Source organism: Euphorbia lathyris, chromosome 4 (assembly GCF_963576675.1).
Source record: "Euphorbia lathyris chromosome 4, ddEupLath1.1, whole genome shotgun sequence".
NCBI lineage: Eukaryota > Viridiplantae > Streptophyta > Magnoliopsida > Malpighiales > Euphorbiaceae > Euphorbia > Euphorbia lathyris.
Genome location: NC_088913.1, coordinates 39,158,581 through 39,230,669, shown reverse-complemented (window position 1 = coordinate 39,230,669; position 72,089 = coordinate 39,158,581). Strand labels below are relative to the sequence as shown.

Here is a 72,089-nt window from a genome sequence, read left to right as displayed (position 1 = left end):
AAATCTTTGTCAACAATTTTTATACATACATGTGCCTCTATTAATAAAATATAAGAATTAAAATCAAAAGATAATGAAATAGAGGAAACTGAAATAAAATTAATCAAAGAAAATGCATAAACATTATATTTAAAAAGAAAATAATTATTTTAAAATAATTAAAAATAAATATTAAAACTGAATAATATGATAAAAGAAAAAAAATTGGTCAAAATTATTTTTCAGGTTAAAAAGGTAAAAATAAATAAGTATAAGGATAAAAAATGAAATTAATCTAGTGATAAAAAATATAAATAAATAAATACAAGGATTAAACAAAAATAAAAAAGTAAAATTTAGTCAAAAATATTTTTTGAGTAAATAAATTAAAAATATATAACGAAAATGAAATTAATCCAAAGATAAAGAAATGTAAAAATAAAAAAATATAGAGACCAAAATAAAAATAAAAAAGTAAAATAGAGAGGAAAGTAGAATTTTATACGGAGTGTAGAAGTTTAAGTTAGAAAGAGAGGGGAAAGGAATAGAAAACCTTAGGGGGGATTGGGGAATGAGATTAGAGGAGTTAGGGGTAAACCCAAAACTAAAAAAAGGGTGAAAGGAATCATTAAATTAGCAAAACAAACACCAACAAAGGGAATGAAACCTCTCATTTTCCCTTACCCTTTCCTGAAACCCCCAAACCAAACGCCCCCTTATACCTGGGAGGGGGTGGTATTAGATCTGGGATAAGAAGAGTTAGATGGAAAAGACTAAGTTATCCCTACAAGATAGTTCAATTTAATATATTTAAAATTGGATAAGGGTAATATAGTAAAATGCATTATTTTATCTCTATCCCTATCCTACATAACAAATGTGAGATAATTAATTCCAGCATCTTATTTTTATCCATATCTCAATTATTTATCCTTATTCTTATCCCAACCTTTATCCCTATCATTATCCCCTCAAATGCCAAACGCCCCGTTAGGAATTTAGATTTGGTAAAATGCTTATATTTGAGCTCTGATTAATTAATTTATTTTATAATTAAGCTATTAGTTTTTCAAAAGAGGAAATTACAAGAATTTTTTTTTTTACAATTAACCATTTATGGCTTTTATTATATATTATTTTTAATTCAAAATATCATAAATTTATGTTTTTAATTATTGTTTTGTCAAATAATTATTTATTTCATTCTTTTTTTACATCGAAATGTGTCTATTCATATAAAAACTATTTATTAATTTTTATTAACCAATTACCACCTAAAAACAGGAATGTTTCTATTCACATAAAAAATAGTTATTTTATTTCTTTTTTTTTACAAGAATGTTTTCTTTTACTACAAAATTATTATTTAAAATTTATCATTCAATTATCATTAATTTAATATCGTATTCTATTATTATTTATTAGATAAAACGTTGTTTGGATCTTTTTGTGAAAAATGCGGACGTGTGAGAGAATTATAGTATTTTCGAACTATGAAATAAAATTGTACTTAGTAACTTCTAAGCATCAAATGACTGTGAGAAATAAAGAACCGTAAAGTTCCAAAAGATTTGATTATCAAAACAATATCCACCTTACAGAAATGATTAAAGAACAAATACAATAAAATTATAATAGGAAAATGAATGAACTTTGAGGGTATTTGTTATAAGGGATAAATGGGGTGGGAAAGAGATAAAAAATGCATGGCTCATTTATCACATGTTTGTTTTAGAGATCATGTAGGGAGATGAGGGATAAAAGTCCTCTCCCTCAAATCTTATACATAAAAAGGGTGAGATAAGCTGCTGTAATTTTAGTATGATGAAAAAGTTCATCTTCCCATTGGTTATTAATATGTTGTAATTTAAGTAGCGTTAATATAACAAAATGTGTTGTTTTATAACATACCAAACATGGACTTTTCCAACTATTTTTTATCACTATTCTAAGCTTTTATCCTGATCCATATCCCCACCAAGTACCAAACGCCTCATTTGAACTTGGAAATTAAGACTAAGGAAATAACTGGAAATTCTAAAAATGCTAAAGTCTAAAGATAAATTGCTAGAGTTTTGTTTGATTGTGTGTTCAGCTATGTTTTCGTTGTCATTTCTAACTTTTATAGATGTTAAAGGCAACTTCCTGCTTCCTTCCACTAAGTCACATTCTCCACCTTTAGATCACGTCTTGAGTAACTGCTCCATCTCTCATTCCCATGATCTCTATAATGGATTGACTCTGACATTTTCTAACTTTCCTGCTTATAAATTGGCTCGTAGAATACACGTTAAATATTAAATGGCATCATGGCTCCCTTTAGGTTTACCTCAAGTCTCCCATGAGTTTCATTCTAGGAAGTAGGTTTCCCCCGAGGTTCACTCTAAGAAAATAGGTATCCCTTGAGGTTCATTTTAGAAAGTAGGTTTCCCTGAGGTTCACTCTGAAGGAAAATAGGCTAACGTTTGGCAGCGGAAATATAAAATTTTTAACCTATTTCCATTAACCCAATATCCATTAATCGTAATTTCATATAAAGAGGGATAGAAGGAAATACCTTTTGAAGTTCTATCTACCGTTGCAATCGTAGTGCCCACAACTCTTACTCCGAGTTTCCAAGCACAAAACAAAACACAATTCAAAATCAAGTTAGAACTCAACCGTGTAAAACAACCAAAGTAGATTGTCTCTAATTAATAAACACAAGATCAAGGAAAAAGAGAAAAAGATGAAATCAATTGAATCGGTAGGAAGCGGTGGATTATTTCGTCCTCAACAAGGGGTGTCGAAATTCTCTCTCCCGGGATTGTCTGTGTTGGTCGAAATTTACCAATAGGGGGGTTATAAATACTCCCTTGTATCTAAACCCTAGTTAGATAGAATTAGGTTACTGAATAAGAATTTAATTCGGAATATAATTCTTATTTATTATTTACAATTATATCTTAAATATAAAGATAATAATAATAATAACCTTATAGGATAATAATAGGAGCAATTTAATCTCATTAAACTTCCTAACTTATTTATCCTTTAATTAATTTAATTCACAATTATAATCTAATTAGAATTGTTTAAAATCAAATTAATTATTTATGTATTTTACTAGATAAAATCGCCCCCCCCCCTCATTTACTGGGCCTTAGTGGACTCAGTTGGGCTTCCATTAATTAATTAACATCTGTTTCTCTTTTGGGCTCCAAGTCTTATGTGTGACCCATTAGGTTCTTATTGCTTCTAGCCGTATGCAACTATTAAATTAATTTTCTCAGAATTATATTTAATCTTTGCATAACGGAATGAGTGCGCGAAATGTGATTAGCAAATCTGAAACATTCCCCCAGAGCTATAAGAAGAAAGGTTGATTCTGTCGTTGACCTTTCCGTATTAGTTACAGTATAATTCGATCCTTTATCAACTACATCCTTGAACTGAATCTTATGACTATGGATAATGTCAAGTCACATATAGCGAGACGTTCGTTTTACTTGTACAGGCCGAGTCAACTCCAATTAGATAGGTTAAGTGAAATCTGTATTTCAAGTCTTAAGCTATCACCTTGCAAGGATTTAGAGTCAAGTCTTCCACAAGCGATCCTTGGACGTATCACCGATTTATCGGGAGTGACAAATGCTCAATCCAATGTATAACTATCCTGCAATTACTTCCTGTGACACCCAACGTCTGCCGTTCACACCCCAGAGTCATCTCTGTGATGGATCGTGTTACAACAGGATCAAAGCATCACATTCCGTAATCCAGAATCACTAATTAACATTCCTTTGAGTCTTAGGATTACTTATACCTATTAATACCAATGAGATGAACAGGTGACAATGATGAATCTACCCATCCTGTTATCTCAAGTCGGGTCCCCAATCCTAATGAACTCCCTTTCATTGGATCCATGCAACTGTCCAGATTATCTGTATATCTGAAGCTTGTGAGATCAGCTCTCTATCTTGACAGAAGACATTGTTACATGCAAGTCTCAACAGTGATGTGTCAATCCTAAACATATTACTTGACTTGGGGTGGTTTTAAGTTTATTAGTTTATTATAAAGTTTCGTCTCACTTCATGCTTGTATGAACACTTTATAATCACTTTAAACAAACTTAGGGATTTCCTTTTATTAGACTTATTTAGTTCTTTAAAAGAGGTTGCCTTTATATAGTTATGAAACCATATCTTATTAAAACAAATGACATAAAGAACATTTCATTTATATTTAGTTCATATCCTAGAACAATTGTCTATAGATCACTAAACCCCAACATACTCCCATTTGGACTAAAGCCAATTGTTTCTACAACTTATCCCAGTAGAAGTTAGATGACGATCATGTACTTTCTGGGCTAAGGGCTTTGTCGACGGATCTGCAACGTTGTCCTCAGTAGGTACTCTTTCTATTCTCACATCTCCTCTTGCCACAATCTCTCTTACAATGTGGTATCGCTTTAGGTAATGCTTGGATGCATTATGAGACTGTGGTTCCTTTGCTTGTGCAATGGCTCCATTGTTATCACAGTACAGTGTAATGGGATTTACAATGTCAGGAACCACACCAAGTTTAGTAATGAACTTCTTAATCAAAACTGCTTCCTTTGCTGCTTCCGCAGCAGCGATGTACTCTGACTCGGTCATAGAGAAAGCTACGCTTCCCTGCTTGGAACTCTTCCAACTGACCGCCCCCCCATTCAAGATAAACAGGTATCCTGATTGGGATCTAAAATCATTCTCATATGTGAGATGACTGGCGTCTGAAAATCCTTCTATTTTCAGATCCCCTTCTCCATACACTAGGAACATGTCTTTAGTCCTTCTCAAGTACTTAAGAATGTTCTTGACGGCATTCCAATGATCGTCTCCCAGATTACCTTGATAACGAATCGTTATACTTAACGCGAACGCTACGTCAGGTCTAGTGCATAACATAGCATATATAATCGAACCAATTGCGCTGGCGTACGGGATTACAGCCATGCGTTTCTTATCATCTTCGGTTTTAGGACATTGATGATTGCTTAACTTTACTCCATGTACCATGGGTAAGTTACCTCGTTTCGATTCAAGCATGCTAAACCGCTTTAGCACCTTTTCAATGTATGTAGCCTGTGAAAGACCAAACAGTCTTCTTGATCTATCTCTGTAGATCTTTATACCAAGTATATAAGCTGCTTCACCAAGGTCTTTCATGGAGAAGTTACCTGATAACCATACTTTCACCGACTGTAGCAGAGCTATATCATTTCCCATTAATAATATATCGTCCACATATAATATTAGAAATGCAACTGAGCTCCCACTTGCTTTCTTGTAAATGCAAGCTTCTTCGCAATTTTGTTCGAAACCAAATTGTTTTATGGTTTCGTCAAAACGCTTGTTCCAGCTTCTAGATGCTTGCTTGAGTCCATAAATGGATCTCTGTAGTTTGCAAACCTTGTTTGCATCCTTTGATATGAAACCTTCAGGTTGCATCATATATACATCCTCAAGCAGGTTTCCATTTAGGAAAGCTGTTTTCACATCCATTTGCCAAATCTCGTAATCGTAGTGAGCGGCAATAGCGAGCATTATTCTGATTGATTTGGACATAGCCACAAGAGAGAAAGTTTCGTCATAATCAATTCCCTATTTCTGACGATATCCTTTCGCTACTAACCTAGCTTTGTAGGTGTTAACCTTTCCATCCATTTCAATCTTCTTTTTGAAGATCCACCTGCACCCAATAGGTTTTATCCCTTCGGGTGGATCAACCAAAGTCCACACTTGGTTGGTGTACATGGAATCCATTTCAGAATCCATGGCCTCGAGCCATGCTTTAGAATCTGGACTGGTAAGAGCCTCTTCGTAGTTTTCGGGTTCGTCGTCTAACACGGGAACCTCATCATCATCTCCCACTAGAAAACCATATCTAATTGGGAGTTCACGAACTCTTTGTGATCTACGAATGGGTGGCACTTGAGTCTCGTCTAATGGGACTGCTTCGGGTTCCTCAACCGCCTCTGTTGTTTCAGTCGGTGTTTCTTTTTCTTGAACTTCATCAAGTTCAATCATGCTTCCCTTTTCTGTTTTTTCGAGAAACTCTTTCTCCAAGAAGGTTGCATGCTTGGATACTATTACTTTCTGATCATCTGGGTGATAGAAGTAATATCCCACAGTTTCCTTAGGGTATCCAATGAAGAAACACTTATCAGATTTAGAATATAGTTTGTCTGACGCTATGCGTTTGACAAATGCTGAACAACCCCATACTCTCATGAATGAGAATGTGGCTTTCCTACCAACGAACAATTCATATGGTGTGGAACTAGCGGATTTAGTTGGTACTCGATTTAGGGTGAAGAGGGCAGTTTCTAAGGCATAGCCCTAGAATGTCTTTGGAAGTAATGCTTTGCTCATCATAGATCGTACCATATCTAGTAAGGTACGGTTCCTCCTTTCGGATACACCATTATGTTGTGGTGTATAGGGGGGTGTCCATTATGAGCATATCCCACATCAGTTAGATAATTCAGAAAATCATCTGAAAGATATTCGCCACCTCGATTGGATCGAAGTATCTTTATTTTCTTTCCTAATTGATTTTCTACTTCATTCTTGAAGCATTTGAATTTCTCAAAAGCTTCGGACTTGTGCTTCATTAAGTAAACATAACCATATCTGGTATGGTCGTCTATGAAGCTTATGAAGTATCTGAATCCTCCTCTTGCTTGGACTGACATAGGACCGCATACATCTGAATGTATTAATCCTAGAATGTCCGATACACGCTCACCTTTATTGCTAAAGGGTGTCTTTGTCATTTTACCTTTTAAACATGCTTCGCATGTCTCCAATGATTCGGGATCAATTGAATCTATAAGCCCATCTTGATGTAGCTTAAGCATGCGTCTTTTGTTTATATGGCCTAAATGAAAATGCCACAAGTAAGTCGAATTATCTAGCTTATGTCTTTTGGTATCAATTGCGAATACAGAAATTTTGTCATCTAGCACATAAATCTCATTTTGTGATATTCCTGAAAAATAGAAAATCTCATCTCTATAAAACTCGCAACGTTTGTCTTTTATTGAAATATGAAAACCGTCGTCAACAAGACGACTAATAGAAATAATGTTTTTGGACATTTCTGAAACATACAAACAGTTCCCTAATTCTATTACAAGCCCAGAGGGCAAACTTAAAGCATAATCTCCAACAGCGAGGGCGGCAATTCTTGCTCCATTTCCTACTCGCAAGTTTATGCTTCCTTTCTTCAATTCCTTAGTTCGATTTAGTTCCTGCATATTTGTACAAATATGAGATCCGCATCCGGTATCAAGTACCCAAGATTCAGACTGTGAAATTGTATTTATTTCAATATAAAACATACCAGATGTTGAAGTCCCTTCTTTTCCCTTCTTGAGGGTGGCTAGGTACACCAAACAGTTTCTTTTCCAATGTCGTCTTCACCATAAAAGTGGCATTCTCCTTTGGGCTTCTTCACTTCCTCCCTTTGTTTCGGCGAGCATGGCCCCCTTGCCTTTCTCAGGATGGATTGGATTGGGGAAGTTCCCTTTCCTCTTCTTTGATCCTTCAATAGCAAGGGCCGGTATTCCCTCGTTTTCTTTCATATTGGGCTCGACTGTCTCGAGCATATTTGCAAGCTCTACAAGAGAGGTTTGCAAGCCATTCACCTGGTAGTTCATAATGAACTGTGAATAACTCTCGGGGAGGGATTGAAGAAGTAAGTTTACACTTAGTTCATGATCCATCGCATCTCCAATACTAGAAAACTTGGTAATATGGCCAATCATCTTGACACAATGTGTCATTACAGATGTGCCCTCCTGCATCTTGCATCTATATAACTGTTTCGTTATCTCGTAGCGTTCGCACCGAGTTTGATTCGCAAATAACTCTTTCAGGTGTGTGACCATGGAATAGGCATCCATATCCTCATGTTGCCTTTTCAATTCCGGTGTCATTGATGCAAGTATGATGTCTCCCGCATGATCGTCATCAGCCTTATGCTTCAGGTAAGCATAAAATTCTTGGTAGGGAGCACCATCCGTCGGGTAAGGGGGTATCGGTGTATCAAGTACATACCCTTTCTTATCGAACTTCAAAACGATTTTGAGGTTGCGATACCAGTCGATGAAGTTTGAACCGTTCAACTTGTTATCGGTAAGTATATTTTGCAGATTGGTGTTAGTCATGATTTTAAGAGTGTTTTAATTTAAACCTGAGAGTGAGAAAGAGTAAACGTACGTTATTCATTTGCTTTAAAATACATCAATCTAAAATTATAGGTCTTTTAGTTCATTTTAGATTGCTCCCACTATTTTGCCAAATTAATAGCCATCCATATTAATTCGAAGAATTTCACAAATCCTTTAGTGAACTAGGATCCTAACTCCTGAGATTTCACCTTGAGTTTGCTCAACAAGCTAGTATCATTTGTTAGGTAGATTCATGTAATCAATCATATCTTTGATGTGATTCCTAGGTTATTGGGTTACTAACCACATTAGTAACAAATATGCTATTCATATTAATCCCAACCATATTGCCCATTAGTTTATGATAACATGAGTTTGCTCATCCAATTATCATAATCTAATTTAAGTATTACCCCATATTCATGAAAGGACGATTTTCGATAATTCAGGTGTTACCATAAGACCCCGGGCTTGAGTTTGCTCAACAACCCAAAGGCTCCCAGTACTGCCGGCTGAATTATAATATTAGGGAGGGGCAACCGATTTTAATAACTTGCTTATTTACTTAACTTTTAATTAGTGAGAGATTTTTATTTTAAGTCTCATAATCTAACTTAGTCTTGATTTGCTTTAGCATACATCAGACACATACATTGGTGTTATGGACATATTATCTAAATTATTCCGTCGAGCCAGAGACGGAATAAAAGGCCAAACCTAGGGAAATACTAACTATTACATATTTCTCTTTAGGTCCTCCGTCTTCTCCATGGCGCCTTGAAATTACATATTAATTTCTATACTACTAAAGAAAACTTCAATTAATTTTGAAGGGAATTAGATGAGAGGAGAAATTACAATAGATAGTAGATAGGCAGGACTCGCAGGCCCTATTTCAAAAATACCAAAAGACTAAATAGAGGGTCCAAATATGTCCATAACTCCAAACATACATAGACTCAATTAAATAAATTTAATTGGTTGATTACATAATATACTTATGTAATATTTAGGTTAATCACATTAACACATCAAATTAACTTTCATCCAATTTTAATTCTATTAGTTTCGTATCTTATATATTAACCTTTTTAGATTAATACAACTATACAAAACTATATTCATGCATATCCCAATTATTTTGATTTTAATTCATTTAGTACTTTTGATTTACAAATAGGTAAAACAAACTTTTAAATAAATTTTTCATTCGATAATCAAAAGAGAAAACTATTAATTTCTGAAACATATATATATATAAATATATTTAAAACTTAATTTTATTTTAAAAACAATTTTTTTAAAACAAATACCCATCGGGACGGGCCCGTGACGGGCTCGAAGCCATGGTTGCTGCTATTTAGCAGCAGCCAGCGTCTGGCCCGTCGCTGCCTTGCGGCAGCGGCGGCCAGACGCAACCCGGTTAGTGCCGTGAGGCAGCAACCGCGGAAAGGCTGTTCGAGTCGCGCGGTGCGACCTGAACTGCTGTTCATCAATTTTTTTATTTTAAATATATATTAAAAAAAAATTTTCCGTTTTATCTTTAGAATAATAAAACTAATTTTTTTAATCAATCTAACTATAAAACTAATAGATTTTGTTATAATGATTATCAACCAAAATAATCAGGAACATATGCAGAATCTATTTTAATTAACAATTAATTAAAACTTATTTATCATTAGAATTAATTAATCAAAATCAGTTTCGTTAATTAACCTAACTATAAATATTCATGCAATCTGATTGAAAAACTTCTAAATTTTCATATATGAAATAACGGATTTAACGCAGGCTCTGATACCACTGAAGGAAAATAGGCTAACGTTTGGCAACGGAAATATAAAAATTTTAACCTATTTCCATTAACCCAAGATCCGTTAATCGTTATTTCATATAAAGAGGGATAAAAGGAAATACCTTTTGGAGTTCTATCTACCGTTGCAATCGTAGTGCCCACAACTCTTACTCTGAGTTCCCGAGCACAAAACAAAACACAATTCAAAATCAAGTTAGAACTCAACCGTGTAAAACAACCAAAGTAGATTGTCTCTAATTAATAAACACAAGATCAAGGAAAAAGAGAAAAAGATGAAATCAATTGAATCGGTAGGAAGCGGTGGATTATTTCGTCCTCAACAAGGGGTGTCGAAATTCTCTCTCCCGGGATTGTCTGTGTTGGTCGAAATTTACCAATAGGGGGGTTATAAATACTCCCTTGTATCTAAACCCTAGTTAGATAGAATTAGGTTACTGAATAAGAATTTAATTCGGAATATAATTCTTATTTATTATTTACAATTATATCTTAAATATAAAGATAATAATAATAACCTTATAGGATAATAATAGGAGCAATTTAATCTCATTAAACTTCCTAACTTATTTATCCTTTAATTAATTTAATTCACAATTATAATCTAATTAGAATTGTTTAAAAATCAAATTAATTATTTATGTATTTTACTACATAAAATCGCCCCCCTCATTTACTAGGCCTTAGTGGACTCAGTTGGGCTTCCATTAATTAATTAACATCTGTTTCTCTTTTGGGCTCCAAGTCTTATGTGTGACCCATTAGGTTCTTATTGCTTCTATCCGTATGCAACTATTAAATTAATTTTCTCAGAATTATATTTAATCTTTGCATAACGGAATGAGTGCGCAAAATGTGATTAGCAAATCCGAAACATTCCCCCAGAGCTATAAGAAGACAGGTTGATTCTGTCGTTGACCTTTCCGTATTAGTTACAGTATAATTCGATCCTTTATCAACTACATCCTTGAACTGAATCTTATGACTATGGATAATGTCAAGTCACATATAGCGAGACGTTCGTTTTACTTGTACAGGCCGAGTCAACTCCAATTAGATAGGTTAAGTGAAATCTGTATTTCAAGTCTTAAGCTATCACCTTGCAAGGATTTAGAGTCAAGTCTTCCACAAGCGATCCTTGGACGTATCTCCCATTTATCGGGAGTGACAAATGCTCAATCCAATGTATAACTATCCTGCAATTACTTCCTGTGACACCCAACGTCTGCCGTTCACACCCCAGAGTAATCTCTGTTACGGATCGTGTTACAACAGGATCAAAGCATCACATTCCGTAATCCAGAATCACTAATTAACATTCCTTTGAGTCTTAGGATTACTTATACCTATTAATACCAATGAGATGAACATGTGACAAGGATGAATCTACCCATCCTGTTATCTCAAGTCGGGTCCCCAATCCTAATGAACTCCCTTTCATTGGATCCATGCAACTGTCCAGATTATCTGTATATCTGAAGCTTGTGAGATCAACTCTCTGTCTTGACAAAAGATATTGTTACATGCAAGTCTCAATAGTGATATGTCAATCCTAAACATATTACTTGACTTGGGGTGGTTTTAAGTTTATTAGTTTATTATAAAGTTTCGTCTCACTTCATGCTTGTATGAACACTTTATAATCACTTTAAACAAACTTAGGGATTTCCTTTTATTAGACTTATTTAGTTCTTTAAAAGAAGTTGCCTTTATATAGTTATGAAACCATATCTTATTAAAACAAATGACATAAAGAACACTTCATTTATATTTAGTTCATATCCTAGAACAATTGTCTATAGGACACTAAACCCAAACATACTCCCATTTGGACTAAAGCCAATTGTTTCTACAACTTATCCCAGTAGAAGTTAGATGACGATCATGTACTTTCTGGGCTAAGGGCTTTGTCAACGGATCTGCAACGTTGTCCTCAGTAGGTACACTTTCTATTCTCACATCTCCTCTTGCCACAATCTCTCTTACAATGTGGTATCACTTTAGGTAATGCTTGGATGCATTATGAGACCGTGGTTCCTTTGCTTGTGCAATGGCTCCATTGTTATCACAGTACAGTGTAATGGGATTTACAATGTCAGGCACCACACCAAGTTCAGTAATGAACTTCTTAATCCAAACCGCTTCCTTTGCTGCTTCCGCAACAGCGATGTACTCTGACTCGGTCGTAGAGAAAGCTACGCTTCCCTGCTTGGAACTCTTCCAACTGACCGCGCCCCCATTCAAGATAAACAGGTATCCTGATTGGGATCTAAAATCGTTCTCATCTGTGAGATGACTGGCGTCTGAAAATCCTTTTATTTTCAGATCCCCTTCTCCGTACACTAGGAACATGTCTTTAGTCCTTCTCAAGTACTTAAGAATGTTCTTGACGACATTCCAATGCTCGTCTCCCGGATTACCTTGATAACGACTCGTTATACTTAACGCGAACGCTACGTCAGGTCTAGTGCATAGCATAACATACATAATCGAACCGATTGCGCTGGCGTACGGGATTACAGCCATGGATTTCTTATCATCTTCGGTTTTAGGACATTGATGATTGCTTAACTTTACTCCATGTACCATGGGTAAGTTACCTCGTTTCGATTCAAGCATGCTAACCCGCTTTAGCACCTTTTCAATGTATGTAGCCTGTGAAATACTAAACAGTCTTCTTGATCTATCTCTGTAGATCTTTATACCAAGTATATAAGCTGCTTCACCAAGGTCTTTCATGGAGAAGTTACCTGATAACCATACTTTCACCGACTGTAGCAGAGCTATATCATTTCCCATTAATAATATATCGTCCACATATAATATTAGAAATGCAACTGAGCTCCCACTTGCTTTCTTGTAAATGCAAGCTTCTTCGCAATTTTGTTCGAAACCAAATTGTTTTATGGTTTCGTCAAAACGCTTGTTCCAGCTTCTAGATGCTTGCTTGAGTCCATAAATGGATCTCTGTAGTTTGCAAACCTTGTTTGCATCCTTTGATATGAAACCTTCAGGCTGCATCATATATACATCCTCAAGTAGGTTTCTATTTAGGAAAGCTGTTTTCACATCCATTTGCCAAATCTCGTAATCGTAGTGAGCGGCAATAGCGAGCATTATTCTGATTGATTTGGACATAGCCACAGGAGAGCAAGTTTCGTCATAGTCAAGTCCTTGTTTCTGACGATATCCTTTCGCTACTAACCTAGCTTTGTAGGTGCTAACCTTTCCATCCATGTCAGTCTTCTTTTTGAAGATCCACCTGCACCCAATGGGTTTTATCCCTTCGAGTGGATCAACCAAAGTCCACACTTGGTTGGTGTACATGGAATCCATTTCAGAATCCATGGCCTCAAGCCATGCTTTAGAATCTGGACTGGTAAGAGCCTCTTCGTAGTTTTCGGGTTCATTGTCTAACACGGGAACCTCATCATCATCTCCCACTAGAAAACCATATCTAATTGGGAGTTCACGAACTCTTTGTGATCTATGAATGGGTGGCACTTGAGTCTCATCTAATGGGACTGCTTTGGGTTCCTCAACTGCCTCTATTGTTTCAGTCGGTGTTTCTTTTTCTTGAACTTTATCAAGTTCAATCATGCTTCCCTTTTCTGTTTCTTCGAGAAACTCTTTCTCCAAGAAGGTTGCATGCTTGGATACTATTACTTTCTGATCATCTGGGTGATAGAAGTAATATCCCAGAGTTTCCTTAGGGTATCCAATGAAGAAACACTTATCAGATTTAGAATCTAGTTTGTCTGACGTTGTGTGTTTGACAAATGCTGAACAACCCCATACTCTCATGAATGAGAATGTGGCTTTCCTACCAACGAACAATTCATATGGTGTGGAACTAGCGGATTTAGTTGGTACTCGATTTAGGGTGAAGATGGCAGTTTCTAAGGCATAGCCCCAGAATGTTTTTGGAAGTAATGCTATGCTCATCATAGATCGTACCATATCTAGTAAGGTACGGTTCCTCCTTTCGGATACACCATTGTGTTGTGGTGTATAGGGAGGTGTCCATTGTGAGCATATCCCACATTCAGTTAGATAATTCAGAAAATCATCTGAAAGATATTCGCCACCTCGATCAGATCGAAGTATCTTTATTTTCTTTCCTAATTGATTTTCTACTTCATTCTTGAAGCATTACTGTAATGAAAGGAAGATAGGAGTTTGTCGCTAGGTATTTGACCAAATAGGATCGTCCAGTTCCTATAGAACCTATCACTAAAATACCCCTAGAGGGGGATAGGGCTAAGCGGAGCGAAAAGGGTTTTCCATGAGATGGGAAATGAAAACTATTCACCCCACACGAGGTTTGTGAATAAGCGGTTGTCTGATAATAAGCAAGGAATATCCGTCTTTCTGCTAAACAGGGTGTATTGAACTCATAATTCATTAGATACTTTTTATGAATGTCAACTAAGTATCGTAAATAAATTGCTCCCGGCTCTTCAATCATTTGATGACTCTCATATCTGGTATGGTCGTCTATGAAGCTTATGAAGTATCTGAATCCTCCTCTTGCTTGGACTGACATAGGACCGCATACATCTGAATGTATTAATCCTAGAATGTCTGATACACGCTCACCTTTATTGCTAAAGGGTGTCTTTGTCATTTTACCTTTTAAACATGCTTCGCATGTCTCCAATGATTCAGGATCAATTGAATCTATAAGCCCATCTTGATGTAGCTTAAGCATGCGTCTTTTGTTTATATGGCCTAAACGATAATGCCACAAGTAAGTCGAATTATCTAGCTTATGTCTTTTGGTATCAATTGCGAATACAGAAATTTTGTCATCTAGCACATAAATCCCATTTTGTGATATTTCTGAAAAATAGAAAATCCCATCTCTATAAAACTCGCAACGTTTGTCTTTTATTGAAATATAAAAACCGTCGTCAACAAGACGGCTAATAGAAATAATGTTTCTGGCCATTTCTGGAACATACAAACAGTTCCCTAATTCTATTACAAGCCCAGAGGGCAAACTTAAAGCATAATCTCTAACAGCGAGGGCGGCAACTCTTGCTCCATTTCCTACTCGCAAGTTTATGCTTCCTTTCTTCAATTCCTTAGTCCGATTTAGTTCCTGCATATTTGTACAAATATGAGATCCGCATCCGGTATCAAGTACCTAAGATTCAGACTGTGAAATTGTATTTATTTCAATATAAAACATACCAGATGTTGAAGTCCCTGCTTTTCCCTTCTTGAGGGTGGCTAGGTACACCAAACAGTTTCTTTTCCAATGCCCGTCTTCACCACAAAAGTGGCACTCTCCTTTGGGCTTCTTCACTTCCTTTCCCTTTGTTTCGGCGAGCATGGCCCCCTTGCCTTTCTCAGGATGGATTGGATTGGGGAAGTTCCATTTCCTCTTCTTTGATCCTTCAATAGCAAGGGCCGATATTCCCTTGTTTTCTTTCATATTGGGCTCGACTGTCTCGAGCATATTTGCAAGCTCTACAAAAGAGGTTTGCAAGCCATTCACCTGGGGGGAACTGAGGTTCATTGCAGGAAGTTAGTTCCCCCTGAGTTTCACTGTAGGAAGTAGGTTTCCCCTAAGGTTCACTCTAGGAAGTTAGTTTCCCTTGAGGTTCACTCTAGGAAGTTTCTCATAGTTTCCCTCAAGATGTTTCCTCTAGTTTCCTTTAAGATGTTTCTCCTGGGGGGAACTGAGGTTTACTCTAGGTAATTCTAACTGAACGGTGCACCAGGAAAGCATAAAAAGTTTCCTAAACAGTTATTTTAAGAAAAAGTTTCCTAAAAAGTTATTTTAAGAACAAGTTTCTGATATTTGCGAAATGTAACTCTTGGCGAAGACCTTCCATATGAGGTGTCGTTGGAACCAGCGGGGGAAGCTCTGATGCCAAAGTTAGTATCAATATATGAGAATAATGATAATTCACAAAAGCACTTTAATAAATCATAATGCATACCTCGAATACATTGGGATCGAGGTACTTATATAGGATTCTATAACCCCTGGTCATTAATGGTGTAGTATATGAATAGTTTTGCTGTTAATGCTCTTTATCATATTACTTGCTCATTCTTTGGATTTATCCGTCCTTTCCATTAAGGCCTTTAATGATATTAACACTTGCTTATCCTGGAGGATGTTCTAAGTGGTCATAGCGGACGGATCTGATTCTACACCCCGTTTGGAATTTGCCCATTCCAGACGGGTCTGAGTCCACACCACGTGGCTAGGCATTATACTGATAAATACTCCTTTCTTTTTATTATTACATTTTGGCCCCAAGGATAACATACAAATGTTATCAGTTTCCTAGAAAGAAAAGTTTCTCCCATGAAAAATGTACGTCAGAGTATGTATCAAGAAAACTTTATTTTTGGTGCAAACAATTGCCCCCTTCAAATATGAATTTGAGGAACGTAAATTTCATACTTCATTCTTCAAAAGTTGCGGTGTCAGCTTTTAAAGGTGTCACACGAAATTTCTTTAGGTGACACAAAAATATACTTTGTATCACTTTCATGCTAATATCTCATTTCCTCAATTGGAGGATTGCGCACTAGCCTCTGAGATGGCCCGATGGATATATGTTGGAGTTGAAATAATTTATTGAAATCTCACACTTTGATTACTTTTACTTTAATGTTATCTTTTGACCAAGGTTTCCCTCCAACTTCACTATTTACTTTTCCCTCGACTTGGCATCTCATCACTAGTTTTTTTTCTTGGCTTGTGAAATTCAAAGCGACCAACTTGATGGAGGTGAGACACATATAGTTTTAAAACATCTTCTCAGATGACCTTCATTATAACTAGGGGAATTTATTGAGGGATATCAATCTGATGGTGAACATAAGGTATATGAGAAAATCCTGTGTTTCTCCCATTTTCTCTATAGTTGCGCCTCTATCACTTTAGTGATATAGTGAGATCCTACCTCCCCATGATATGAAGCTATGTAGGAGATATGATTAGTCTAAAATATTAAGGAACATGTGAATTACCAAAATTTTCTCAACATGCTGAATAAGTGGCCTTCTATAAGACGACATCCTCCCTCAAGGGCGGAATCTGATACTTCTCAGCATCAGACACACACACCACATCATTAATTATACTCCGAGGAGCCTTGATGAACATGGTTTCCTCCACTATTGATGACCCCTGTATGCGACAACTTCTGGAGTATCTTATCCGTCTTTTGATCCATATCGCTCTTTAGAGCTTCTAGATTCTTTTCAATGGAATTGAAATTTCTCTCCAAGAAATGTGAATTTTAGATCTCTATAGAGATCCATGGTTGTCCTCTTGGGATAACATTTCTTTCCCCTACAATTCATCTCACCGAACATTTTCTGATAATCGAATCCATATGATTTATACCGCAAGTACCAAACTACTAGGCTTCTAATGTTATCTAGGCTATGAGGGTTTAGATTGAGTTTTATCCAAGTTAAACCTACTCCTAAGTGATCTTAAGCAAGGTAATTTAACATGGAAGTGGATGGAATGATATGATAATACTATTTTCAACCTAATTTAACACTTAATTACTAATCTAAATCTGAGTTGGTTTAATCGCCTAAGGCAATTAAACCGACTTATCCTTCTAGGGTTCCTAGTCCGTTATTCCCTTGTCACGCTGAAACTAGCTCTTTGGTTCAGCAATTTGGGTCTCACCAACTATGAGGTTGTCAATGTCACACCCGACCCAAAACGGCATCGGGCATGAAGAAAAAATATGATAACGAACGCCTAACAGTCTGAAAGACGAACCTATTTTCTATTAAATAAAAATTTATTTGGACTACCTAAAGTTTATTTAATTATTTGGCTGGGACTCGATAATTCTATCAAGCTTCCTACGTATCCCGAACGTCTTTAATATTTAAATCGGGAATCAAAGCCACTTAGTTCTACCTATTTTAGGTAGTTCTCTCAACTTATTGACATGTTGATGAAATTAACCGACTTCACTTTATTGCTATATAATTTCATTTTATCGCTACTACTATTCACAATATATTTAATATCCGGATCTACAATTTCGACTCATCGATTTATAACCCTTTAAAAACTTAATTTAATTTCATAATAACTTAACTTAATTACGAAATAGACCAAAAAAACGCTTATTCAGACCATCGTAAATTTATTTATTATATATATACGAATACTTTATCGACTCAACAATACGAAACTTAAACTTAAAAACCTTAAAATCACGTTATCAAATTAAATCAAATCATAAATAAATATCGATATCTTTATATCGAAATTTTATCAAACCAACCGTAATCAATCAAACGTTTTATCAAACCAAATCCGTAATCAATCAAACGTTAAACTTTATATCAAAATCAACTCATAACCGAAAACATAAGACCTTATATCCAAATCAGCTCAGAACCGAAAACATAGAACCTTATATCCATTCTAGAGTGTCTCCCCTATGTATCAATCCATAACCGTATATATCACATAATCGAGACGTCTCTTTAACCTTGCCTAATCCCGTATTGGTCTTACCCCACACTTCGCTGCCAATACCCGACTAGGTCTTTATGTTGGAGTTTAGTGTCCTAAAGACAATTGTTTTGGGATATTAATATTAATGAATAAATTGTTTATTTGGTCATTTGTTTAATCAGATATATAGCATTAATATGTAACTATATATAAAGGCACAAATCTTTCGCAAAGGAAGTAATCCTAAGTTTATTCAAGTAGTTATAAAGTGTTCATACAAGTATGAAGTGAGACTATACTTTATAATAGACTGATAGACTTAAAGTAAACCCAAGTCAAGTAATATGTTATAGGGATTGGCATATTGCTATTGAGACTTGCATGTAACAGTGTTTTCTGTCGAGACAGAAAGCTGATCTCACAAGCTTTAGATATTCTGATATCTAGACAGTTACATGGATCTGATGAAGGAGTTTATTAGGATTGGGACCCGACTTGAGATAACAGAATGGAGTGATTTATCTAATGTGTCAACTGTTCATCTCATCGGTATTAGTAGGTATAACTAATCCTCAGACTCAAACATTCATTAATTAGTAATTCTGGATTGCGGAGTCTGATACTTTGATTCTATGCGAGCACGATCCAATAGGTGAGAGCCTAGGGTGTGTGAGAGCAGGGTTGGGTATCACGCGAAGTAATTACAGAATGATTAATGTTAGATTGAGCATTCGTCACTCCCGATAAATGGGAGATATATCCAAAGGACCGCTTGTGGTGAATTGACTGAAATCCTTACAAGGTGATACAGTTAAGAGTAGAAATAAACATTTCACTTAACTTATCTTTCAGAGTGAATTCAACCTGTACAAGTAAAACCGGACTCTTCGTTATATGTAACCTTGACACATTCCATGGTTATAAGGAATTGACCGAAAGGATATAGTTGATGAAGGATCGTATTATACTGTACCTAATACAGAAAGGTTAATGTCAGTTATCAACCTGACTTCTTAATTGCTCTGGGGAATATCATAGGTTCGGCTAGTAACAGCTCTCGACGGTATTCCGTTATATATATGTTGGAATTAATCGTGATGAATAATTTCAAATGATATATACGGCTAGTGACAATAAAGAACCTAATGGGTCGTATATGAGACTTGGAATCGGAGGACGAAAATGTAATTAGTGGGACATACACATATGGGCCGAAATTTGTATTAATTTAGGGATAAATTAATTTGATTAATAATTATAATTTGATTATGGTTATCAATAAATTAAAAGATTATCTGATAATATTAATTAGAAGTTTTTATGTGATTGAAACTCTAATTAATTATCCCTAACATTAATTAATTATTAATTTGATTAATAATAATTATCTAGATATAATTAGTTATTATTTAGATAATAGTAAAGTGTTTATTTAATTATCTAATTAGGAATCCTATTCCATATAAGATTCCAATTATTTAATTACCTAACACAACTGGGATTAGGGTTAAGAAAAGTCTATAAATAGACTTCCCTAACTCCAAATTTCGACCAACACACAAAAAGGGAGAGGAGGAATCGTTCCGTCTTTCGTCTCGGCTAATTTACTTTATTTCTTACTCCCTTTTTGATCTCGTATCGATTTCTGTTAGAGGCAATAATTGCGATTGCTATTCATTGAAGGTTGATCACTGATTATCTTTTGGTTTTGTGTTGAATCAAACGTTTGTGGTTCACGAGTTGATAATAGCAAGTTGTGGGCATTTCGTTTGCAACGGTAGATAGTTCATCAATAAAGGTATTACTATCTATCCCTCTTTATATGAAATAACAATTAACAGATCTTGGAAAACGGAAATAGATAAAATAGATAAAATATTATTATTCCGCTATGCCTAGGCTTTTCTATTTTCCTACACTTTACACTATGTACACATGCCATGTTCCTCACTGAACATGGTCTTCAAATATAAAACCATCGGTCCAGATTACTTTAGATGGATATAAAACTCATAAAATTACAATATGCTCAAATATATTTAAAACAATCAAATTTCCAAATAATCTCATAACTATAAACCATTTGCTATTTCATAAACAATTATTCAAAATAGTTACAAACAAAATATCAAAATCCTTTACGATTAAATATTCTTTTAATATAAGTAAAATTATTAAAAACTCGTATAAAATACCGATTCATAATTTAATCCAACTTCAAAAATTAAAGGGTAATTAATTTATTAGTCCCTATATTTTGACAAAACACACTGTTTAGTCCCTGTATTTTCAAAAACACATGGTAAGGTCCCTAACCTTTTTCTCAGTGAACTGTTTAGTCCTTCCGTCTGTTTGTTACATTTTTTACCGTTTATGACTTCGGAAATGACTAAATTACCCTTTACTATTTACCTTCAAACTTCAGAAGAGTAATCCAATTTAGAAGAAGAAGCTATTTGCATGGAGAACAATAAAAAGAACAGACTCAACGCTTACGAATTTGAACGATTAAGAAGAAAATTAAGAACAAGAACACTCAAAGTTGATTTCAGATGCATTAGAGTTTAAAGGAAAGCAAAATAAAGGAAAAGAAGAACACAAATCCAAATTGACTAACAGAATCTTCATGAGAGTCTAACGGCAGGGACTAAACAGTTCACCAAGAAAAACATTAGGGACTAAACAGTTCACCGAGAAAAACGTTAGGGACTTTAGTGTGTGTTTTTGAAAATACAGGGACTAAACAGTGTGTTTTGTCAAAATATAGGGACTAATAAATTAATTACCCAAAATTAAATAGCTTAAAATATAATATTGATAAAATTTAATATCGTTTAAATATTCCTATCGGACTAATTTCGGTTACCTAAACAAAAATTCTAAACTGAATAATTGATTTGAACTATAAATACTATTAGACTCATTAAACCACATTAAACTATTAAGAGTATATTCGTCCTAATTTTATATTTAACTTTATACCGACTCTAATTGGAAAATATCGGTATTAGTCCTTCTTATTTTAATTCGACAAATTAAACTCACTTAATTATTATATAAAACTAAATTTTAAACTAAACACTTTTATGAAACTATTTATGTTTGTCACCATATGAGACTATCTATGTTTGTCGCCAAAATTGTAACGCGTAACACTAAACGGTATCGTTAATTCCGACTTAAGGTTCAGTTGGACTATCGTTAATTCTGACTTAAGGTTCAGTTAGACTCGTGATACTCCTAGGAGTCCATCCGTATAAATTTTTATTTTCAAATTCTTTATAGTATTATTATTTTTCAATATATAAAAATTTAGATAGTAACAATCGTCAAATATTTTCCGTGACCGAAGCTTTTAATTAATTGTCTATTAAATTCTTTATGTGACTGTGACCGGAGTCTCTAATCGATTGTATATTTTAATATATGACAATTAAACTAGAACTCTATTAAAGAGAAAATAATATTAAATATTACCTCTTGCAGACTATCATAAAGCTTGACCAATTACACATCTAATCCGGCCACACGAAATCCTTGTCTCTATTAAAAAACTCCACGTTACTTTTAAGAATACAAATGAAAGATCACCAATTCTTTCCTTAAAAATCTCATATGAATTCATCTCTAATTTCAAGTACAATTGGTTATACCTCTCTTGCTCTTTCTACCTTTTATTATATATAGTATATATAGTGTTTTTATGTGTGCAAATTAATACACGTTGCACTTACAAGTCATACAAATTGACACATAATTCTATCTAATAACACGTTGCATCATGAGTCATTTTCTTATTTTTATTTTTTTATTTTATTTTTTTTAGAAATTGTATTGGAAGTTTCATTAAGTATATAAATAATTGTCATTTCATTATTTGTGTAGATTTATGTCAATTGACATTCTACATCACTAATTCTAATAATATAAAATTTGGACCTAATTTTAAAAAAAATGATAATGTTTGTTTATTATTAAACTAATAATGATTGGATCCTCCTTTGAGTCTATTAAATTTGTTCATATTTATAGGGAGCAGAACCGCATCGCGGACCGTCTTGCAATGGAAGGGCAATCTGGTTTGTTAGGTCTTTCTACCTTTCCTTCTCCACCGGGCTTCATTTCTTCTTTGATCTTGGAAGATGTGGTAGGGGTCAGTTTTCCTAGGCTGATCCCGGGTTGAGTTGTTTTGTTTGTTTGTTTTTTTTCTTTCCTTTCCTACCAAAAAAAAAAAAAAACTAATAATGATTAATACTTTAATTAATAATTTACCATAATATCCTTCTAATTTATAACTCTTTTAAAATTTACTTCAAACTTTTTAATTTACACTTAGAGACATTAAATTAAATTCGATAATATACTTTTAATATCCAATTGGTTAATTAATAAGTCAAAATATAACACGATCCAATATCGAGTATAAGGGTAAATTTTGGATACAGATGAATCAGTGTATATTTCGGTCACGGATGTGACAGTCAATCTCATAGGTTCTTCGATTAGGGTTAATCAAATTCGACTCGCAATATGAACCTAGACATTATTTGGATTATGGAATGATTTAAACCAATTAGGTAAAGCATAAACAGAAGGAAGATAACAACCAATAGAGAAATTAATACTGAAAATTATATTAAAGATGGAAAGAGAATTGTTGTCATAAGTTTACAATCAACTTAGGATTCATAGGAAAGATCAAAAGCAATCAGGAAATAAAAGTGAATAAAATCCCTTTCAGGAACCTGTCTACCAAGCAGTTGTCTTCCTAGGACTGAAGGATGAACAACCTTGACGTATCTTTGGAGCTCGGAGGAGTTCTTCAATGGCAGACGGAGGAAGAAGGTAGGATTCTCAAGGTAGGGGTAGGTTATTTTATACAAGCAAAAGATAAGGTCTTATTTATAGATACATTCGACCTAAAACCTAATTCGAAGTGTTGTCTAATGCAAGTAGGAAGTCCGGGAGCCAAAGGAGGTGTCGTGGAGCCATCCCACAGGCCAGCTCGGCGGGCTGGTTTGCCCAGCTCGCCAAACGACTCCCGGGGGTCCTAAGACGCGAATTTCTGTCGTATTTGTCCTTGTTCAACATGCACACACACATCAAACTCTAAAAACCATTAGTCCAGATATAAATTGACCCACTGGTCTTTAGAGTTGAGTAAAAACTCCTTTTGGTGGATCAATTAGCAGAAATAAATAAGGTGAAGTTCAATTGTGTGCCATTTTGGCGATATTTTTCCTAGAAACACTTAGAAATGTCTAATAACTACAAAAAGTAATAAAACAAGTGCGAAAATTAAACAACAGATACAAATGAATAAAAGTGCGAGAAATACTCGCTTATTTGTCAAAAACTAATTAAACCAACCTTAAAACTGCAGCTAAAGATTTGAGTTTTTGACCTCTATCAGGTTCATTCTAAGAAAATAAGTTTCACACGAGGTTCACTTTAGGAAGTAGGTCCATGAGGTTCACTCTAGAAAAATAAGTCTCCTTTATGGTTCACTCTAGGAAAGTATGTTCCTCCTAAGGTTCACTTTCCTTATGTTCACTTTAGAAAGTAGGTTTCGTGTGAAATTCACTTTATGGAGTTAGTATATATTAAAAAAACTTTATTTTTGATGCAAACAAATATTATATAATCCATGAGAAATTTAAAGTACTCTCAGATATATATATGTATCGTGAATTGATTGGTTGAGAGTATTACTCTACGAGTATATAATGTTGAAAGAAGAGATTTTTTTTATATGAATTACGGTACATCACGGGGGATGGAGGAAGATTTGGCGCTTAGACATCCCTCCGAAGCTTCAGTCGTTTCTATGGCGTTTCTGTTCAAAGTTATTACAGTTGAGGAATCGACTTGCCCAAAGGAGGATTCCCGTTCCGATTGTTTGTAGGGTGTGTAATGGTGATGTTGAGCATGGTTGGCATCTCTTTGCGGGATGCGATTTTGCGGCTTCATGTTGGGGGCTGGCAGACTTGGATTGTCCGGGTAGCGATTGGGATTGGGTGGAGGAATGGGCACTTAATATGTTGGTTACGGTTTCTGCTAATATAGCAGAAAAAGTTACTGCTATACTGTGGGCTATATGGTATAACTAGAATCAAATTATTTGGGGGAATAATGGCGAGGAAGCGAGTGCTGTTGTTCGGAGGGCTGAAAGAGTGATTATGGAATGGCAAGAGGGGTGTCGGGTTGTTGGGCGGTCATCAGCGGTGGTGCGGGAAGGTGTGGTCGTGAAATGGGAGAGGCCGCCTGAGGGGAGGTTGAAATGTAACACTGATGCATCTCTGTTTGCTGATACTGATCAATATGGAGTGGGGGCGGTGATTAGGAACCATTTTGGAGATTTTCTTGGCTTGTTTCAGTAGCGTGGGTCTGAGAGTTATTTATGTTCTCCTCGCTGAAGCATTAACAGTTAAAAAGGCTATGGAGTGGTGCGAAGCATTAAATTTTCAGAATGTTATTGTGGAGACTGATGCAAATATTATTGTGGATAGAGTGTTTGTAGCTGCTATAGATCGATTGGAGGTATGAGGTGTTATTGACGATATTCGTCAATTTCTGTTTAGACATCCAAATTTTTCTGGGCTGCTCACGTTATGGCGAGGCATGCCCATTCCAATACTAATTTCTTTAGCAATTTCGATTATTTGACACCAATTCTTTGTAACGAACTAATTCTAGTTTAATAATATACTTGGTTTTTTTAAAAAAAAAAGAACAATATTATATGTGAAAATTGCAGTGTCGTGATCAAATAATTGCCAAAAAGAATTACCATAACAGTATACAAATCCTACTGCCCCTCCGTTCTAAATTTTGTAGAGCTGGGTTGGGTTGGGTGTTCGACATTTTGATGCAACCTCTTGTTTCATCGTCTTCATCCTCCATGTCCCTTTGCTATTGCAAGATCTTCAAGTCTTCCCGTCGCTGTTTCTTCTCTTTCTCCCAACCTTAAGCCCTAATAAACACCTCAGTTCTCACCGACTATTTAATGGACTCCGACCTATCCCTTGGCTTTGTAACAAGCACGACGCCTCCCACCATCCGTCCTAAAATCTCTGATGATTCCATCTCCCTCCAGCTTGATTCCAGCCTCCATGACTCCACCACCCAACCTGTCACACATGTTCCCCTCCAATTACTAGAGCCATTCCCGGAGACTCATGATCATCGACGTCAAGCGAACGGAAGCTTAGATAGGCAAAACGGGAATGCTAACCAGGACGAGGAAGATGATAAAGAATTTCGAATTTTAGGTTACTCTATGTGCTTGAAGCGGCGTAGAGATAATACACCTTCATCGAACCCCTCGAAGAGAGCGGCAACACCTGTTGAATTAGACCTTGAAGAGCGGAGAAATTTGGTGAAATCATGGGGGAACCAAGCTATTTGTAGAGAGGACCCTGAGATATATGAGATAATGGAGAAAGAGAAAGATAGGCAGTATAAGGGTATTGAACTGATAGCGTCTGAGAATTTTGTTTGTCGAGCAGTAATGGAGGCTTTAGGAAGTCATCTAACGAACAAATACTCTGAAGGGATGCCTGGATCGCGATACTTCGGTGGTAATCAGTACATTGATGAAATAGAAACGTTGTGTTGGAAGCGAGCATTAGATGCCTTTGGCTTGGATGCAGAAAATTGGGGAGTTAATGTGCAGCCGTATTCCTGTACTTCTGCAAATTTTTCTGTTTATACTGGTTTATTGTTGCCTGGCGATAGGATTATGGGGTTGGATAATCCTTCTGGAGGTAATACCAGCCATGGTTGTTATTTGCCTAGTGGGAGGAAAGTATCAGGTGCGTCTATTTTCTTTGAGACTTTGTCGTATAAGGTGAATCCGCAAACTGGATATGTTGATTTTGATAAGCTGGAGGAGAGGGCGCTCGATTACAGGCCTAAAATACTTATTTGTGGCGGGAGCTCATATCCGAGGGAGTGGGATTATGCTAGGTTTAGGCAGATAGCGGATAAGTGTGGTGCTGTTCTTATGTGTGATATGGCTCAGATTAGTGGTCTTGTTGCTGCCAAGGTGCTTATATTGATACTTCATTCCTTATTTGTTGTTTTCTATCATGACAATTTTGTTTCCTTGATTTCCATTTTTTGTTGCATTTTCTTTATGTGTCCTGCTTTGACTTCATTAGGACTTGTATCCAATTTGAAATGCCTCATTTAGTTTTATGTTTGTGTGCCAATTGGTGTATTTTGAATTGCAATGTGGTCATAGTCCATTAGTATAAAGCCAACAAGAAAATTCAAGTTAATTATCTGTTTACTTCTTGTTGATGCCAAAAATCGTGTTTTTATTGCTTAACTTAGAGGATGAAATCCTGTTTGAATTACTGTTCTGTGCTGTTACTAGCAAAAGTTCTAGGACTGATTTAGTGATTTGGCGAATAACAGGGGGATAATATGGTTCTTCTCTGTTTTGACAGTATTTTCTACTTTCTAGTTTTTACTTCATATCCTTCTAACATCCAGACAGAGTAAGAACTTGGTGAATTCTTATACATTCTAACTTTGAACAGGCTGAATGCTCATTAAGGTTAATTGTCAAATTCAATAGATTTCTAAATCATCAAGTTTACAATTTGTGTTGTCTTAAAAATATATTTACAGTAATGGGTAATTCTCAAAAAGTTAATGGCCTTGAAAATATAAGGGTCCTTTGTTATGGAAGACCTTGTAGCCATTTAGTGCATAGTAAACTGAATCCTGTATCCTGTATGATTGTCGGAATACATATATATTTTTAAAAATAATATCAAAACCCTTAGTCAAAGAATGAACTCACTTTTATGTCATTGATTCAGAAAATAGGTGCGCATATGCACATGTAGTAGTGATATGATGATTGGGCTTGTCTTATGAAAATTGTATGGAGGCTGAATGAAGCTTGCTGGAAAATTCTGGCAGCCTTTTTCAAGTTACAAATCCACATATTTCACAAATCCATTGGGACATAGCTCGATACTCTGATTCTGCACTAGAGTGAGATACAACGTGTTGCGTCTTGCTCTTCCGAGAAACTAAATTTCCTCCAACAAAAACACAATAACCGGTAGTAGATCTATTATCATCCTAGGATCCTGCTCAATTTGCATGGGAGAAACATTCAATCTAGGGATTATCATGATTTATGTATAGCGATCCTCGTCCAGGAGTTCCTTTTAAGTAACTTAGGATCTGTTCAAGCGCAACCCGTGACCAATGGTGGGAGAAGACATAAACTGGCTAACAACACTGACAAAATAGGTTATATTAGGCCCAGTCACGGTAAGATAGTTTAGTTTTCCAACTAACCACTTATATCTTCCAGGATCTTCAAATAACTCTCTTTCTGGTGTGAGATGAAAATTCGGAGTTATAAACGCATTGCATGGCTTAGCACCTGAGTTACCTCTTTCTGACAACAAATTAAGAACATATTTTCTCTGAGACAAGACGATATCTTTCCTGCTTCCTGATACCACCACTCCTCCTAGGAGAAAGTCCACCTTAAAACTGGTATGTCCCTCAAATTCAGTAGCCAACAGAGCTTCGCGTGGACTTCACATGCTGTCATTAGAGATGAGAGGTTTGGTTGAAAAACAAGTTGAAAATGTGAAGACGGTGAAGCTGGGGGGCAAACTCCAAGGAATCCCAATTGTGTTGATGATAGATTCACGAGCCTCAAATAACTTTCTCTCTTGGAAACTAGTCAAGAAGCTGGGACTGCCAATAGCTAAAGCATAGTTGATGAAAGTCATCCTTGCACTGAACTTCCTCCACAGTTGGCAAGGTATGGGATGTGAAATTGACGCTTAGATTTTGATTTGGGTAACCTGGATATGATTTTGGGAATAGCTTGGCTGAGTACATTGGGGGAGTTAGTACATGATTGGCGGGCACAAAGAATGAGGTCGGATTATCAAGAGCATAGCAGAGTTACATGGCATCTTAAACAAGAGGAATGCAGCCATGGAGGAATCATTGTGGCTCTGATTAGAGGGAAGAAATATGAAAGTGATGATGGACTAGCAAAGCAGCCTAGTCTAGAGCACCAAAAGGGTCCCTGTTTGAATTACTTAAGCAGTTCAAAGATGTGTTCAAGGAACCAGAGGGGTTACCGCTAAGGATAAATTGTGACCACACCTCAATCTATTTCTAGGACTAGTTCTGGTCAATGCGTGTCTCTATTGCTATCCTCATGTTCATAACGAAGAGAGAGAGAAGCAAGTATCAGAAATGTTGTCATCGATGAGAATTGTTCGCCCCGTCCAGAGTGCTTATTCAAGTCCAATATTGCTAGTGAGAAAGAAAGATATTTTCTAGAGATTGTGTGTTGATACAGGGTGGCGAACTAAGTAACCATTCCAGACATGTATCGTATTTTGGTGGTTGAAGAATTACTTGACGAGTTGAATGGTTCTAAGTTGATTGATCTCAAATCTGAGTTTAATTAGATTTGAACGAGGGAAGGGGATGAAGAGAAGACTGCCTTACGCACCCATGATGGCCATTACGAATTCGTCTTAATGTCATTTGGATTAACAAACGCTTCCTCTTTTTACCAGAGCATCATGAATGAAATATTCCGCCCTTGGTTGCTGAAAATTTGTATTCGTATTTTTTATGACATCCTGGTTTGCAGTGCTACCCCAAGCTTCATTTGCAACATTTGACTCTTGTTTTACAAGGTCTGACATCCCAACAGCTTAGGGTCAACCGAAAGAAATGTTTATTTGGTTAGGATAGGATTGAATATTTGGGCCTATAATTTTGAACAGAGAGTAGTAGTGGAACCCTCCAAAATTGGCTGTGGTGCAAAATTGGCTGATACCAAAATTTATCAAAGGTGTTGGGGGGTTTCTTGGACTCACGGGATATTATGTAAAGTTCATCCAGGAGTATATAGAAAGATAGAAAGACCCCTCACTGAATTGACAAAAAAGAAAAATAGAGAAAAATTTGCAGTGGGTTACTCAGGCCGAATCTGCCTTTGAGGATTTGAAGGAAAAGCTTAGCTTGACATCAGTTTTGGCATTACGAATCTAGGTTTTTCTCAGCTGTTTCTTATAGAGTGCGATGCTTCCGGGAGATGTTTGCGTGCAATGTTGATGTAAGTAATGGGAGAGTGATAGCCTACTTCAACAAGGGGTTATCAGAAGTCTGCACGCGAAAAGGAATTGATGGCATTAGCCATGGAAATTCAACATTGCACCCCAACTTGGCTGAAAATTCATTGTTCTAACATATTAAAAGAGATTCCGACGTATCCTTCAGCAGCAGGCTACCATGGTCGATCAGCAGAATTGGCTAGTGAAACTCATTGAATATCAGTTTGAGATTCAATACAAGTCGGAGCAGACCAACAAGGTAGCAGATGCTCTGTGAAGACAACATGGAACTGTTGACTACTTTGCCTTAGTTTCTGTCCCATGGTGGCTGAAAGGAACTCAACTAGTGGATGAGGCCTACAAAGCTGAAACATTGAGTTTTGTATTATAAGGTCAGGTTAGTGATTTCAGCAAATTCCAAATGGATCTCTACAATCATTGCCGAATTTCATGACACACCAGTGAGAGGACATTCAAGGTACTATAAAACTTATCATGGAGAAGCTTCTGGCTTCTACTAGCCTGGAATGGTCAAGCAGATACAACGTTATGTCCAACAATGCAATATTTGTCAACTCTATAAGTCACCCACTTCAGCTCTTAGAGGTCTGCTACTACTTCTCAAGACACCATAAGTGATTTGGAAAGAACTACCAATGGACTTTATCACTTGTTGATCCGAATCTTAGGGATTCGAAGCAATTATGGTAGTGGTGGACAGGCTGAGTAAATATGGTAATTCATTTACATGGCTTTCCTAAGTCTATCATCAGTGACGGGGTTCCAATATCTGTTAGCAAGTTTGGCCGGAGTTGTTCAAGTCACAAGGAACTCGACTTCAACTTAGTTATGTTATCATACTTAAACTGCACAGACCGAAGTCATCAACTGCTACCTTGAATCCCATCTTCGGTTCTTCGCAGCTGATCACCCAAAATTGCAGGCTGATTGGATAGCTTCGGCAAAATTCTAGTATGACTTCACATTCCATGTCTCCACGGGAACAACCTTTTTCGAGGTAGTTTATGATTGCAAGCTCCCCAAATGTCTCACAATTTATTCCTGGAGAAATCCAAGTTGAGGCTGTGCAAAGGGAGCTACTGGATCGAGATTAGACTCTTAGACAGTTGAAAGAACATCTGTGGTGATCACGATAGCAAATGAAACTCCAAGCTGATAAGAAACTTAGACAGGTGCACTTTGAGGTATGTGAATTGAGTGTTTCTTAAGCTTCAACCCCATTGACAACAGTCAGTTGTTCGTAGGATTTGTCCAAACTTGTCAGCTCGTTTCTATGGTCCATATTAGATCCTGGCAAAGGGTGTTACTGTTGTTTATCGTCTCCAGTTGAGCACTTCATCCAAGACCCACTCAGTCTTCCATGTATCACTCCTAAAGAAGGCTGTTGGCAATCATGTGGATCCAAAGGAGCTCCCATGTGAGATTGATTTGCAGATCAGGTTATTCCTGAAAGTATCCTAGCTACTCGCGTGGTGATCCAGAAGCGTGGAGATTCTATTGTTCAGTGGCTGTATAAATGAGTTCGAAGCTGCTGAAGGCTCTTGATAAGATTAGTTAACTATCCGCAGCGAATTTCCCCAATTAAGTCTTGGGGACAAGAGGCTCTGCTGTTTGGTGGGTGGAGAGGGAATGTATCGTTTCTGAGGGGACTGGGGTGTATTCTCTGTCTTTGATAAGATAATCATCCCATCTTCAATAAAGCTCATAGTTCTCTTCATGTTGTGTGCCATAACTGTTCCATTGCTGTGTTCTTACTTTGCTGTTCTATTATTGCTCTATGTAGATAGAGCAGAACTCTGCTCTTGATTAGAGCGATATATTATCGATTAGTGGTTTCTATGTTTGTATTCCCTTGCAGTAGCAAAGAAACCTCATATGTCTGATTATTTCTTAAGTCTGTCTATTGCTTGTTAAAGAAACATCTGTTTTGTGGTAGTCCAAACTCCAAAGATGAAGGGCTGAAGATATTGGTTACAGTTTGCATGTCGCATCTTTGTTATGGAGTTCCTGGATCTGACTTGGCACTGCATAATAGGATGGAATTTGACATGAAATCACATATTGATTTATCTTGTTTCAAGATTTTCACCCTTGGGAAACTTGAAGATGTCATTTGTGGTGAATTAACAAGCTTGTTTGATTTTGAATTTTTGATGTTTCAAGAACATACAGTTGAGGTACCTGTTAATATAAAAGATTAAAAAGTGTAGTAGATTAACATTTCTTGTTTTTGTTTATACAGGAATGTGTAAACCCCTTTGACTATTGCGACATCATTACCTCTACAACTCATAAAAGTCTTCGAGGTCCAAGAGGAGGTATAATTTTTTATAGGAAGGGTGTAAAGCCAAGGAAAAGGGGAATGCTTATGGATCAAGGAGACGATATTGATCGGTATGACTTTGAGGAAAAGATAAACTTCGCTGTCTTTCCATCATTGCAAGGTGGACCGCATGATAATCATATTGCTGCTCTTGCCATCGCCTTCAAACAGGCTGCTACTCCTGAGTACAAATCGTACATGCAACAGGTTAAGAAAAATGCACATGCTCTAGCATTTGCATTGTTGAGAAGAAAGTGCCGACTTGTAACTGGAGGTACAGACAATCACTTGCTACTCTGGGATCTGAGACCTCTGGGGTTGACAGGTATTGTTGTCTACTGCGTTGATGAGATTATAACCAGTGTTCTTTTTGTGAATTAGAAACCAGACATGATGAATTTGTTTATTCATATGTTATATTTGTCAATAGTGTATGACCCAGAATTTAGTCATTTTGGTACCGGAAATTCGAATATCTTCCTTGCTGAATTATTGATATTAGCTAGTTTGACCTTCCTTGTGACTTTAAGTCTTTGTTCTCTAGTGTGCTCTTTTATTTCCATCTCAGGCTGTATACAGACTGTTGAAAGCCATTAAGGTTTTTGTTATCGATATTTGCATGTGCTATCACTTATCATCTCTACATGCTTGTTTTAGCTACATTCACTTGTTATATACTTTCTGGCCAGCATTTAGTGACAGACTTTAGGTGGCTCTGTTTTTATCCTACCTAATGATGCCCGATTACTCTCTTTAAAACACTTATATTTTGTTCAATCATGTGTGCATTACTTTGGTTGGGAAATTGGTCATCATATTCTATGCTTCTCTCTACGACCTCCGGTTTATATTGACAAGAGACTCTAGTTCTTATGCTCTCCCATTCTTTATTCTTTATACATTCACATGCGTTCACCACTGCTTAACATTCTCGTATAGAGGTGGGTTTCCCTCATCTTTCTTCTCTTTATGTCGCTTTATTATTATTATTATTTTCAGGGAAAACTTATGAGAAGGTATGTGAGATGTGCCACATCAGTGTAAATAAAATAGCTATTTTTGGTGACAACGGTACTATTACTCCTGGAGGAGTAAGGATAGGTAAGTGAGGATTCTTGTTGAATATTTTCTACCCCTAAGATGTACACGTCTTTAATTACTCTACATGTTAATAATTTCAGGTACTCCTGCTATGACATCAAGAGGTTGCCTGGAATCTGATTTTGAAACAATGGCAGACTTTCTTCTAAGAGCTGCACATATTGCGAGTATGGGGCAACGTGAACGTGGAAAGGCTTTCCTTCAGGGTCTGGAAAGCAGTAGGGACATTTTAGAGCTCCGTAACCAAGTCGAAACTTTTGCGACCCAGTTTGCAATGCCAGGTTTTGACTTGTGAACGGTTTTTGAATTGCACTTTGCACATTCCTTTCTGCATCCCTGACCCTTCTGCACTTCATGAGACTGATAGGTTGGCCTCTAAAGAGCAGTTTAAAGCTAATCTTTGAGTTGCTGATCATTTGCTAATGACACAGGGATACTCTTGCCAGTTAATGGTTGATTAGTCGGATCTATATGGTAGTGAACCTTCTTCCTTTTTTTGTTGGTCAATCAGTCGCAAGGCTTTTTGAGTTTTTGACCAAATATGGTGATGGCAACTTTATGAATTATGATAGATAAGTTATTTCTTTGGTCTTTTATTCCCCCCCTCCTTTTGCGGCTATAAATAGGGGACAATTTGAGAACAGGATATTCTCTTAGAGGAGAGTGTTTAGGTAAAACACTTGGACAACCCTCTATAGAAGAAAGGTGCCTTGGGTTAGTGAAATTATATTGGTTGATTGAATTCAGTACAGCATTACTGGTTTTGAAAGAGCGTACAGATATATAGAATCGGAACTAAAGCCATATCATTTTAGGTGGGGTGCGAAGTTAAAGTTATATGTATCGCATAATCTGTTGAATTAAGTAGCCTTGTCCTTCCCTCTTCTCTATTTTGATTGAGTTCCTTGATCATATTCAATTGTAAATGCAGAATTGCATTGGAAATGTTCAATATGACTTCCGCTATTCATACAATACAAGGATTGATTTGTATATTGTAGAAAGAGGAAATTTCAACTTCTATTATTGTAATGAAGCAAGTATTCTGGAAAGCTAATTTTTTGACCTGATAGCTGTTTCTGTAGCTAATATATTTGTCCTTATGTTTGCTTGATTTCTATCTTACTTTATTTAATAAATTGACTCTGCTTCTGTGTTTTTTCTCCTTTTTTTTAATTGAAAAACATAATCATGGCTCAGCAACAACTGGTTTGGTGGCATTGGGTGATGGATTGGAGGTCAGTATTGAACTATTGATACTGGTATGTTAAATTCCAACTCCAAATGCCTTCATTAGCACATATTCCAGCCATTTCTTCTATGTTAGTTGTTCATATTTTTAATCACCTCGTTTGCATATTGTTAGTTTGTCTTTTTGAAGATAAAAAGTTTCATAAAGTGGTTTGTTTAAAAGGTAATAGTTTATTAGTTTGTACCTATTACAATAGAGTCCGTCCTTGTATTAGTAAAATACATTAGAAAATCCCGGAGTTTCCGTTCAACAGTTTAGTCCCATTAAAAACCATCCATAAATCTGTTAGTCAAAGCTATGACTAACATTTTGTTCTTATACGTTTGACTAACAGATTATTGGATGGTTTTTAATGAAAGGGACTAAACTGTTGATGAGAACAAAATTTAAATGTACTTTTGCTAATAAGAGGACTGACTAGTATAATAAGTAAAAAGTTAGTATGAATTCCATTTTCCTTCTATTCGGAATTTTTTTTTTTCCGTTTGGCCGATCTTGTTCAAATCATTCAAGTGACTTGTTTGAACTCAAATTCATCAAGAAGAATACTTTGACGGCCCCAGGAATGAGTTGGCACTTAGCACGGTCATGAAAATGAGGGAATTTAAGCAATTAGGAATGCAGAATTTTGGTGAGAGACAATGATTGGCTTGAATTTTTGTGATATGAAAGTAAATGTGCATAAACAGAGCATGTAGTACGAGGTAGCATGTTGTGCTCATAAATGCCAACCAGAAATGAAAATCAACTGAATAATGTCTTGTGCTCATATCATATATGTGAAAACTGAGGTCAATTTTGTTTGTAAGTGATCCATTATATGATCAACTGTATAAGTTGATAAGACATGGCAATAGGCAAAGGACTGAATGCTATGCTGTACTATTACTGTCCACTAATTGTATTTGACATCAACACACTATGCAATTTCTGCACCACCATATCATTATATTTCAAATCAGATTGTTTGTTCAACATATTCTACTGAATCTTCATCTTCATCTTCATACCCATCTTATTTTTTCAATGAAATATATTTGGTTGCTAGGTGGAGAAAGAAAAGATGTGTGCACTGCACTGCACTGCACTATGAATGGCTCTAAATTAGGACTTCTCACTCGCACAAAACCCACCCAAGGGTTGTAAATTCTAAATTGACTTAAATTTTAATGGTTAAGATTCAGGTTTGTACATTTGAAAAGTAAAAAGCTTAATACATATCCATTTCCTCCAATTTATATCTAAACACCTAATGTCTTCATAAACTCTCAAAACGACTTTTTTTTCTCCCTTCAATTGGCTTAAAGCCTTCAACTCCATAACTAGTCCCTTATTTTCATGTGTCGGTAGCTTATATTTTACATGCCAATAGCAGTTTAAGCCAATTGAAGTGACGAAAAAAGTCATTTTAAGAAAATTAAGGTGATGGAAGTGTCATTTTAAGGAAGTTGATGTGGTAGAAAAGTCAATGAGATGCGAAAAGATCATTTTAACAGTTTGTGGATCATTAGGCATTTGAGCAAGTTGGAGGTAGGGATTGGATATGCATTAAAAACAAAAACTATTGTATTAGGGTGTCTTCTATGGTTACTTTGTTTTTTATAAAGTAACCCTTACTTTGTGTTTTTCACCATTGGATGATGGGGTGTAAAACTAATCTAATGGTGAAAACACATAAAGTAAGGCTTACTTTTAAGGGAAATTTACCTAAACGTGTCAGTAAATGACATTTTATTTTTTAAAATATTACAGCGGATTATTTGCAAAATACGAGGAAAAACAAAAAATTATATTCCTAAAATATTGTTTCTAGGACTTCTTAAAGTACGAAAACACTACAATATAAGTACTTAATAAGCAAATGAACATCATATTTCTTCCATAATTCTAGAATTCTATCTCCAAACTCCTGATTTCAAAAAAAATTCACATTAAGTAGAAATAAAAGATAATTTGCAAAAGAAGAAATTAAGATCAAACTCCATTAGAAATAAAACACTATTGGCCCTTTGACAGGTCCAAAATATTGGTCTTTATTTTTATTTGGTAATATTTACCCCCATACAAAATTTGGTCTTTGCTCTCTAGATATTATTTGGTAAAATTTGGTTCTAACTTGTTAAAATTAGTGAAATATCAACTAATGTGAATAGTTAGAACTGTAACATATCTAATAGAAATCCAACCATCAAATTAAAGGGAAATGTTAACAAAAGTGTTAATTTAAGTTTTGATAGTCATTAAATAATATTGTCAACTTACTAATGTAAGGTTAAATTAATAACAAGTGAGTAGGGATATTTTCAAACTTAGATCAAGCTTATCAATTTATGTTTGTGTTTTATTTCTCGTACTTATATTATTTTCTAATTTACATTCTTTTGATGATAATAAAATTATCATATAAAATAAATGAGTGGGTGAAAAATGGAAGTGAAATGATGAAAAAAAGAAAAAGAAATGATAGGAAAGAGATTGAGACAGAGTTTCATGATCATAAAGAAGAGCTTTGAATTTAGAAATGGAAGAGAAGAATAATAATAATAAAGAAAAAGAAAAAGAAAAAGGTGTCTAACTCTTTCTCAGATATAGATAGAGAAATATGAGTCTCTTATTGTCCTACTTTCTTTCATCTCTTATTATTGTTCCACAAAAGGAATCATTATTTATTCACTATCACAACTCTTTAGAGAATCTCTATGGAAATGCAAAAGAAATGTAGGGGACATTCCATGATTCTATGCCCACCATTTTTCTACTCTTCAAGTATCTATCAACCACGTCATTGGAGACACTATGGTTACTTTGTTTTTTCCACCATTAGATGATGTCTTAGTTTTTTTTCCCAACATTAGATTAATTTTCCATCTCATCATCCAATGGTAAAAAAACAAAATAACTATATATATGTGCACATTTTTTTTTGTCCATTTGCTACAATGTTTGTATAGGAAATTTGGCATGAGCGGAATAATTTGTCTATAACGGAGACAAACCGAATTAAGATTAAGTTAACTCATATATTTAAATATATAAGCATATTTAAGAAAACCTTAATCTAATTTATCATAACAAGCTAAATCTAATCTCTTTGAATTATAAAACTCTATCTCCCTATTGCTCCATTTCCTCTCCGTCCTATTCTTTCGTTCTTAGTTCGTGGATCATCATCTCTCATTCTGATGTGTCTCGTTATAGTTGATTCGTTATCGGTGATACGCAATCTTGATTTGTTCTTCGGCTATAATCAACATACATGGGTTCCACGCTTCAAGAGGTAAAACCTGTTTATTTATTCAGATTATTTATGTTATACTTCTTAAATTGGTATCAAAGACTTAAGATTGTATGTCTGTCTTCTTCCTTTTTATTCGTTTGAATGCGTAAAACGATTTTTGGATGCATGATATTGATTATAAAATTATTTTTTATTTTTTCTGTGCATCAAAATAACTTTTTAAGACTGTTTTGGTTCTAATATTAGTGTATAGCGACGCTGGAATTTTGTTTAGACATTGTATTTTCTAATTTATCTATTTTAGTACCCTTTTTGAGTATGTACCACTCCCACCAGAGGGTCTCTGATGTGCAAACCTCTGTCTTTGTTCGCTTATAGAAAAACCGACTATACCAATGAGATCAAAAACCCTAAAAATCCTAGTCCAGACAAAATTTCAAGGCGATTCAGACTCAAGAAGGCGGTGCGTAGCCCTTACGCTAGACGCACCAAACCTGCAGTCTAACACATTGTGCCACGTAACACGTGCTGATTGGAAAGCCAACGCGACACATGTTGCACGTATGTTGTACGCAACTAATGCGTGGGTGGTGCATGCGACGTCTTTTAGGTGACTCTCAGTTGTCGTTTTCTACCATACCCCTAATTTGCAATGTTTCTGATTTTTGAATGTATCGTGTTTAATTTTTGGGTAAAAACATATTTAATTTTCTTTGTTTGAATATTTTTAAAATGATTTAAAAATTATATAATTATTTTTAAGGAAAAAGTACAAAAATAAACCATGTGGTTTAGATCATTTTCAAACATAAACTATGTGGTTTAAAAGTTGGCAAACAGGTACATTGAGGTTGATTCTGTTAGCAAACACGGTCCAAATTGACTAACGGTGTTAAAAAAAGTCAAAAGTCAAAGGGAAAAAAAGTTAATTTAGTGTTTATATTTAATTATTTTATAAATTAATCCCCTTATTATCTAATTATCACAAACAAACCCCACAATTAAAAATAAAAATCAAATACACCTTCATATCTCTCTGATCTCTTCTTTTTTTCAAGGTTATTTATGAATGAAATTAATTTAAATCGAATAATAGATCCAGAGTCAGCTGATTTTTTTTATAAAGCTCTTGTAATCTGTTACGAGATGAGTTATATCCCATAACTCATTTCTCTATGCATAATATCTAATTAGTAGAGCTAAACATTAGAAGATAAATGGTAATTAGAGCTAACTAAGGTCTCTTTTCCAAATTGAAATTGAGTGTAAGTTTTTGTTAGTTAGATACAGGTTGCATAGAGTACTGTTGTACAGTGAACCTAACTTCTTACTAAGACGTGCAATTAAAATTCCATTGTAGACTAGACATCGATACTGGCTTCAGCTAGAAAATTTATCGTAGCTGAAGTAAGAAAAGACCTAAAATTGAACGATTATAACTACGATGTCTGGAATGTTAAGGTCAATTATATGCTGGAGGAGCAAGAGGCACTCGAAAGTTTAAAAACGACTACGGCTGAACTCGAAGATGAAACCACTACACAATATAGGAGGGACAAAGAAGGTTATGTGATGTGGAAGAAAAAGGATCCTAGTACCTGCATCATCCTACTTAGGGTGATAGAGATGATGACCTCATTAAGAAATTTTTGTAAAGTTGAGTACACAAAGGATCTATGGACTGCTTTAAAGGACAAGTTCAAAGGATTGTCTCGGACTAGGCTTTGTTCTTTGACGATCAAGTTTGAAACTTACACGAAACAACATGAACATACTATGAAGCAGAATCTAAGAGAGACGTGCCAAAGCTCAGTAATGTAGGCCATCAACTGACAGAAGAGAAAAAGGTTCAAGTTATTATCCACTCTCTACCGAACAATTGGGATCATATAAAGATGCACCTAACATACTTTGAAAGGGTTATGAAATTCGATGTTTATTTTTCACCACGTGGAACTTGAGGAGGACTATCTTGAATCGGTCAAGATCAGTGTTGAGGAAAACTATGTTGGTTCACGCTCAATAGGATATAATTCTAACTTTTAAAATAAGAAATGTAAGCGTTTCAATAGAAAAAAGGCAAAGAGAAGTATAAAGAACCAAAAAAGCCAAAAAAGGAACAAAAGGCACAACAACAGGAAGAATGTGAACCTATCACGTGTGAAGTGTTTCATTTGCCTATAGAAAGGGAATTATACAGAAGACTGCACTATCCATAAAGTACAACTAGCTAACTCATGTGTATGTGAAATAAATGTATCTAGTGTTGTTCTTCTAATAAATCAATCCTATGTGGGTTGTTGATTCAAGTGCAATAGAACACGTGACAAAAGATATAGATGTTTTCTTCAATTTTGCACGAACCCTAGCTGGAACAAAGTGGATCTATATAGGAAAAAAATTCAAGGGTTGAAGTGTGAGGAATCAATACTTGTAGTTTAACTCTACTAGACATATAGACTATCCTCCAATATAATGTGTTGTTTGCCCTAGAGATTCGAAAGAATCTTATTTTTATAATCGCTTGATTGAACTTGAGTTTGAATTTGTATTTCTATAAGAAAAATTTGAATTTGTGTTCGAAATATATTTATTTGGTTTTGGTTTTATTTTGAATGGTCTAACTGTTTTGGATGTTGAATTAAGCAAATACAATAACAATTCTTTTTCCCATTGTACTTCTTCTTCTTCAATGATTGATAAAGATGTTAAATTATGACAGGCTAGGTTAAACCACATTAGGAAAGATCGAAGGAGTCGGTTAGCCAAGTAAGGTTTACTAGGTAGTTTAAGTAAGGTTGAATTTCCTCATTGTAAGTCATGTCTTAAGAAAAAAATGCATAATATATTGTTTAGAAAAGGAACTAGAGCTGAATAACTATTGCAATTAATTCATTCAGACATATGTGGTCTAATGAACATAGGGGCTAAGCATAGAGCAACCTATTTCACCACTTTCATAGATAACTATACCAAATATGGTCATGTCAATTTGATGTCTTATAACTATGAAGCTTTGAGCGATTTTAGAAACTTTATGAACCTTGTTAAGAATGAATTATATATAAAGATTAAAGTTTTGAGAAATGACAATGGTCGGGAATATCTTTTAGATGAGTTCAAAGGTTTAAGTGATGAAAAATGAATTGAACATCAATTGACCATTATGTACACTTCGCAATAAAATGACATTTTCGAAAGGAGGAATATAACTCTTATTGATATATGGGTTGGTCAATGATGGATGAAGCGAACTTACCCATTTTCTATTAGAGGGATGTCTTGCTATGAACTACCTATGTCATAGGTTGAATGACCTTTAAGATGGTCACCACCATTTCTCTATCACTTTTGCATATTCCATGTGCTGCGATTCGGGTTCGGCTGGTGGTAGTATTCTGGGCATTAGAGATTAGACGATCGGCTGTTAGCTTCTTGTAACAGAAACAATCAGGTATTTTATATGGACGGTGTGCCATAACACGATTTTGTGCAATGCGAATAGGAAATAACAAACACATTTTCGATTCAAATGTTCGTCCGTCATCTTCAGAAACAAACACTGTGGTTCATCTTTTTTGGGATTGCATGGCAGTGCGACTATTCTGGGAAGCCGTGGTCCTAGTGGAATAAGAACATGTGTTCTTCGGGTTGGAGCCTGGAATCTGGTTGCGCTGCAATTTAGCCAGTAATCGGAAATGGAGGTCGATGGAGTGGCCTGCTGTGTTCACGACGGTGCTATGGTGGATCTATCGATGGCGTAACGACAAAGTCTTCAATCCTTCATCCCTTGGTGTGAACGACAAGATTGAGTTTATCTATAACTAGGTTCATGACTATGGCCAGAGCACATCTCTCCCCAGGACTATCACACCGTGCCAATATCAGAATGTAACAACTGCGTGGCACCCGCCTGAAGAGGATTGGATAAAAGTTAATTGTGATGGCGCGAGCAAAGGAAACCCAGGTCCAACGTCAATATGTGGATTAGCTCGGGACAAAGAAGACGCTTAGATGTATCTGCTCAGCAGCACTGGCCGAGTTATGAGGACTCTATTTCAGGTTGATATGGCGTGGAAAGAAAGCTTTAGATGTGTTATCATAAGGGTGGACTCTTTGGTCGTGGTGAGGTTAATCTCGGATCCATGTCTGACAGTGCACCGATATTTCTAGTTGATTGAGGGTTGTAATCTTTTGAAGCAGAATTGGATCGTCAGGGTGACTCATACCTTTCGAGAAGGTAATAGAGTAGTTGACCGGATGACAAATTTCGTAGAAACTTTCTCCTTGGGACATCACATATGTGGTGAGCCGCTTGCAGACCTCCTTGATCTTCTTCATGCAGATATGAGTGAAGCTAGCTCGATTCATCGAGTCTGTTATTAATTTTTCTTTGTTTTTTGGTTGGGACCTAGCCCTTCCATTGTTAAAAAAAAAAGATTGGGGTTAGAAGTCTGAGTGTTTGTCGAGAGCGTATACAACAACAACAAAGCCTTAGTCCCGAAATGATTCGGGATCGGCTAACATGAACCATCATATAAAACCGTGAAATCAAGTCGTGTCAGCGACACAAATTCGCTCCCTCCACTCCGTCCTATCCACTACCATATTTTCCTCAATTCCCAATTAACTCATATCACTCTCGATCACCCTCCTCCAAGTTTGCTTAGGTCTTCCCCTACCCCTCACCACTACATCCCTTTGCCACTCTTCGGTTCTCCTAACCGGCGTATCAAGCGCTCTACGTCTCACATGGCCAAACCACCTTAGTCGGTTTTCTCTCATTTTATTCTCAATAGATGTGACCCCCTACTTTTGTCCTAATTATTTCATTACTCACTCGATCCTTTCTCGTATGACCACACATCCATCTCAACATACGCATCTTCGCCACCGACATCTTATGGATGTGGCAGTGTTTCACTGCCCAACACTCCGTACCATATAACAATGCTGGTCTAATTGCCGTCCGGTAGAATTTCCCCTTCAATCTATTAGGCATGCCGGGGTCACAAAGGAAACCCGTAGCACTCTTCCACTTCGACCAACCAGCTTTAATCCTATGAGCAACATCTCCATCTACTTCTCCATCCGTTTAGATAATAGATCCTAAATACCGGAAGCAATCCGAGGCCTGAACAACTCTCCCATTTAGGGTGATTGTCCCTGCCTCCCTACTCCTATGGCCGCTAAACTTACACTCTAAATATTCCGTCTTACTTCGGCTCAACTTAAAGCCTCTAGATTCTAGAGTTTGTCTCCATAGTTCCAACTTCCTCTCCACTCATTCTTTCGTCTCATCAACCAACACAATATCATCTGCAAACAGCATGCACCATGGTATACCATCTTGAAGTGAACTTATTAGTTCATCCATAACGATGGCAAAAAGAAATGGGCTTAGTGCGGAACCTTGATGCACTCCAATCTTAATAGGAAACTCTTCAGTCTTCCCAACACTAGTACGTACACTCACGCATGCTCCCTCATACATGTCCTTTATGATGTCAATATATTTCCGCGAAATGCCTTTCCTTATCAAGGCCCACCAAAGTACTTCCCTTGGTACCTTATCATATGCTTTCTCCAAGTCAATGAAAACCATATGCAAGTCTTTCTTCTTATTTCGATAGTGCTCCATTAATTGTCTCATTAGATGGATGACTTCCATAGTTGATCTTCCCGGCATAAAGCCAAACTGGTTTTCTGAGATTTTCACCGTCCTCCTTAGCCTTTATCGAGAGCGTATATTAAAATCAAATTGGATATTTAACTTAAGCAAGTAGAAGTAAAGCTAAGCAATTAGCCCTATTTTCCTGTTATATAAAGCTTAATTAGTAGTTAATTATCCTTTACTTCGTTGTTACTTAACATCATACAAATTTATAAAACAAATTACGATTTGAAACTAAACTACTAATGCTATTGTTTGGCTCAACAAGTGATTCTAAACCGGGTTTTATGTAAACTACAATAGGCGATGACAAGAATTTACTATAATATACGAAACTTTATAATACTCGGAAAATATGTATTTTTTGTCAAATTAATTTTAACTTATTCTTTAAGGTTTGTCTTCATTTATTTATTTATTTATTATTATTTTTTCATTATTTAATACAGTTAATTTTAAATATTATGACTATGGATTTAATGATAATTTTATCAAGGCAGAACCATTACTAGATTAAATATTTGATAAGATTGAAGCTGAATACTGATGGTTCCTGCCTCAGTAATGGTAAGATTGCTGCCGGAGGTGTTCTTAGGGTTGCGGGAGGCGTTTGGCTTTCTGGGTTTATCCAGAATTTGGGTTTGGGTTCTTCCTTCTCTGCGGAGCTCTGGGGCATTCTCTCTGGAATCCAGCTGGCGATTAGGCTGGGTGTTAAGAGGCTTTCTGTGGAGTCAGATAACTTGGAGGCCATCAATATGATTTTGGGTAGTCATGCCATGGATCTTCATAGCCGCAACCTTGTTAAAGCTTTTAAGAGGCTTAGCCCCTCATTTGATATCCTTGAGTTCAGCCACATTTTCCGGGAGCAGAACCGTGTTGCAGATCACTTGGCGGCGGTAGGCCATGAGGGGGTGTTAGGTGTTTCTACCTTTACCGTTCCCCCTATCGCTCTTTCTCCTCTTCTTTTAGAGGATAGGATTGTGGTTAGTTTTCCTAGGCTAATCCCGGTGTAGTTGCTTGTTTTGCTTTGCTTTCATTTCCTTTTCTACCAAAAAAAAAAATTAAATATTTGATCTATTATTTAGATATATTAAATTCTTGATCTTTTATTTTTGGTCACATTAAGCTGTTGGTGATTAAAAAAATCAATTTCGAATCTAAAATTCGATTAACAAAGTGTTATTCATTTCAGATGCATTCAAAATTTGTACTTTTTCATAATGTGACTATAACAATTTTTTTATAATTTCAAATACAGATGAAATTAATAACGTCTTTTTAATAGAATTAAATGTTCAGAACTTACTAATTTAGTATACAAAGACTTAATGTGACAAAAAATAAATGATAAGGGGTTTATGTATCCAAATAAAAGACCAAACTTAATGAACTAAATAAAAAATAAATGATCAGTTGCTTAAACTATATCTTGAGTTCGAATCATAACATATGCAGAAAGCTTTAATCAAGAGATGATCCTCCTAAAAAATGTCTGACCAGATTCGAACCGAGAAATTAGACAAACAAAAAAAACACTAATTTAAAATGCAAACAATACAACGATTTAATAAATATAAATGTGAGGTACAGATTTGAGATGACTCATGACACATCTAATATTTGTAGTAACTTTGGTGATTGGATCACCAATTTATTATAATTTGAAATTCGAATTTTAAATACGACAATTTTTCACTTTAACCCTTATCATATATATCGAATGGAAGATCAATAACACGATTATATTCTATGTAATGTGGAGACCCTAATTCCTTTAAAATTGATGTAGCAATGGTACTGGTTCTATTTCAAACAACTATTATTAAGCAATTATCTTTCATCTTTTGATTTAATTGAAGTAAAAAATTTTCTTAATAGATTATGTTAGTTATTGTATTGCTGATGAATAAATATAGAGCGTTTTACTAGCAAAAGAATTGAAGTAACTACTAAGTAATTATCTTAGCAGTTTTTTTAGTTAGTTGTGCAAGTAACTACTAAGCAATTGCCTTAGCAGTCCATGCAATCCCTTCACCGTGGAAGTAAATGTGAAAACAATTGCTTAGCATTTGTTTCTATTGTGAAACAAAATCGTAAACTACAAACCAATAATTGAGTTGGATAAAATCTCTAAATATCATTCGATAAAAGTAAAAACTAATTTAAAATACCAAAAGCTAACCTATATAAATGAATTTATGAATCTTGGATTGAAGTTGGATTGCAAAGGATGAGAAGTGAGATGAAATAATTGGTTAAGAAGTAATGTAACGAGTATAAATATGTAAATGTGTCTATCAATTGGGTCAGTTTTTATAATTTACAAATAAAAAAGGTTTAATTTAATAAAGTGAAAACACTTTTATAAAAAGCTTAGAGAAGAGGGGCAAATCCGTAATTGAAAATTTGACAAGGTGAAAATGAGAAATGATTAGGGTAATAAAGAAAGTAAAATAGAAAGAAATTTGTGAAATCTGTCTGCCTCGTACGCAGGTAGCAGAATACTCTTTTTCTGCTTTAATCATTCTCTTTTTACTCTTAACTTTTGAAATATGTCTTTCTTCTGATTTAAAACCTTAATAATGTTTAATACTTTCATTTTGTACAATATAAGGGGCGTTTGGTTCACAAGGGGTAAGAGAAAATGAATCAAGAAAGGGAAACTAAAGGAAATGAAAGCAATAAGCATTAATTCTTCTATGTGTTTGGATATGTTTAGGAAATGAAATGAGGTAAAAAGAATCCAATTACCTACAGGGCTGGGCTAATAGGCTTAACCTAAAGTGGGGTAAACCCATAATATAAAATGGATAAAGGGAATGAGTTTTTTTTTTTAAATAAACAAGAACAAAGGGAATGAAACTCTCTCATTCTCATTCCCATTCTCATTCCTAAAGACCCCGAACCAAACGCCCCCAAGGTTTTAATTTGCATTTTACGGTTTTTTCATGAGATATTTTTTAATGCACAATTGCGTTTTCTATTTATAGGATGTGGGGAGTAATTTCGATAACTTGTCCATCTGTGCCTCTTAAAGCATATCTAATATTTGGAGGGTTACACATCCTCCAACCATTCCACATCATCCTTTCTAACAATTATCTCTTTTAAAAACACCCTTATAAAAAATTCTCTCTAGCGGTTAGTCACTATCAACACTATTTAATGGGATCCACATATTATATAATTGTTTTTAATCAATGAATTTTTTTTTGTATAATAATATAATTAAGTTAGAAATAGTTTTTTTTGTATTACAATGGAGGAGCTAACCCCGAGGAAACACCAAAAACAGATCGACCCTTAACGATGAGTCATTCTGGGAAGCCTAGAACCACAAAAAATCAGAAAAAAGAATGTCATGGATGCTTGCAAAAGGCGCATCACACTCGTGTATACCTAAACTCAAACTCCATGCGTAGTTTGCCATCCAATCAGCTGCCCTGTTACATTTTCATAGGATATGAACGAGCAGCACCTCCAAATCTCTGTCATATAGATAACGACACGCTATAATAAGCCAATAAAAACGATGTTGTTGAACCACCTCATGACTAACAAGCTGAATTACTACCAAAGAGTCCGTTCCGATTACTACCTTGCGGTAATTCCTAGCTCATGCGTACTTGAGGCCAAAATACAAACCTCATAGTTCTACTAGCACTGCAGTGCAAAAACTAAGATTCACCGCCACACCTCCTAACCACTGACCATGCTCATCACGTAGGATTCCTCTAGCTGAAGCGACCCACAGGTTCCCCTTGTTTGCACCATCACTATTAAATTTAACCCATCATGCATCCAGGGAACCCACCTAACCAACACCTCTCTAATAGGCCGATCACAGTACCTTTGTTCTATACAGAACGCTTTGGTAATTTCTCTCGCATTGGCCAAATAAGTTAGAAATACTTAATTGCCAAGAAAAATATTATTATGCCTGGTAGGCCCCTATAAAACTGATTCATAAACATAAATCTTCAAATAGACGCGCGTCACTTGCGTGTGCAAGAAACAATTACATCATTGTTCCTTCATATTTGGCGCGTTATTCTCAAGCCTCCATCACCACATGATGTTTTAATTTGGAACAAAAAATCCCAGTGAGTCGCCTATTCTGGCGGCTGCCTTGATGAGGCCTCTAGTGGTTGATGATTGATTTTTATTTGTTTGTAATTACAAACAAGTCCCTACTCACCACCACTAGAAATACTCTTAATGGTGACTTGGACACGTGTAGAGCTAACACTAGAGCATATAGGGATTGACAACTTGTAGTTTCAGTACTCCCACTTATTGGGACACGTGTAGGGCTGAAAGTAGAGAATATCATCTGGCGATCCTAATGAAATTTGGCATGCAAACTGTCATCCCATAATTATAGGGATTATCAACTTGCTATTTCAGAGCTCCATCCTATTGGCCCACATGTTAATGGCAATTATGTTCTAATCTTCGTGTGCTCATTGATCCATATGCCCCACTTTTTACTCGCTTGTTCAATTGTTTTTCCCCTTCGGCCAGTCGAAGTTCTTTAGGTCTTCGATCCAAAGGTGCTACCTTTTATGGCTCGGAGAACCAAAGTCATTTGTTCAAAGCCTTGAGGTTTGGCGGAGACCATAATAGGGTTGATAAACGAGCATATGGACAATTGATATTTTTCTCTAAAAGTGAACAGACCCTCCAATGCGTGATTCCCAATTTCTTTACTTGGATAGTTGAGGAGAAGAGGAAGCATGGAAATGCATGTTTTAACTATCAGGGCATGTAAATGATTGTAAGTGTCTTTTCAAAATTGATGGCTTTTCCTCTGAATAGTTACGTGTCGTGAAGTGTGCTATAGTTTCGAAAAAGCAGGAAGTGAAGAGGTTTAGTCTCATTAAATGATCTCATTAAATGAGTTTCCTTGAGCGGTATGCTTGTAATTGTGTTTACTATGAGCCATTTTGATTTTTATATATCAAAGATTTGAAATCAATTACAGAAACTATTGCTCATAATCTGTATGCACGAGTTTAATTCAATTTCTGAAACTAGTAAAAAACAAATAAAAGCAACATAATCAATGTGAATTACATAAGGTTAATCTTCATTCCCCAAAAAATAAATCCCCACATATCTTGTTATCTGCATAGCAAAAAGCAATCATTACTTAGACCAAATAATCCATAATTCCAAAGCAATTAAACCTGACACGGTAGTACACTCCACTGTTTCATCTTCAACATGACCTTTCACTTTTCCACCCTCAAACCATTATAAATAGAACGTTGTTTTTACTTTGTGTTTTGCCCTAATTTTAGAAAATTTCAGAAAAAAGAATACTTTGATGTCTTCACTTGAACATGTCTAGAGACGCATTTGGTTGGACTTGTGCCAACTCGCTTAGGAGTCACTAAGGTGGCTTATCAGCTTTGAAGGTATCTCTATTTACCTACTTATGTAGTCTTCTTCTTCCCGTATTTCTTCTTATTCATGTTTGATGCTTGTATAGGTCCTCTGGATGGAGACCTCTTAAGATGGGCATTAAGGATAAAAGGCCCCCAATACACCTCCTATGAAGAAGGTGTATTCAAAATCCACATCCACTACCCTCTCTAGTTCCCATCAAGTCCTCCAATTGTAATGACACAAAGCTCATTAAGATAGTAATATTACATATAATACCATGCATATACACTGATTAACATATTCCTATTCTCAGTTTCGCTTCAGGACTAGGATTTATCATCCCAATGTTAGTCCCTTGAGGATGATCTCTCTTCCTCAACCTGTTTAACGTCCTGCCTATCCCACTGCCACTATTAAATTTTCCACTAGTTCTTATCTATTTCTTTGCTACATTTATATTCTATGTTTTCGTCTAATTTATCTATGCATTTGTTAGCTGTTGTGGCATATATATGCCATGATGATAGAGCCCCTAAATTGAGGGTCCATTTCTAGGGCAGGAATAAGTTGTTGAGCAATACAACAACAACAACAACAACAGGGCAGAATATGATGCAACTACCCGGAGATGGATGGAAGAGCATGCAATAAGGGCATGATGTGCAAGAATGAGAGCACTAAGCAGCTCCACAACTCGAAGATTAAGTTCCCCATAGTTTTTAAGTGTGTGCTGCCTAACTTTTTTTTGTCTAACATATGGATATAAGTTTTTGTAGATTTTTTTGTAATGCACAACTTAATTATTCTGAAATACAAATGTATGTACTTCATGATTTGAAGTAGACATCTAATGCAAGTCAAATCAGAGCATGTTAAATAGTTCATACCTATTCAAGTCATAACATGCTACCTTACAAACAAACAAACAAACAAACAAGCTTAATCAATTCCTACCTATTCATTTGTTTTTACTTAATAGAAGAACAGAAAAAGTAAGGTAAACAAGACATCTAACAATTTCTTATATAGGCAACCATTTTCCTAACACGCATCAACCAATATAACTCACATGTTGCAACATACATATTCAAGTGAATGAAATAGATATAAAGGGAAGTGAATGAAACATTACATGGGCAACAAATATAAAAAGAAGTGATTGAAACAGATACAAAAGGAGGTGAATGAAACATTACAAAGGCAACATATATAAAAGCTGTCAAAGACCAAATTGAGAACTAAAAAATACAATGGGCAACAGATAGAACTGAGAAGGTTCAAATCTAAAACCCCACTAAAAGGAAGTGAATGAAAAATTACATGAGGACCAATTAAAAATTAGATATGGAATAAGACAACAAAAGACATAAAAATGATAACTCATGAACTCTAGTGTTAAGTCTAACTGCCATTTTTGCTGTCTAGTTGTTATATAAGCTTGATCAGTTGTAGCATGAATTTAAAATAAGAAATCAGTGTGTGCTTAATGAGTAAATGAACATCTAAAGTATAAGAGCATGTCCAATTAGTTCATACATATTCAACCATAAACAGAACATCAACTAAGGAACACGAAAACTTCACAACCCTTTACTACATGCTTCATACACATACTTAATGGACATCTAAAGTATAAGAGCACCCCTATAACTTCACAACCTTTTACTACATGCTTTATACACATACTCATAACCCCTTACTGCAATTTTTCTAATAAGTTAACAATATAAATCACATATACTGAATAAGTGAAACCTTCCCATGTTATACTCTTCAATCAATCTTTCCATGTACATAAGCATTGTTAATATCCCTACAAATAATATTTGCAAATAAAAAAGAGACTCGGGTCAGTTCATAATCCCTAATGTTAATAATATTTGCAAATAAAAAGAGCAAGATATATCCATCTCAACATCACCCATAATAGCTTCAAGAAGTCTATTTCCCACTTGTAACATGAATTTAAATTGCGAAATCAGTGTATATAAGATAAAGACCCACCATTTTCATCAGTAAATTTGACACAATTAATACAGTAAAATCAGTGTATCTAAGAGAAAGATCCAACATTTTTATTGGTAAGTCTGATAATTAATATTCTTATTCCAACTGTTGAACAACTATCGCAAGAGTAAATTTGATGATTATTACAGGTTTGATCAAGAAAAGCTAGATTAAGGAACAATAAAACCCTAATACATCGAGGAAGAGAAGAAATATAGCTTACCATTTCTATGTTTCGATTTCAGAAATAGAGATTTGCATGTAGAAAGCTTCCATGGAGTTAGCGAAAGAGAGGGATAGGAGAGCTAAAGCCTGAATCATCGAGCTCAAGGAAGAAACCTAATTTACTCTGTAGGTTTTGGTTTATGAGCTCAAATATTAGTCAAACGTTTGAGCGCGTTAAATTTGAGATACGTTTTGGTCTAACCGCGTAACCTAATTCATTTGCCGCTTTTTTGTTTTCAGACAACAACGACATTCATATATACGTCGTGTCATCTGATCTTTTCCATTAAAATCGCGTTTTCTTGGAATGACAGACGCGTGTCATCGTAACGCCACATGCGATTTGAGGTTGTTTGCACTTAAGCTTTCTCAGATGACATAAATTTATTTTAGTGTGGCAAAAAATATTCAAACAATACGAAAACAAATGTCTGTTATATATCTTGTGTTATGTGAAAAGGAAAATAGCGTAATATTCATTTGTAATAAAAGAAAACAATATATATATATTTTTTTCCAACAATTTAGAGGTCAATCAATCTAGAAATGAAGGATACAAACATGGCATGAATGTACTTGATGAAAATTTGCATAATCTTATACAGACAAAGTAAAACTAGAAGAGAAAAATAAAAAAGGTTGAATGTAACAAATCATATATTGTTTCACTAAAAATGCTTAAATAATAAACTTTCACTTCCCATTTACTGTCTTGTGACCTTCTTGGACAAACATGAAGCATCAAATATTTTCTTTCTGTAAGAAGAATCTGTCCTTTGAATTGAAAAGATATTGCTTTGCACTGAAGCTAACTGCGCACATCTCAAAAACATATACATATATATATTATGCTTCTGGTTTCTTATCTTAATTTAGAATTATTCAATGGAAGAATCACATTCCCTTTTCTCTCTTTCAAAAATTACCCTTACAAACTGTGTTTTGGACCACATTAGAATTTGGGAGAAACAAAAGATGCAAGACATAAGACAAATAAAAATGGACAAAAAAAAGAGTTTGAAAATTAATATGCTTTGTAATTTCACCTTTTTAATTAGGTAGATTTGTACTAATTAATTGCACATGTGCACACAGAAAAGTGAATGCATCTATCTATCTATCTATCTATCTATCTATCTATCTAAGAGTGCACATGTCCAAAAGTTTCTTTCTTCCTTCAACAATTTCATCAAAGAAATCATCAATCTGGGCAATAATAGTCTCAACCCCACATCTCAACAACCCAAAACAAGTGTTCAAGTTATCTACTTTGTCTTGTATCTCAATCTCTGATTCATACTCCATTATCTTCTCCAACTCTACTTTTAGATCTTCCATTGCATTTTTAGCTTGTCTGAATTCATAAACTATGATTCCTTGTTGCCCCCCAATTTCATTAGCCACTCTTTCTTGCAATCTTCCCATTGATGCCATAAAGTTATTAGATGATGATGATGATGATCCAGTACCATTGCTAAAACTTGTTTCTGGCCAACAATACACTAACCCTCCAAATAACATCATTAAGAGCACTGAATTAACATTTCTCATTGCATAAAGTACACCTCTAAAACCATTGTATGCATTCAGTTTTGGTTCTATTGACAGCATATTTTCATCCATTTGTAAGGATAATGCCCTAACTCTTGTTTCCATTAAGGTTTTGTTATCCTCTTCCACCACTACAACTTCCCTTTGGCAACCCCTTACTGCCCTCATCACCTGCACATCATGTTACATTAAATTGGTCTTAAACCATTGAGATAGTGTAGAGTAAAAAAGTGTGCAACTGACCTGGCGAGAATGTTGTGGAGTTAAATGGTGGAAACCATGGAGAGAGGAAGCTAAATTAGAAGCAGAAGAGTAATAGTTTTCCAAACCAGAAACAGCAGATTTGAGAATATGACAAGCTTCCCAAAGTGTAGAAGTTTCATCCATGTATTCATCTAGCCATTTTTCACCTATGGGAAGGTGAAGTCTTTGAACCAAAAGGGTAAGTTGGGAATGGAAAGATTGAAGAGATGAAAGAAGGTTTTGAAGGAATTGAAAAGACATGATGAAATTGTTAGAAAGGGAAGATCTATGGAGATCGTCCAGCCTTCGAGTCAGAAACTTGTAGAAGCCATTAACAGAAGAATTAGTAGTGCATGAAGAGGAAGGGTCCATTATAATAAACAAGTGGAGAAAATTGTAATTAAAGATAGTGATTGTGATGGAGATTGATATATATGTATTTATATTGAAATGAAATTAGTTGATTTCTACTGTGAAAAAGGAAGGATTGTTGGGTGTAATTATGTGTGTTTCCTATAGTGTGGAGAGGATGATTGGGAATCTATTGTTATCATTACTTTTCTTTTCTAATATATAGGAATACAGAGAAAACAAAAAAACTAAATAGGTAGGAACATCAAATTCAAATGGAAATAAACAATCTAATTCGTTAAAGTAATTTACCTAATTAAAAACCATTATCGAATTTTAATTACTAATTTGAAAGAAACAATCTAATTCAGAAAATAATCTAATAAAAAACTAGAAAAAGACCAGTTTCGAATTTTAATTATATAAATTTTAATTTTCAGTATGGAAAGAAACAATCTATTTCAAAAAAATTGAAAGGTAACTTTAAGTTTTCCGGTTCAATGATTTTAGTACTAGTCTACTGATTGAGAGCATATCTATAACTATGGAGGGAGATCATGCATTCGAGCATACCTATAACTAGGGAGATCATGTATTCCAATCACATGGGTGAGGTGAAGATTTTACTTTCTTGTTTAATGTAAGCGTATTGTACACAAATTTCTAAAAAAAAACTTTATATTATATATCTATATATTCTGGTATAGCTGACTTATTAACTTTTTTTTTTATTATTATTATTTCAACTATAGCTAACTTATAATTAAGGTAAGGATTATAAGACATTTTAATAAAGAGATAATATGTAAGCGTAATCTAGGTCGATTGGTAATGGCTCTTCTACCCTCATGAAGTAATCTTAAATCTTTGGACCAACCACCTATTGAAAGTGTCTACCAACCAATGAACGAAGATTAGTTTGGATATGAATATGGATTTAAAGGTGCTGTTTAAACTCATTCCAACATCTCTTACTAAACTATAAACTTTCAAAGTTAACTTTCCTGAATCGGCCTTAGTATATACATTTCATAAATTCCTTTATATAGGTTGGTTTTGTGTATTTTAAGTTAATGCTAACCTTGGAAACTGAAATTTAGAGGGTTTATCCAACCCAATATAGGTTTGTAGTTTATGATTTTGCTATGTAGAATCGTAAAACGTGAAGAAATTTACTTTGTAGAATCGTAAATTATGATCTGCAGTAAACATAACTACAGAGTACCGCGAAACAAATTGACTTTGCAACTCATGACTGCGAAACACATTTCTTTCGCAGTTTTTTTGCCATGTTCCGCAGTTATTTGAATTGCGAAACAAATTTCTTTTAACTTTAATATTGTTTTGACAATGTGTTTGTTTATCAACAGTAGCATTATGTCAACCTATCATGTTTTGTATGTGATCACGTGGGACGACCTATATGGAAAACAAAGGAAGATAATAATAGTTTTAAATATCTTAATATAATAGGGATATAATAATACTTTTAAATATCTTATATTATTTTTTGGATTAGCAAGTTAACTATGACTAGTCTAATAATATATTATGTTTGGTTCATGTAAAGTGTGTACATGCAAAACTATGCAAAAATATGGAAGGTTTGTTGAGTTGTGTTTGCAATTAATAATTATCATTTTATTACCTTTATTAATTGAGCTCACATATAAACATACGTGAGAATATGATAATAATTTTAAATATTTATATCATTTCGTATCATTTTCGACTTAGCAGGTCAACTCTAATGATTCAAACTCAAAAATTTGCATGTCAATTTTGTGGCAACTTAAAAAAGACTCATTACCTACTAAATTTTAAATGAAGCATTGGTGAAATGATATTGTTGTATAATTTGGGTTCCTTATCCGCTATTGTGAATAAAGTACAAATTTAGCATTATGGTTATTGGAGAATAACATGTTTAGCCTCTATATATAAAATAATATAATTTTAAACCTAATGTTTTTAGTTAGTGCAATTTCAACTTTAAGAAACATGAGTTTTTTTCATTAATAGAAGATATGTAAATCTATTTTTTGATAGTCCAAACGTTAGATAAAGGTTGTTGAAATAATAAAATTACAAAACGAATTTTTTTTGTTAATATTTGATTTAAAATTGAACTATTTTATACATAAAAACTAAATCTACGAAATAAAAATAAATTTATACCTTACTGTGTTTATTAATAGCTTTATATATTTAACTCTTATTCCAATTTTAGGTTGCTTTTTTTTTGACGAGGAATTTTTAGCTTGCTTTTAATTTTGGCATTCGGTAGGTATAAAATAGGAATAATTTTATGCATAAAGAATTTTATTTTATTTTGGATGTGATGTTAGATTATGTTTCTTGGGCTGTAAAGTTTGACTAAGATTCTTGTTTGTTGTTTTTGTGTTTGTTCTCCAATTTTGATATGCATATGGTTCCCCTTTTCATTTATTAATTAATTGCATTCTTTCTTTATGTCTTTTTCTAAACTTTCTTTTGTTCATACTTCCAAATCAGATTTTGTTTGGGTTTTAGCATTCCAATATATATATTTTAACTATACCAGAATTTCATGATGTTTTTGTTTGTGTGTGTGTCATGTTTCTTTCACTTTAACCAAAAACTATTCTCAACCCTTTCATCATACCCATTTTCATGGATTGATTTCTTAATATTATTGATGATTTATTGTTGGTTCTATTAAAATCTCATTCTTGCTTTACTTTTGATTATATTAAATTTGTTTTTATTTACTTTAGTTGTATATATTTAATTCAGTTAAAAGATTATTATTTATTTTATTTATATCTGATTTTTTTTTTCTAATTCAAAATAAATTTTTTATAGTTTTTCTATAGTTATATAATCACATTATACATATAATAAGTTGTTTTCAAACAGCAAACGATTGTAATGTTAACTAAATTTTATGTTTGAAGCTAGTTTTTAAAATCATCAACCGCTTAATATACGAAAGAAAATGATGTTAGAAATGAAAATCTAGATTTTCTCCTTGAGTTTACGAGGGAAAGTTGGGCAGCATTCTATTTTAGGAATTTAATAAATATATTATAGGTAGTGGAATAGAATATATTATATATAATGAATGTATTGTTTGATTCTGAACAATATATTATGGATAGGTCAGCTCAGGAATGGACCATGCCTTTTTTTGTTTTGGATAAAAAAATGGACCATGCCTTAAAAAGCCTAATATGCTCTTCTAATAGACATGCAATAAGGCTTTTACACTCTTCTTCTGGATCTCTTTTTTGTTTCCATAGCATATTCCCAACATTACAACTTACATAAAGATCTTATCTAGCCGTGTTTATAAACTTTGGGTTCCATTTAGGAATAAATAACACCTAAATGTTATAACCCATGTAAGTGTTCATACTTTTTTTTTTTTTTTTTTTTCTCCGAAAAGAATGCATTTAATAAGCCTCTATCGGGCAATCAATGTTAAGTACAGATTGTAAAAAAGACAGAACAACATCAAAAAACATGGGACAAGAATAAGAACGAGAGGACTTCGCTAAAGAGTGAGCCACCCCGTTCGCTTGTCGCCTTGCAAAACAAACAGAATAATTGTTGTTAAGAAGAAGAGAACGACAACATGACACCAACGAACCAAACTTCGATACATCGTCAATTTTGGAATTAATAGCATCGACCACAGATTTCGCATCTGACTCAAAAACCACTTGGCTAAATCCCTCATCCGTCACCCATTTCAATGTCGAAAAGTGTGCCAATGTCTCACACTCTTGCACCGACAATAGTCCAACCACAATTGCGGTTCTTGCTGCAACAAACCTTCCATCATTGTCTCTTAAAACAAGGCCCATCCCTGAAGGAAAATATGCAAACATTTGGCAGCGAAAATATAAAATTTTTACCTATTTCCTTTTTCCAAGATCCGTTAATCATTATTTCATATAAGGAGGGATTGAACATAAATACCTTTATGACGATCAATCTACCGTTGCAAACGAAGTGCCCACAACTTCAAAAGAGATGGAAACCGTCTACCAATCTGCCCCTACCCGAATGGACCTTCCAGACCTCCGAACGACAATCCAACGGTGGAAACGTGGAAGAATATGTCTAGAAGCTCTTGTCCAAAAATCGCGACGATCCGACGGTTCAATCTCCGGGAATCCGCGAAATCGTGAACTGACCTGATGTAGGAGAAGCAAAACGAATTTCTCCTCTTGTATGTCTTTTCTACATTCATGAACATAACAAGACATATAAGTAAACGATTATAATTCAACCAAGTAATAGCAATCAAGATAGATTGCCTCTAATTAATCAACACAAGATCAAGGAGAAAAAGAAAGAGATGAAATCAATTGATTCGGAAGCAATCGGAGGAATTCCGTCCTCTACTGTAGTGGTCGAAATTCTCAGTCTGCGGGAGAGACTAGGGTTGCCGAAATTTGCTAATAGGTGGGGTATAAATAACCTCTTGTATCTAAACCCTAGTTAGATAGAATTAGGTTACTTAATTAGAGTTATATTCGGAATAATACTCTTGTTATTATTATCTATAACTATATCTAAATATAGAGATAATGTTAACTTATTAATAGGATAATAATTAGAAGCAATTTTAATCTCATTAAACTTACTGACTTATTTATCCTATAATTAATTTAATCCATAATCATAATCTAATTATAATTGTTAAAATCAAATTAATTTCTTATGTGTCACAACACATAGAAATCGCCCCCCCTTTGTTACTGGGCCTTAGTGGACTCAGTTGGGCTTTCATCAATTAATTAACATCTGTTTCTCTTTTGGGTTCCAAGTCTTATGTGTGACCCATTAGGTTCTTATTGCTTCTAGCTGTATACAACTATTAAATTAATTCCTTAGAATTATATTTAATCTTTGCATAACGGAATGAGTACGCGAACTGTGATTGGCAGATCCGAAACATTCCCCTAGAGCCATAAGAAGACATGTTGATTCCGTCGTTGACCTTTCCGTATTAGTTACAGTATAATTCGATCCTTCATCAACTACATCCTTGAACAGAATCTTATGACTATGGGCAATGTCAAGTCATATATAGCGAGACGTTCGTTTTACTTGTACAGGCCGAGTTAACTCCAATTAGATAGGTTAAGTGAAATCTGTATTTCAAGTCTTAAGCTATCACCTTGCAAAGATTTAGAGTTAAGTCTTCCACAAGCGATCCTTGGACGTATCTCCCATTTATCAGGAGTGACAAATGCTTAATCCAATGTATAACTATCCTGCAATTACTTCCTGTGATACCCAACGTCTGCCGTTCACACCCCAGAGTCATCTCTGTTATGGATCGTGTTATAACAGGATCAAAGCATCACATTCCACAATCCAGAATCACCAATTAACATTCCTTTGAGTCTTAGGATTACTTATACCTATTAATACCAATGAGATGAACAGGTGACAAGAATAAATCTACCCATCCTGTTATCTCAAGTCGGGTCCCCAATCCAGATATCTGCACATCTGAAGCTTGTGAGATCAGCTCTCTGTCTCGAAAGAAGACATTGTTATATGCAAGTCTCAACAGTGATATGTCAATCCCTTAAAACATATTACTTGACTTGGGGTGATTTTAAGTTTATTAGTTTATTATAATGTTTCGTCTCACTTCATGCTTGTATGAACAATTTATAATCACTTTAAATAAACTTAGGGATTTCCTTTTGTTAGACTTGTTTAGTTCTTTAAAGGAGGTTGCCTTCATACAGTTATAAAACCATATCTTATTAAAACAAATGACATAAAGAAAAATTCATTTATATTAGGTTTATATATCCTGGAACAATTGTTTATAGGACACTAAACCCCAACAATCCCAACCTGCATGGTGTCCCCAAAACAGGCTGCATCCACATTACATTTTAAACCCGAGGACGGCTTTTGCCACTAGGCTTCAGACAAACCCACTACTGCCCCCAAAACACCACACCTTGCAGCAGCTCTCGCCTTTCTCCAATCCCTCAGAACCTCGGCAGCCACAGTAATAGCTTGGAATGAGCTTTGCACTACATTCTGCCACAACTTTTTATTTCTGCTACTCCATAAACTCCACAATATCATTAGGAATTTCTCCTTATTAATCCTGGATAAAACAGTCATAGCAGCAAAAATAAAATCCAAGAAACTATCAGCCGCTTCCGCCAAAGGTTGCAAAAGCAACAATAATCCCACATCCCGCCAAACACTAACAGCAAAAGGACATAAAATGAATAGGTGCCAAGCATCTTCAAAATCAATACCACATACAACACACCTATCATCCGGGATCAATAATCCTCTCCTGCACAAATTAAAACGCAATGGCAAACAATTCCTGCCAAGACGCCAAACAAAGAATCTAACTTTGTACGAAATATTTGTCATCCAAATTTTATCCCAATCACCCATAACAATCAGATGATTATTCGGAGTCACCACCTCTATTGCTAATGCATAAGCACTCTTTACCGTATACAAACCCGACTTGCTTTCATTCCAAATTGGACTATCCGATGCAATTCCAACTCGAGGAGGGAGTTTTAGAATTTCCTTAACGTTTCTCTCCAAAAACAGCTCCCTTAACAACTCAAAATCCCAGTCAGAAGTTCCATGAATAAACAAATCACTAACCTTCAAATCTTCAAGGGCATTAATGATTGGTGTTTCCACCTTCAACTTTCCTTTATCACGGAGCCAAGGATCATTCCAAACATTAATGGATTTCCCATCTCCAATCATCCACCTAAAACCTTCATTTAGCAACAATTGAGAGCTCCAAAGACTCAACCAGTTTAGACTACGTTCACCCCCCTTCTTCGAACCCCGCCAAAAAGAATTGAACATCCTTTGTAACTCATCAGCAGTAGAAATAGGAAAAAGGAAAACATTCATATAATAAACCGGAATAGCTTGAGCAACCGCCTTAATGAGCACAGCCTTCCCCGCCTTTGACATTGTTTTACCCCTCCAAAGTTGTAATTTGTTCCACAGTTTATCCCGAAGATGAGCAAAAATAACCCTTTTTTCCCTACCCAAAAAAGAAGGAAGTCCCAAATAACGCCCCGTATCAATAGGCTTATCCACCCCAAGTAAAGCCGAAACAGCCATATGAAGTTCAGAGGCAACATTGTTACTACACATAAAGCCCGATTTTGAATAATTCACCTCCTGACCCAACGCCTCAGCAAAATCTTCCAAAATTCTCTTCACAACCCTACACTCACCAATTGATGCTCGAAAAAATAAGAGGGCATCATCCGCAAAAAGCAAATGAGTAATTGCCGGAGCCCCCCTCCCCACTCTACATCCATGAATTGTTCCCTTCCTTTCTTCCTCAGAAATTAAAGTCGTCAGCCCCTCAACACAAAAAAGAAATAGAAACGAAGATAAAGGATCCCCCTAGCGTAGACCCCGCTTTGGGGAAATGGGTCCCACCAACTGATCATTGACTCTAACCGAGTAACGAACCGTTGAAACACAAAGCATTATCAATTTCACCCATTGATTAGAAAAACCTAACTTTAACAGGACTGCCTTCAAATAATTCTAATCAACCCGATCATAAGCTTTGTTAATGTCAATCTTCAAAGTGACATCACCCTGCTTTTTGTTAACATTTCTCCGCATACAATGAATGACCTTAAAAGCGATTAGAACATTATCTGTAATATTTCTTCCTTTAACAAAGGCCGACTGAGATTCAGAAATCAAGGAAGGGAGAAGCTTTTTAAGCCTGTTTGCCAACACTTTAGAGAAAATCTTATATAGGACATTGCAAAGAGCAATTGACAAAAGATCTTTCATAGTTTGAGGATCCACACACTTAGGGATAAGGGAAATTATCGAATCATTTAAACCCATAGGAAACGTACCTTGATTAAACCATTGGACCCCTGCTTTGAAAATGTCATCATCTATAATGGGCCAAAATTGTTGATAAAAGCTTGGGTTAAAACCATCCGGACCGGGTGCCTTATCCGGGTGCATTTGAAAAAGAGCTTCTTTGAACTCATCCTTAGAAAGGCAAGTAAGGAGTCTCACATTATCATCACCAGTTACCTTTTTAGAGATAAGAGGAACCACTTTTTGAATATTACCATTGCTATTTGAGAATAAGGATGTAAAGTAGTCAAAAGCAATTTGAGACATCCCATCATTGTCCACTACCCACTCCCCATTCGCATTTAGCAGTCTCTTCACCCTATTTCTCTTACGCCTACCACTTGCCAAAGCATGAAAAAACTTTGTGTTACTGTCACCTTCCTGAAGCCAGTGAGCCTTAGCTCTTTGTTTCCAGTGGATCTTCTCCTTCAACAAAATATTAATCAATCTATCCTTTTCCATCTCGTAATTGACTGCTGTCGAAGCCGCCGACGAGTCTCTAAGATGCTCAAGATTCTGATTACACAAACTTACTTCCTTTCTAAAATCAGCTGATACATTTTTGCTCCACTTAGAAAGTAGATCAGCCAAACAGTTAATTCGATCAGTTAAAGGAAGCAACGGATATTTGTTCCATATGCATTTCACCTCCTCTCGGAACCCACTTTCTTTAAACCACCTATTCTCAAACATAAACCTTCTTGCCGAATAAGATAAAGCTTGTCTGTCAGTCTGAAGAATTATAGGTGAATGATCTGAAGTAGGCGCTACAGTATTATAACAAAAACCTTGAGGGAATTGACAGTTCCAACTATCAGAACCAAACGCCCTGTCCAGTCGTTCCTGAACCTCCGTGGCCTTCCCCCTATATCTTATCCAAGTAAATGGATAACCCTCCATGTATAGCTCACTAAGGCCACAAACCTCAATGGTCTCCTAAAACCCCTTGAAGCACCATTCCGGATGATCAATAATGCCTTTATTATCAGATGGATGTAACAGGCCATTAAAATCCCCCATGATGGCCCAAGGAAGTGCAGATGCCGAAGAAATATTCTTAATTATCTGCCACGAAGCTTTTCTCCTTGATCTCTCGGGACATCCATAAAAACCTGTCATCCTCCAATTACCCCGCACCCTATCCCTGATTTCCAAATCAATGTGATTAATAGAAAAAGAGAGTAAGGAACACTCATCAGCCTCTTTCTAAAAAACACAAATACCTCCACTCCTACCAATACAATCCACAGCGTAACAACAATCATAACCAATTTGCGTACGAATCTCCTCAATTCTTGAACTACAAACCAAAGTTTCAAACAGAAAAATTACCTCCGGCTTGTGAACTCTCACGAGCTCACAAAAAATTGGAACTGCCCTGACACTCCCCAAGCCATGGCAGTTCCAACTCAAAAGTCTCATATCCCAGGGCAGACCCGAGTATCTAGGCCTGCCAGTTCCCCGTTTTTTGGATCTGGGGTTTCCATTGGTACTTTTGCACTCCCTACAGACAAAGCAGAATTAGAGATAATAGGACTATTCTGGTGCCCCCCCAAACCATCCACCTCCATAGATTGACGAACAAACCTCTGAACTCTTGTTATTGTCTTCCCTTGGATACTCTCTTCACCCTGTTCAATTTGTCTGTCATCCACCTCACCTCTTCTACGTTTCCTTTCTTCCGATATTTCCAAAATAGAATTATTCGGAGAAGGCTTATCAAGACTACTCTCCCTTGACTGGTTGCCTCCAGCCAAACTTGCCCCTAAATTTGAGACCAGAAACTGCATATTCCTTGGCCCTTGCCATACAGCTTCCTTGCTTGAACTTGACGCATCCACAGTAGTCATCTTTGCACTTACATTTCTATGACTCACAATATCTTCCTTCAACCATCTATCCCCCCCAACATTCGCTATTCGTCTAGGTGGTGCCCGTAACGAGATATCCCAATTTCGAACTAAATCTTCACTTGGTGTTTGGTAAAAAAGTTCACAGTTCCTGTCAATGTGCCCAATCAATCCACAAATGAAACAAAACGTCGGAAGTTTCTCATATCTAAAATTGCACATTAACCACTCTCCTCCAGCTTTTCTAACTTTCTTCTCCTTTTTAAGAGGATTACGAATATCAATTCTTACCCGTATTCTCATAAAGCAACAGTTAGCCATCCCTGCATTCTTATCATCATAAGCTACAAAAGAGCCAATATAATTTCCCAATGCCCTACCAACAGTTTCAGAGTAAAAACCTGCAACCAAACCATAAACCTGAACCCAAAAATTCACAAAGTATAAAGGAATTTCCGAAGGACCCTCTCCATTTTTCAATTCATGCAAAATCAGCAAACTATTCTCAAATGTCCATGGACCACTATCCATCACCCATCGCAAATCATAGATATGGTAAAATCAGAATAATAACAGTTATCTCCCAATTCCGTAACAGTTAGACCGCGGCCAGGCTGCCACAAGCTTGCAAGACGGTGCTTAAGAACCGTGAAGTTATATGAACGGTTGGTGAGCAACGTGCCTACTAGGCACAAATCAAGATTCCCCAACACCGGAGTATCGGATAGAGAAGTAAATTCAAAACCATCATCAACAATTGTGAGATGTTCCTGACCTTCTTCCATATCAATAGAATAAGAAGCCTCTCAAAATCCTTAGAGACAAATTAACCAATCTAAACCCTCAAGTGCAGAAAAACTCTATCTGAATTCTCAATGTCAGGAGAAACACAATCATATTCCTCAAAAGCATGAGCCAACAATCAAAACACAGTGATATAAACCAAACAGGACCCCAAAAAAACAGATTGAACAACCAGAACCCTCAATTGAGGAATAGCACATATATAACCAACAAAGGCAGCAAAAACACAATCGGAACCCTCAATCGAGGAATAACACAGGTAAAACCATCAACGGAAGCAAAGACAACAATCGGGATTCAATCAGAATCAATAGTGAACAATAGAACACTTACCGGTGACAGAAGACCAATCGGAGATCATCGGAGACTCACCGGCGGAAGATAAAGTAGACAGAAACATAATACATTTCAAGAACCAGATCTTCAGCGAACATCAGTTGAGGATGCTAGGTAGATTATCGGACAAACAGGGCCGAAAGTAACACAAGATTCAGATCAGCGGCCGAAAACCATAGCAATCGAACAAACAATACAGACCAGAGCGAAGTAACCGCAAGATTCAGATCGGAAAAGAAATCAGACGACAACCTTTAAGATCGGACAAAAGCATAGACAAAGTCGGAAGTAACTACAATGTTCAGATCGTCGATGGCAAAACAAGCGATGATGGTGGTTATGGCGAAAGAAAGCAATCGAAAACTTAAAAGGAGAAGAAAAAGCGAAAGAGAAGTTCTTGTTTGGAGCGATGATGGTGGCTATGGCGAAAAAATCGATTGAAAACCCTCAACAGGGGTAACTCGCATATGGAGAAGAAAGCACTTTCTTATTCAATAAAATTTGATGTGATGTAAGTGTTCATACTTATTACTTCAAAATATTAAAAAAAACTATAGATGAGGTACCAAAATAGGTCTAAGATTTTTGGAGAAGTATCAATTTAGGTTTAATCGTTCAAAATAGCATCAATATAGGCTTAATGTTTATAATATAACATCAATTTAAGCCTCACGTACAAAATAGCATCAATATAAGCTTAACGTTTATAAAATAATACGAATTTAAACTTAACGTTTACAAAATATATCCAATTTAATCTAAACGTCACAATTAAATTAACCATATTATATTTTTTTTCCTATTAACTTTATATATTATCTTTTTATTTAGTTCTATTTTCTTATTTATTATAATACAATTAATTAGTTTTCTTGTCCATTAAAACCTTATATTTGTTTTTCATCAACCATTCCATGACTCCTAAATTTCATGGCTCATGTAATATATGCAAACTAAAAGTAATTGAATATCCACAATATTTTGAACACTAGTTAAAATAATATTGATACATGTCAGTGTTCGAAATATTATGGATATTCAATTACTTTTAATTTGCATATATTACACGAGCAATGAAATTTAATAGTCATGGAATCATTTATGAAAAATAAATGTAAGATTTTAATGGGCAAGAATACTAATTAATTGTATTATAATAAATAAGAATATAGAACTAAATAAAAAGATAACATATAAAGTTAATAGGGAAAGAATATCCTTACAAAAAAAAAAGAGAAAGAATATAATATGATTAATTTAATTATGACGTTTAGCTTAAATTGTATATATTTTGTAAAACGTTAAGCCTATATTGGTGCTATTTTATACGTGAGGCCTAAATTGATGCTATATTGTAAACGTTAAGCCTAAATTGATATTATGTTGTAAACGTTAAGCCTATATTTGTGCTATTTTGAACGTTTAGTTTAAATTGGTACTTTTCCAAAAACCTTAAGCCTATTTTAGTACTTTATCCCAACAAAACTAGATTAAAAATATCATTTTATAATTATTATGTAGTAAATATGTAATTCCGTGGAATTGTGAAGCCACAATAAGCAGCTTTAGGCTCTGTTCTTTATCGCTAAAAAAAACTGAACTGAACTGAATTGAACTGAAGTGAACTGAACTGAATTTAACTGAATACTACTGAATACTGAACTTAACTGAATGCTACTGAACTTAACTGAATGCTACCGAACTTAACAATGATGATGAAATTAGACTTTAAAATAATTGTCATGATAATATTGGACACTAATGAACTTATAATAATAATAATGGTTCTAATAAATTTAATAATATCAATAATAAATAAATATATTATTAAAGATAAAACTAAATTGAATATCAAATAAAAGCCCGGGATGATAAAATATTGGCTCGATAAAAGCCTATGAAATTAAATAAAAATAAGTCTAATTTAAATTAAAAATACAAATTACATACAAACACAAATTTATATATAATTTAAAGCTTATGAAATTAAATACAAATCTTCATATGAATACAAACTCTTAACTTTTTATTTTAATTAAGGGTTAAAGTGCAAAAATAACGTTTTGGGTCAGAAGTAATTTTAACTCTAACGTCTAAAATGGTGGAATTTTATCTCTAACATTGATAAATTGGATAAATTTAAGAAATAATTCATAATATGGACGCAATTCCTAATTTTTAAATATGGATGCATACTTTAGTTTTATTTTTTTTTATTAAACCATATATACTTTAATAAACTATCATTTCTTACTTTTATCTAATTTATAGATAATGATAAACTGTAAATAATAATAATAATAATAATAAATAATGATAAATTATAGATAAATAATAATAATAAATTTGATAACATCGTGATATTATCCCAAGGACTAAAAGGGATATTCACCTCAAGAACGCCGCGTATTGATCCCCGAAGGGGAGCCGACAGGCGGATCTCCACGGATCTGCTTGAAGAGATCCGATGGCGGACCTATGAGGCGAATCTCTTCATTCACCCGATTCGCCACTGTAACGGCTGGTCGCCGACTCGGCCATAAAGATCATTAATGAGTTATCAATTAGCTAACCGTCAGGTTAAAGATAACTTGTAACCGCCATTAATGGAGCATTAATGGAGGCTTTCTAGTTGCCTGAAGGTTACGACTTCTTAGCTATATATAGCCTGATTCCCTAGGCTATCAAGGTACACATTCTCACAACCTTTGTCAATTCAGTTTGTTTCCTTGATTCACCTTACTGACTTTGGCATCGGAGCTTCCCCCCGTCGAACCCAACGACGCCCCCCCCCCCCCCCACAGGGACGGACGTTGATCGGAATTTCCCCACCTGTTATCAATTGGTGCGGTGAAGGTGGAATCCTTAATCAAACACAGGATTTTTCGTTCACATTAAGAAACTATGACGACTGGAGATCAGAATCCCTCTTCAGGGATTGAAACACCATTAGTTACACCATCTAGTGCTGGCCGCACAGATTCAACTGCTCCTGCAGCGCACGTCGAAAGTAGTATGAACCCTGATGCTTTCATCAACATGTGTGCACAAGCCATCGGAGAGCGGTTTGGACCCGAGACGGGGAATCGCATGCGGTCGTTCATGACCCTTCCTCCATATTGGAGCATGGTGTCCACGTCAACTGTATCATCCCGGCCCTTGTTAAACTTTGGACCGGGCGCCCAGAGTTCTTCATTTCTCCAAGCTCACAACACGGACTCCATGGTAACTACTACGGCGGCAGTTGGAGAACGACAAATCAATCGGGAGTTATTCCCTGGTGGCGCAGAAGGAAGTCAAAGGAATGATTCAACCCTTCCGGTCGGATCGACGGGTCTAGGGTTAAATCCTGGCGGGTTCGATATCCCAAGGCGCCCAAGGACGAATCTATCCCTTGGCGAATCTGAGGGGCGAACACATAAAAAGCGTAGAAGGGAGAAAAATAGGCGGTCTAAATCACCTTCGCCTCGACGACCGAGATCCTCACGTCGGGGAAGATCGCCCCCATCTCCTGGTCGTAGATGGAGTAAAAGGCCAGCGGAGACGCCCCATTCTAGTGGACCACCACCCCTGCCACCCTCAGGAATTGTTGGACACATCCCGTAAGGAAGCCATGGAGGAGGTAGTGGGCAGGCTGCCCCAGGAGGGGGGGCAGAGGAGGAGGCGGACGCGGAAGCGGAAGAGGGCGTTCGCCATCAAATCCATCATCTGGGTCAAGTTCTTCTTCTTCTCCAAGCAGATCTCCACGAAGGGGTCGCCCAAGGGCGGATCCGGAGAATTTCGATGATAGAGTTAGAGCTCTGGTGCTCCGTATGAATGAGGAAAATGCCAGGCACAATCCGTTCGCCAATAGAGATTCGCCTTTCGCAGCTTGGATTGAGGCAGAGGAAACTGATAGAGCTTTTAAAATACCTAATCTGGCCATCTACACAGGTGTTGACAATCCGGAAGCTCACGTCAGAAAATACCGAATACTGCTCAAACTCAATCGTGCCACTGAGCATGTGTTCTGTAAAATGTTTGTCACCACGCTAGGAGGTCCGGCCTACGGATGGTTTCAGTCTTTACCTCCGGGCTCAATAAACAGTTTTGATCAATTGAGCAGGGAATTTTGCGCTAAATTCGCCGGTTGTATTCCTCCAGTGGTTAAATCAGGAAAGCTTTTTGAGTTAAAGCAGAAGGCGAATGAATCCCTTCGGGAGTACGTAGACACTTTTAACCAATTGTGCATACAAATCGTTGATGTGGATATCTCCATAGCAGTGGAATGTTTTGTGAGAAACACCACTTGTAAGAGCTTGCAAGAAGATCTAATTCGAAAGAAACCCACCAGCATGGCAGAATTGATGGAGCGTTGTAAAGACTTTATCGAGGTGGATGACATTCGCCGGGGATCGCAGTCATCGTCCAAAAGGGACAAGGGCGAATCTCGCCATCGAGATAGAGACAAAGACAAACATCAGGATTCTTCCTCTAGAAGCAAGCAAAGGGGTTCTAAGAACAAATCAACATTTGTCACCTCTTTCACGCCTCTCAACGCTTCTAAAAGTGAAGTCCTTATGTGGATCGAGAACAGTCAACACAAATGGAGCATTTCATACCCCGAACCAAAGGGGGGAGAGTACACCAATACTGCTAAAAATCCTAAGAATTATTGTAAGTATCACAGGAAAAATGGCCATGACACCGATGCATGTTGGGAGTTAGCTCAGGAAATCGAACGTCTCATCGAGAGAGGCAAATTGGATCGGTTCATCCAGAATGACGACAAGAAAGGAGATGGTGATAGATCCAAAGAGGACCCAAAGAAGAAGGGGAAGGGTACCATCAATGTCATAGCAGGCGGACCTGGATACCAGCCAATGCTAAAAAAGGCAAAGACTACCGCTCTTGACAGGGCATCGTTAAATCGCCCCTTTGCCGATGTAGGTCCTGAAATATCTCCCCATGCAGATGCACTGGTCGTCACTATGATGGTGGAAGGCTGGGAGATGAAAAGAGTGATGGTTGATACTGGGAGTTCATGCAATGTCATCACCAGAGGAGCTTTCGCCAAACTCATGATTGATCCTGTTCAGGTAGAGCCAACTGTGGTCGATATCTTAGGAGTGACGGGACACACTATCCAGACAAAAGGCCAAGTCACTCTGGATTGCGAGCTTACAGACGATGATCAGGTCTAGAAAGGGGATCTGGAATTTTCCGTCTTGGATGGTCAGTTAGCTTACAATATCATCCTCGGACGGCCTTTTATCTCCGAAGTTGCAGCCCTTATCTCCATACGCCACTTAACACTTTACATCCCCACGGCCAAGGGAGGTGTAATGATCAGAGGTAGCCAAAAGGTGGCCCAGGAGACATATTCGGCATCACTAATGATTCGCCCCCAATCTAAGGAGGAAGATGAAGAGGAGCTCGTCACAATGGCCTTGGGCGAGACCGAAATGTACCTTAGGCGGATGAAAAGCAGGTGCGAATGGCTAAAGGGCTCAAAGGCGAAATTAAAAATGCAATCACCAAGGTACTTTGTGAGGCGGAGGATGTCTTCGCATGGAAAGATGAAATTCTCCCCGGAATCAGTCCAGACGTGATCACTCACAAGCTCAACATTGATAAAGATGCAGTTCCCGTGGCTCAGAAGCGGAGAAACCATGGCCCGGAAAGGCAGAAGGTGATAGAAGAAGAGATCACCAAGCTCCAGCGGGCGGACGCCATTGAGGAGGTGCTTTACACTCAGTGGCTGGCGAACGTCGTTTTGGTGAAGAAAGCGGGCGGATCTTACCAAATGTGTATTGACTTTACGGATCTCAACAAAGCTTATCCCAAAGACAACTATCCTTTGCCATGTATTGACATGCTTGTAGACGGAACCGCCGGTCACGCCATGTACTCCTTTACAGATGTGAAGTCAAGTTACCATCAGATCCCCATGGAGCCCTCAGATAGAATCAAGACCTCGTTCGTAACACACCAAGCCACTTATTGTTTCAAAGTTATGCCCTTTGGGCTTAAGAACGCGGGTGCAACTTATCAGAGGATGATGAACAAGATATTCACAGATAGTAAAGGGGATAACTATTCTGTCTATGTAGATGACATGATCATCAAGAGCACAACCATAGAAAGGCATGCGAATGATATAAAGGAGGTACTGGACGTACTCCGATGCCACAACATTAAGCTGAACCCAAAGAAGTGTACTTTTGGTGCGACGTATGGAAAATTCTTAGGGTTCATGATCAGCGAAAAAGGAGTTAGCCCAAATCCTGACAAGGTTAAGGCTGTCCTAGAAATGCAAGCACCACGGAACATCAGAGAAGTACAACGCCTTAATGGGCAGATCATAGCCTTGGGCAGGTTTATCTCTTGTTCAGCTCGCAGATGTCAGCCCTTTTACGAGGTCATTAGGAATCAAAAGGCGTTCGAGTGGAATGAGGATTGTGAAAAGGCCTTCGAAGGAATCAAGCGGTTCCTCACGGAGCCACCCATGATGAGTCGACCAATGAAGGGAGAGGACCTTTACATGTATGTATCAGTTATGGATAAAGCCGTATGCACGGTCATGATACGAGAGGAGGATGGCCAGCAGTTTCCGATTTATTATGTGAGCAAGGTCCTGAAGGACGCCGAAACCAGATATTCTAAGCTTGATAAAATGGCGCTGGCTGTTGTCACCACGGCAATCCGCCTTAGACCATATTTTCAGGCGCATACTGTAGTGGCTCGAACAAATATACCGATGAGAAAGGTGTTGCAGAAACCAGACACTTCTGGAAGGTTGATGGAATGGGCAATCCGCCTTGGCGAATTCGATGTGAGATATGAAAGCAGGTCAGCTTTAAAGAGTCAGGTCCTGGCAGACTTTGTGAATGAATTCACTGATGAAGGGATGGATCATCCCAAGCCTCCGATAGAGGAATGGACAATGTACACCGATGGCGCCTCCTCAGCGGATGGAGCTGGCGTAGGCGTTGTGATCAAGGGTCCCCAATACATAAAATTACGGTACGCAGCAAAATTAAATTTCCATGCAACTAATAATGCTGCTGAATATGAAGCTCTGATATTGGGATTACGCCTACTCAAAGAAATCACTCCTGAGCGGATTGTGATCTATAGTGATTCTAAGCTAATGGTCAACCAAGTAATCAAGAATTACGAGGTGAAAGACGAGGTTCTGGCCAAATACGTAGCAGAAGTCAAAAAATTGTTGGATCACCTTGAGGCTAAGGAAACCAAATGGGAACTGATTCACGTACCAAGGGAGTACAACACAGAGGCGGATTATTTGGCCAAAATGGCCTCTTGTGAGGAGAACTGGACAGATCCAGATTGTCCCTTCGAAGTTAAAATAGCTCCAGCCTTCGCTTCAGAGGAAGTATCCCTACTCACAACGGTAGAAGATGATTGGAGATCGGTCATCCGTCAATATCTGCTAAGTGGAACTTTACCTGAGGATAAAGAAGAGGCACGATGGATAGTTAGGAGAGCGGCTTATTTCTCCATGATCAATGACGGCCTTTACAGAAAATCTTTTAGCCACCCCTGGTTGAAGTGCATTCTGCCGGAAGAGGGACAGCAAATCCTCAAAGAGCTACATGAGGGATCATGTGGGGCTCATGAAGCATCCGCCACCATCTTGAAGAAATCCAGGTTAGCGGGTTTCTACTGGCCCACGACCGAATTGGATGCCCAAAAATTGGTAGAATCTTGTCATAGTTGCCAGATTCATGCGAATGAATCACATACTGCCAAACATATCCAGAGGCCCATCATAGAAGGACGGCCATTCGCCCTCTAGGGAATAGACATTGTTGGCCCATTTCCTCCGACTCGCCGACAGAGGAGGTACGTGGTAGTGGCAGTGGATCATTTTACCAAGTGGGTAGAAGCCGAAGCTGTTTCCTCCATCACTGCAGAACGAATGGTGGAATTCATCAAAGACAACATCGTGGGAAGATACGGTGTTCCGCATACCATCATCACCGATAATGGAGTACAGTTCAACTGTAGCGAATTCAAAACTTTCTGTGAAGGGTTGGGCATCCTGAACAGATTTGCCTCCGTTTATTATCCCCAATCTAACGGCATGAGCGAAGTCACAAATCGGACGATCGTAAAAGGGATAAAAAAGAGATTGGGAGAGCATGATAAGAAGTGGGCGGATCAGCTGACAAGCGTTTTATGGGCTTATCGCACCACTCCTAGGACGGCCACAGGAGAAACACCATTCGCCCT

General features: G+C 36.2%; 2 protein-coding genes across 2 annotated transcripts; one reads left to right on the top strand and one right to left on the bottom strand.

The window, feature by feature from the left end:
* The first annotated feature begins 25,247 nt into the window (after positions 1-25,247).
* On the top strand, positions 25,248-34,138 carry LOC136225984 (serine hydroxymethyltransferase 6-like). Its single transcript, XM_066014226.1, has 4 exons — positions 25,248-26,509; positions 31,843-32,248; positions 32,923-33,024; positions 33,105-34,138. The coding sequence occupies exons 1-4, from the start codon at positions 25,469-25,471 to the stop codon at positions 33,317-33,319; spliced, it is 1,764 nt and encodes a 587-aa protein (XP_065870298.1). The 5' UTR covers positions 25,248-25,468; the 3' UTR covers positions 33,320-34,138.
* A 17,377-nt stretch (positions 34,139-51,515) lies between these two features.
* On the bottom strand, positions 51,516-55,749 carry LOC136225540 (uncharacterized). The gene is made up of 2 exons (XM_066013602.1): positions 52,606-55,749; positions 51,516-52,533 (listed from the first exon to the last, which is right to left on the bottom strand). Exons 1-2 carry the CDS (start codon positions 52,975-52,977, stop codon positions 51,949-51,951), a joined length of 957 nt encoding a protein of 318 aa, XP_065869674.1. The 5' UTR covers positions 52,978-55,749; the 3' UTR covers positions 51,516-51,948.
* Positions 55,750-72,089: the final 16,340 nt, after the last annotated feature.

Coding starts and splice junctions, on each gene's coding strand:
- LOC136225984 (XM_066014226.1), top strand. CDS start 25,469: ATGGACTCCGACCTATCCCTTGGCTTTGTAACAAGCACGACGCCTCCC. Junction 26,510..31,842: donor GTGGTCTTGTTGCTGCCAAG/GTGCTTATATTG, acceptor TTGTTTATACAG/GAATGTGTAAACCCCTTTGA. Junction 33,025..33,104: donor TCCTGGAGGAGTAAGGATAG/GTAAGTGAGGAT, acceptor TAATAATTTCAG/GTACTCCTGCTATGACATCA.
- LOC136225540 (XM_066013602.1), bottom strand. CDS start 52,977: ATGGACCCTTCCTCTTCATGCACTACTAATTCTTCTGTTAATGGCTTC. Junction 52,534..52,605: donor CTCCACAACATTCTCGCCAG/GTCAGTTGCACA, acceptor CATGATGTGCAG/GTGATGAGGGCAGTAAGGGG.